Here is a 61,580-nt window from a genome sequence, read left to right on the forward strand (position 1 = left end):
AGAAATAATCCCAAATCAGATGTTCTGGCTATAAAATGCCTTTTACATAGGATTTATTGTTTTGGGTTGTTTTTTTTACCGTGGTATCGAATTGGTATAGAGAATCGTGTAAATTCACTGGTATTGGTATTGACGACTAGATTTCTGGTACCGTGACATCACTACTGTCAGGATATAGTGACCGTTTAATAAAAATAATGTAATCATATTTGCTCCATCTCTACCCTTCTGCAGCTTTAAATGTTACTACAGTACCACTCTGTATGATGAATACAATGAATACAATGCCAAAGACTTCAACATCAGTTTGGGTAAATTGTTTTCAGCCCATATGAGTGATATTCCAATTAAACATTAGTGCTGTCTTTTGAATTCAGAATCCAGAATAGAAATAATCCCAAATCAGATGTTCTGGCACTAAAATGCCTTGTAATGGAATCTAACTTCCGCAGTGATACATCCAGTTTTGACTCAGTGTGACGGGGCGTCACCCTGAACGTTACTTGACTGTGTGGCCACTATCGGCTGCAACATTGTATATACATTGGAACACAAATACAGTACAGGCGACACAAAGTAAATCCCCTACTATTGCCACTATGTAACGTTACATTAGCATGCCTTTTGGTTTCTTTTTCAAACGTGGAAGGATGGGGGGAATCCACCGCGGTGTAATGTTATTCCTCTTTATCTATAACCAAGTTACAACACCCCAACTCAAGGGACAATTCACATATTAGTGATAGCTTTAGCTAACATATTTTAACTGTGGACCCCCAAAAAAACAGATTTTTAAAGCGGTACCATTAGACAAAAACAGTCCCTGTCGACATATTTGGGACACAGGAATGTGCAGTGCATACTTACAACCAAGCAGAGGTCTAATTAGCGACAACAGCGACCGTTTTCGTCTAGAAGAAGAAGAAGAAGAAGAAGAGGAAAAAAATCTTCCAACTCTGTGTTGCCTCTCAGAGGGAAACAAAATGTTCTTGGTCAGCTTCCCACCAGTCTTCAGAGATATCTGCACCTTATTCTGTCCGATAAAAGTGTTTAATTTTCAGTAGCTAAAAATGCACCAAGGCATTCATTGGTTCTGGGTAAAAAAAATGAGCCCCGCGTTGAACAATGTGCTTCCACAGAGAGAGAGAGAGAGAGAGAGAGAGAGAGAGGAGGATGAGGAGTGTCGAGCCCACGCCCAGCTCTCTATCAAACATAGAACCGCCCCGGTTACCATGCATGTTATTGCTGCATTCACTGACTGTGGGAAACATGGACACTCCGTTGGTGAAGACCTGACTCCTTAGAGTCTATGCAACTTAAAGTGGCAGTAGTAGGTAGTAGTATATTTTTGGCATCTCTGGTGCAAAAAAACCATAATAACCTTTCAGCATATTGTAATTCTGACTGGTCTGTGAGAGTATCAGAGTCAAACACTAACTGCAAGTGGAGGTTTCAAATTGTACTTGAGTCAAAGTACTCGACTTTAGTTGAGATTTTTATATATCACACATTGGAGAAGATTTAAAAAAAATGTAAGCTACTCTAATGGATTAAATGAGTTCTGCAATGAGGTCGTACATTGTGAAGAATCCACAGAAAATGATCTGACGCTGTAGCCCCCCTCAGCTCCACAGAGCACTTTGGCCTCTTTCAGCTGATTGTTTTGGTTCAAATGCCTGCAACTTTACTGTTTTGGTTCACTTTCACTGCTCTCATGAGCTTAAAGTGGCAGTAGGCAGATTGTTTTTGGCATCTCTGGGGCAAAAAAAGCCATAATAACCTTTCAGCATATTGTAATTCAAGTGTTCTGAGAGAAAATCTACACTTCCTCATGGCTCTGTTTTCAGGCTTTAGAAAATCTGGCCCATGATGGAAGACTTTGACCAATCACAGGTCATTTCAGAGAGAGAGAGCGTTCCTTTTGCACTACTGTCAGGATATAGTGACCGTTTTATAAAAAATAACTTTTTTTAATCATGTTTATTAAATTTCTACTCACTGCAGCTTTAATCCAAATTTAAGTGTCACCAAAACGTGAATTCCTGCAAATATTTGAATGCAGTGATGAAGGCCTGTTTTATTATTTGACTATAGAACCAGCAGTAGCCGTGATTTTAAAATACAGGGGTTTAGTCCACATTCCCCCGGTGCAACCCCACCCACCTGAGAAAACTAACCATCAACCAAACTTTTTTCTTTTTTTCTGAACATTTAAAAAACAAGCACAAATGTAAATTGGAATTGTATTTATATTTCCCCTGAATGTTATCTCGTTATGGCCTTGTTGTTGTATGATAAAGCTCTTGCTGTTTCCTGAGTGTGTATTGCACTAATTTGGAAGTTGGGTTCCAACCCATATCAAAATGGATATCAGACTGTATGCCCTTAGAGAAAATACATATGTGTGAAAAACAGATACAATGTATTTTTAAGGATCTGACAGCCTTATATTGAATACATGGACACATTACCACTATCAAATATGGACTCACTGTAACCTTTAAACTGGCTCCAATGTAGGTCAATACTAATGTCCAGGTACAGCGGTTGAGGTATCTTAGAGACGTATGTCATGACATAAGAATTGTGGGTTTTTATTTATTCATTATTTTTAAATGTAGTAGTACTAATAGTAGTAGTAGTAGGCCAGTAGTAGTATTATTTTGTATTTATTTAATTATCAATATTATTGTTATTAATCATAATTTTATGATTTTATTTTTTACCTCCTTGTTATTTGTTTCCTGTGTATTGCATTATATAGTATTATTAAGTTTTTAGTGGGAATAAGTAGTACTGTTCTTGTATATTTTAAAACTTTAAAATAAAGTATAAAAAGGCCCTCTCTTCACTGAAAAGCATGCACTTCTGGTGGAGAATATTAAATTCCTTGTAATCTGTTTGATTTAATTTATTTATGTCTAAAAACAGTCACATTTTAAGATATTTAGTCTATAAAAGAAAACAGCATTAAAAGCCCAACATTTGTAATATGTGTGAAATTTAAAAAAACAAGATTCCTAGATAAATGGCCTTAGTTTCCTTCATGATAGCTAAGGCTTGAGGAACAGTTACATAGATATTGCCATTACTTAGTATACTTTATAAACAATTAACCAGATTTTGCGGTATGTTTAAATTTTCACTCGTTTGAACTTAAGAAACCAGTTATTATTTTCTCCCCCCCTCCCACCCCATCATTATAGTAGGCTTCATTGAAATAAAACATGAATTATGCCTACATGGATCCTCTTTATTCTGACGCTGCATCAAAAAGCAGCTCTGTTTTACATTAATTTAGATAAACAGCCATTAAGAAACAAATATATTTTATTTTTATTTATTTTTATTTATTTATTTGCACATATATAAAACTGCACAAAATCCAGTCAATGAAAAAAACAAACAAGAAATGTGTCAGGAGAGGTCATGAAACTACAGGCTTATACAAAGGACCTCCCCTCCAACCCCAGGAGAAAACAATAAAATAAAATAAAATAATAACAAAAAAGGAAGAAAGATCTAAACTAACATAATTTAAAAAATACAACAAAAGTTAAACAAAATGTGCAGACAAACCAAACAGTGGAAAACAATCCAATGAAAACAATGAAATAAATACAAAAGAAACAGTACAGGAAAAAAAAGAAAATGTATCTAAACATATCAAAAGATAATTAGACATCATGAATTAAATTGAATTATTAAATTATTGTAACAGGAATGTGAAAGCTCACATTTCCAAAGGCTACAACGAGCATTTGAAGGCAACACCAGACCAGTGTAGGTGGTTAATGTTGTTGGTAGTAGAAACAGAGGTTTACAAATGAATCTTTGATAATAGTGGCATTAAAGGATAACTATTAGCTAAGCATTAACCTAAAGAGTTCCACTGTTACACGTGCACTACATATCCCAGGGTGCCACGGGGTCTCTCAGTGCCGTATCCAGGAAGTCGAATGTGGTTGTCAAGCAAACTTTTGCTTGTAAGCAAAGTGTCCTCAGTCTGCAAGATGTACAGATGCTTTTAGTCTGCAGTCTCCTGCTACAGGTAAATATACTCTATAATAACACTATATAATATTCCGTTTGTAGTAGATGTCGTTGGAATTAGCTTAGAGTGGAATATTATATACATATATGTCAACATTTAACCAGTTCAAGCTAGTTGGTGAGCTAATTAGTTATATATATCTTGTCCTAATTGTTTGTTATCACTATTATGTAGTCATATTATTTCTTTATATTAATCTTGTCTCTATAGGTGGAGGCTTCAGATAAGCTCAGTGTTTTTTTTGCCTCTTCCTGCACTGTATATTATTAATTTATTTAGTTTTTGTTATGTTGTATAGTCTTGAATTGTGCAAAACAAATAAACACTTCCATATTGTTAATTTCAGGTATAGGTGAGAGATGAGTTGCTGTCATGGGTCTGTGCGCCAGGAGGTCCGGCCTGGCACGGCACGGGTCCTAGTGACTGAGCTGAGTGGATCAGGACAAATAAACCCAACTCCTGCACCCAAACCGTGTGAGGACTCTGAAACAGCAGTGGAGCTTTACCTCTCTCCAGAGAAGCTGGTAAATTCACAGTGTGTGTGCCTAAAGATAAGAGTCAGTGTTCATCCCACTGATACACCAAGTTCTCCATTGTCTTTATCTGACACATGTGGTTAGTCTAGATAGATAGATAGATAGATAGATAGATAGATAGATAGGTAGTGACTTTATTGATCCCGAGGGAAATTCAAGTTTCCAGCATCACAGTTCCATAGTGCAAAACATGTTAGTAAAAAGGCAGTAAAAAAGTTAGTAGTGCAAAGTACAAAAAAATATACCAGATATAAAAATACAAGGAGATGAAGAAAACTGTTAAAACTGAATATAGTGCAGGGTAACAGCTGTGATACACGACTATTTAAAAAAGTGAATATAGTGCAGAAGAGACTGTTAAAAATGAGTATTGTGCATTACTATCTGTCCTGCAGACCGTCCTCCTTTGTCCCCCCCCCTCCCTAGAGAGGTGTTGTACAGTTTGATGGCTCGGGGCACAAAGGATTTCCTGAGTCTGTCTGTGGAGCACTTGGGGTCTATGTGCATAATGGGCTTAAGTAAACCTCTATTATCTGAGATATCTGTTATTTTCATTTTCGTGTACGTCACAGCAGTAATATAGAGGCATTTATGTAACTGGATTCCAAGATGTTTGTGGAGAGACTGGTGTTGAGGGATAACATTACACATGTCAACATGAAGATTGAATTGAAAGAGGACAGATTATGCTTATTTGCGGGTGTATACTTGTATGTTTTGGTTTCTACTAGAACATGTTTACCTGCTTTAATGTTAAAAAAACGCTTTACTTTTCTGATACCGGCTCTGTTTGAGCTCCTGACATGTAGCTGATGTTTTTATCCAGATTAAAGAGGAACTATTATTATTATTTTCAGGTGGATACTTGCATTTTGGGTTTCTACTAGAAAATGTTTACCTGCTTTAATGTTAAAAAAATACTTACTGCTGCAGAACCTCTTTTCACGCTCTGTCTGAAACGTTCTGTTTGAGCTGCTGTCCCCCCCCATCTTCCCCAAAAGCTAAGTTTGCTCTGATTGGTCAGCTGGCCCACTCTGTTGCGATTGGTCAATCGAACCGAACTCTTCGGACTCTGCTCCAGCTCCACTCTAACTAGCTTTGTTTGAGTGTGTGCCAAACTAGCCGCTAGGCAGGTCTTACGTAAAAGTGTTACCTTGTGACATCACCATGTTACTGAAGAAAAGGCGGGACTTCAAGCAAGGCATTTCAGGCAGTTCACAAGCAGTGTTTCTTTGGGCTTTGTACTGTACCTTTGCAGACCTTTTACATGCACAGAAACCTATAACACACTATAGGAAAGGGAAACAGAACAAAAGCATAATTGGTCCTCTTTAACATCTACTGTATGTATCCTCCCTGTTTTATTATGTGTGTATTGTGATGAAATAAGTATGTCATTGCCCTCTCCTATGCCTGATGAAGTGCTCTATGAGCAGTAACAACAGAAACGGCAGCACAAGCTGTGCAGATTGCTGTTTCAAGGAGAGGTGGGCAGACAGAATTATTTCATATCACATGCTTCACATGATCAAAGTCATAGGTATATGTCTAAGGTCAATATTGAATGATGAAACTATGTTGAGTAAAGACAAAATCCAGTTCAATGTATGCTGTTAATTTCCGTCCCTCACAGGAATCGCTGTGTGGAACTCGGGATCTCTGTCAAGTGACCTCTCTGGAAATCTGCGTAGACACACAAGAAAACACACTGGGTAACTTTGGTAAGATACACAGTACATCAAGGCATTTACAAACGTAAATCAACTATTTCAAACCATATTGCACTGGTACAAAGTTTGATGTGTGCTCTGTAGGGGTTACTGTTTGAATTTGTTTTATTGTTTATATCTAGTGTTCCTTATGCAAACATGGCCACACACTCAGTAACTCCTATTGCATTTAAATTCAGATTTCAATAAAACTGAAATACTGATATAAGGATTTTTACACTTTGTACAATGTTGATTCATAACAGATGCTTATTATGACCACATAGGCAATCACAAACCATAGAGACATTGTCATGACGCACACAACATATCCATACTAGATTTCCTCTCAGGTGTGCTAACCACAGTGCAGGATGACTGAGCTGATAATGGTGGAAGAACATCTTCATCATGCTCACCTTTGTCCTCAGAAAATTCTAGATTGCACAACGAGTGCAGGCATGACAGAGCAGCGTCTGTGCATGTGTGAGTCAACACGCCTGGCCTGCCACTGTTGGTGCTCTTCCTGTAAGCTAATTGAGGTCAAACGCCTGATGAGGTGAATGTGGAGTTGAACCAGGATGCTAGTTTGAAACCCAGTAAATAATCACCCCGCTGTTACATGAAAGTGAGAGATCTTTGTTTATCTGATCATCTTACAGGTGCCAACTTGCCCAAGCTGGTGCAGCTCAAAATGAACAACAGCACGATCATGTCAGTAAGGTAAAGTTACATAACACCATCTTCTTGTTTTCTTCCTGCTTTGTATTATTGAAAAGCAACCTGTTCTCAGGAGAACACGCACGATCACACTCATATTATGTTGACATTACCTCATGGAATACTATAGATTCTCAAGAAGCTGCTAATACCGAAACCAAGAATGAAATATGGCGTTAAACAAAACTGAATTTGTGCTACTGATGTACGCTTCTTGTCGCTGTATGACCCAGTTCATGTTAAGTTTATGTTTAGAAACAAAGCAAGCCGGTCCAGGTCTTTCCATAAAGAGAAATCGAGCGTAGCGTTAGTTCAGGCAGGCCATGAAGTCAAGCGCTGCTCATGTGACAGCTGTCGGCTGATGGCGGCCGATCTTAGGCCGGCCAATCAGCTGACGCATCATCTGACAGATCAGCTGATTCCCTTCTAGGCATTCATTGGCAAATTTCATACAGGGCGCCTTATTTAAGCTCCTTCAACCTGGCCACCTGTGCTGCTTCTTCTACAAAGCCGCTCGCAACCCACCTCCACCCCACCACCTCCTTTAATAATGTGTGTGACTAAACCAATATCATTCTGTGTTATTGATGCTGGCTCTGTTCTGCACCCGGGGGGGTCTTTGCTGCTGCTCTCCCTGCCTTTGGCTTTCCATGTGTGCACATGGAAGGGCAAGGAGGAGTGCTCTCCTTGTCTCATGCTACCACGTAGGCTCGTGGATCCACGTATGCGCGTGGATGGGCAGGGAGATCCCAGAGCAGAGCCATACCGCCAAATATAAATGTATATATTACTGCATGTAAATAAAGTTCTTTGACTAAAGTGGTCCTGACTGAACTGTAATTTGACCTTGAGCAGTGATGGACACATGGGGATTACTGTCATGCTTCACGCTGGTCACATGTGTGCCAGAAGACACTCTTTAGCGAGAGGCCTTGGAGGTCATCAAAAGATAGTGCTTTGAAGCAGAATAGCAGGTCAGAAGTCACGGCCATGTGTACCTGCAGTGCAGGTGTAGGGCTCTACTCTGCTTCTGCCAAGGTTTTCCAACAGGAACTTGTAATACATTGTTTCTGTATGGAAGATGCATGTTGCTGCTTGTAAACCAGACACCAACAGATGTGTTGTTCAGTACAGTCTTGGAGCGAGATACACATGGAGAACAGGTTCACCCACCTGTCTCACAATAGGACTCAGAGGGGTTTGTGGCATATCAGCTTTCTGATTTGTCCACTCGGACAGTCCAGAAAAAAAAAGAATACAGGAAATATGCGCAGTTTCTCCTGGATTGTCCTACCAGCTTGATTGCAGCCACAGCTGTGTCATCACAATTGGATAGAAGAAAAGCAATAAACCACCAGGATGAGACACACACACATTATAAATTGCCCTCATAACAGGACAGGTGGAGAATTGTTACCCGAGAGACCGCTGAGGGATAAGAGAGTACAAACAGAAAGATAGGGAGCTGTCTGCTCCACCCCGAGAGGAGCAGAGCAGAGCCAGCCGGACGTGCACTGCCTCTGATAGCATTTCCTGCTCTGGGCTGTGGGAGCTGTAGTGGAGAGGGTGTTATTACGGGGTTGTAGATACACCGACTGAGACTCTGCTGGAAGGGTCAGAGCAGGGGTGTGCTGTTGAGACAAGCGAGAGGCACAGGAGAGGCCTGCATATTGGGGGAGAGAGAAGAGCTTCCAGCTTCAGTAGCCAAGGGACTATAGGGATAGCCTTTCCCATGATTCACTATGTTGTGTAACTCCCTTCCCTGCCTCTAAATCAAGTTTTGTCTCCTTAGAGACCTGGGGACCACCCTCTCCCACCTGCAGGTGCTGTGGATGTCTCGCTGTTCTCTACATGACCTAGATGGCATTTCTACTTTATCCTCCCTCAAGGTTTGTAGGTTACTAATGGCTCTGTGTTGGGGTAAAAATTAGAAGTGCCATGCTTTCCTAACTTCCTAGTTCCTAAATTTAGAATGAATTGTTCTTTTTCTTTATAATCACAAATGTGATGCTGCATAAAGTATGATGTACTTCTTTTTCCCTGATGAGGCTAATTAGTTATAGATGATATCAATGAATATACAATGAATGAATGTTGGGGAAATTGAATGACCGCTTTCTTAATGTAACGCAGTCAGAGATTAATATGAGTTGAACGTAGCGTAACTCAAAAGTGATGTTGTAGTATGTATATGATAAATACGATGTACTGGATTTCAGACCCCAGGAAAGACTAGCTGGTGCCATCAGCTAATGGGGATCCTTTTAAATAAATAAATAAACAATCAAATAAATAAATAAATAAATAATCTGGCGACCTGTCCAGGGTGTACCCCGCCTTCGCCAATCTCTACTACGCTGTATGTATGTACATTCTCTCTCTGTTTCAGGAGTTGTACATGGCCTATAACAATGTGTCAGACCTGAGTCAGATTGGCATGCTGGAGAATCTGCAGCTGTTAGATCTGGAAGGGAATGACGTTGATGATCTAGTCCAGATTCAGTATCTTGGGTTGTGTGGCAAACTCCAGACGCTCACCCTGGAGGGAAACCCGGTCTGTGTGCGCCCGAACCCCACCGCCATTCAGGTAGGGTAATGTTCTGCTAATGTTGTTTATGCCACAAAACAAAATATTGTTACATTTGTCGCCACCTGCAAAAAGAGTTGGCCCATGAATAAAGTAACATAGATTAGGTCAAACCTCAAATTTCCTTCATCAGACATATCTGTCCTGTCCTTGTCAGGCTCCTTGTTTGTTCTTTGTGATTCAGCAGACATTTGACAAATAAGCATTGTTCCAAAAGGGAGTGTAGTGGAATTGGAGACATCAGGGAGAGACAAAATTAGCTACAAAAGTCATGTAGCCGCCTGTACCGTATTTCTGATCAGCAATTGTGTCACCATCCAAGCATGATGATGCATTGATGATAATGCAAGGAGAATGTCTGATGGAGGTGTGTGTATTAACATGTTTTCTGTGCATATATGTGTAGACATGTAGCTGATGTTCTTATCCAGATTAAAGAGGACCTAGTGTGCTTATTTTCAGATGCAAACTTGTATTTTGGATTTCTACTAGAACATGTTTACATGCTTTAATGTTCAAAAAACACTTTATTTTTCTCATGAAGGAAAGGGAAAAAGCACAGAAAAAGCACAGAAGCACAATAGGTCCCCTTTGACATATAACAGCAGAATACACTTAAAATCCTGGATTAGTGCCACCTGAAGTAGCCAATACCACGTGGCGCAAGGGTCAGAGAGTCACAGCAATCTGGCAAACGGTTGTAGCTGAATAAAAGCTTGAGCAAGGAGCCGGGCGGAGTTCCTCAAAAGAAAGTGTTTTATTCAGTTGATGTTGCAAAAGCCAACTTGCAAATGCAACTTGTGGTTGCGATGTAGGTATCATTCAGTTAGTTGTCTCTCCTGTGCTAGCAGGCTGTCAGCCCTCATGGCTTTGTCAGATAATGACCGAAATGTAATTAGCATGCGCTGAGATATGAAAGTATCTGTGTGATCTCACCGCTCTGTGTCTGGGTAGGATTACTAGATAGGATGCTGGGAGAGCAGGAGGCATCCAAATAATCAAACATAAGTCATCATGACACAGACAAAATGTTTTAATTCCACAATACAGAGCTATTCCATCTCTTTGAAAACTGGCCAATACATTTTTTTATTTGGTGCGTAAAGCATCTCACCACGGACCTATTCAGTGATATAGCTGGATATACAAGGTAGAAGCTGCATTTCCACCTTCTGCTGATGCGAGACACACAGTGTGCTGTGAGTTTTTTGGGCCACTGTGAATGTGTTTATTTACACCCACCAGCAGAGCATTAATTAGGAAACTAGGGCAATGAGGGGAGATGCTGAGCTGAATATGCATTAGGCCTGCGCTTTGTAGGGACTGAGGGGTTCTCGGGTTTGCTCTCTTGCCAAGCTATCACTCCTCTTGCTCTCTCTCTTCCCATCAAACACACACACACATCCGCTCACTTCCTCTCACCCAGCCCTCATTCTCCTCCTCTTTTCTCTTTCGTTTCCTCTCTGCCAGCCCTTCACTCTCTTTTTCATTCACTGCATCTGTGTGGTTTGGTGAAGGGTAGGGGTGCCGAGCTCTAATTCGGTCGCTCAGCAGCTCAGTAATTTACTGGACTCTCTCTCTCTCTCTCTCTCTCTCTCTCTCTCTCTCTCTCTCTCTCGCTCTCTCTCTTTCTCCTCTCTCTCTCTCTCTCTCTCAAAGAAGTTAAGTTCCACAGATGTCATAATGGTAAAAAAATGTGCAAAAAGATAGAATGAACGTTAGCTAATATGCTTTACATTAATGTGATGCTAGTGATAGGGCTGCAACTAACGATTAGTTTCATTATCGAAAACAGCATTTTCTGACATCTTTGTAGAATCCATTATGAAAATAGTTGGTAATTATTTTTCTGTCAATCGACTAATTGATTAGTCGACTAATCACTGCAGCTCTAGCTAGTAACTATTGACGATTTAGAACCGTCCTATGTTTGGACTGCTAGAGTATCACTGATTTGGTTGACTGTATAAATCAATACTTTTTTAATGATGCCTCCTGATGATCTCCTTTACAACAGTATAATGTAGCTATAATGGAATATAATTTAGATCACATGTGTAACAGTTACATTTGTCGGAGCCAACTGGAGAACCAAACATCAATAAGTGGATCAGTATATTATGTCAAGCACAGATCTGAGTAGTCTGTTCATTAAATTAGTCTTCTATATAATTGTCACTGGAACATAAACTGAAACCACAGCAGGAATATGTGCATCACTTTTTTATAAAAGGCAGTCATCAAAAACACTGTTACATAATGCACTCATGGCTTTTAGTACACTAAAGGCTACATGTCATAAAATAATGGATCAGCTCATTTAGTGTGCTGATGAAAGTCATTCAAGTGAAACAAAACAGTACGTGCAGCGTCTCACCTCTTAAACAGAATGAAAAGACAAAATATGAGTTAATGTCAACACCAGTTTCAAAACCGATGTCATTTACTGTGTGAACTGTAAGATGTTTTATATTACGTTTGACAGTTCACAGGCTACACCCATGAGACACCTGAATCTGTCATAAGTTAAGCATTTTTCCCACGATGCATCAATCGCTGCACGTTTTTCCTCACAAAGTGCATGTCATTCAATATATCAGTCATGATATCTGAAACAGACAATTTCACATGCTTGTGTTGAGTATACAGTGTTACATACACTATTGTGCATACATTTGAGCCACAGTTTCTAACTAATATCCCCTTTAATTGCCTCTTCAAACACCTGTCTGTCCTCTACATTCACTCTGTGCTTCCTCCCTTCTACCCAGACGGTGGACTATAGTTATCGGGCTGCAGTGAGGGAGTTGGTCCCTCAGCTGTGTTACCTAGACGATTTAAGGGTGGAGGAGGACGGGCTGAGCTGCAACAGCAACATGGGAGAGGACTGGGCCATTCTCCGAAACTCCATCAGAGACTGCAACTCCTCTCAGGCAGCTACTGAAGACGGTGTGTGTGTGTGTTGTGTTGAGTGATTCGATGCGGACCAGTTAATTACAGCTGTGTATTTAATGGGCCACTCACTTTTGTCTTTGTAGAGGAAACAGCAGACAGTGCATGTCCTTATAGCAGACCCGGCTCGGCCTGGCGCCCTGCTTCCAGCCGCTCCTGCGTCCGGCCCCTCTCGTCAGCAGGCTCCAGACCCCACACCGGCTCCAGACCCATGTCAACGACCAGGCCTGGGGTTCTCTCCCCTCCTGGATCCAGACCTGGTTCTGCAGACTCAGATCTGGCAACAGTGGAAGCAGAAACCAGCATCCTGACACATGGTTAGGCACTGACAGTGAGATCTTCTACATCAGACCGCATTCTCTCAACATTTCCATCTGTGTATTTTATTTCATTTTAGTGCAAGTTCCTTTTTTCTTCTCATTAGCATATGCAGATAAACGTTGCAATCTTTACTCAACAGTGCCACCAAGAGGACTTTTTTTGTGTCAGAAAACAGTTTGATTATCTGAAATCTTTCTCGTATCCGTTGCTCTTTGAAGGAGCTGGCAAGATCCTGTTCTGCGGAAACCCAGTCCAGGCCATTCGAGCAAGAAGAGAAAAGTTGAGGGTAGGTGGCGTGTGTTGGCTACAACTTTCCCTCACTTCAGTGAAAAAAACATCTTGTCCTTAGAAAAATAGATCCGTGTTAATCAGATCTCAAATGAATCCACGCCAATCTATCATTTCTTGCATGCTGTTTCCCACACAGTGGAGCATTTAGTGTCGACTGAGAGGAACAGCAAGCGTTATGGGCTTTGGCAGGCCATTATGGCTGTCTGACACCACCGGCTCATCTCTTTAATGTCATGTCAGTATAAACAGAAGGAGCTAATTATTAGCAGGAGGACAGAAACCTGAAAGGACAGGCGCGGTGGTGGGAGGACACGGGGGATGGAGATGTGTGAAGGGTGTAACAGTGTCAGAGGGACTTGACAGATGGGGCTCTCACTGCCAACATCATGTTATCTGTCATACTGGCATATACACACCGCTGCTGTCACTCTCTGCCGTCCTCTTACCTTCCCCTCCTGGTCTGTCTAGCCCCTCTTGCTCTCCCTCTCTGTCTGACCATTGCTCTATCTACGTCTATCCATAATTAATGTACTCAGCTCTTAGGCCTCTACTCTGTTATGTTTCCTAGCTTCCTCTCTATTACGCCTCATGCTCATTCTCCCTCTTTATCTGCCTCATAGACAGCACCCACCAAGTCTACTTTCACCCCCCGTGACCTCCCCATCCATGTACCAGAACACACGTACGACCTTGAGGAGCCTGATGTCAGAGAGCGCGCTGATGTGTTTGCTGAGCTTAGAGCTTGGAGGGAGCAGCAGAGCGGGTACTAACTACTTACACACCTCACTCCTCTTTTCTTCAGCTGTAAACTAAATGATATAAACACATTTGTTTTGGGTTTGTTTTTTTACATGTGACTGATGTAGACATTAGGGGAATGGAACTAAACATCATTCTACGTGTTTTTCCAGGCGTCTCCAGGCCATAGAGACAGAAAGATTACCACAGGTCCTGGCTATTCGTCATAGTGATGAAGAAGAGGGGGAAGATGATGATGATGAAGAAGAAGGCTTTGGTGGTGCAAGGAATGACAGTAGTGATGAAGAACATGGAGCAGAGGCGCATGGTGACAGCCGAGATACTGCGTCACCAGATTCGTCTTTCCAGTCTCTTTCCCCAGGTGAATACTCACTGAATGAAGATACTTGCTGTTGCTTATAAAGAGACTGAGAAATAAAAAATGATAATGATCATCTATCCATAATAATATCTACGTTGAAAGAAAACAAATTATATATATATATATACTGCATATTATATGTACAATGGCAGCTACTAAAGCTTTTGTTTGTTTTGTTTTCAGACCTGCATCCCAGACAAGTCTTGTCCCCTGAGGTGGCTCGACTGTCCCTGTCCCCAGACACCACGCTGTCCCCTTCCCCCCCTCTCGGTGCCACGATAACAACTGGTAATTGCAAGCCACCGGGGACCCGCGCACGCAGGCTTCGACTCAGCCAGACCAACTCAGAACATTTACCTGATTTCAGCAGAGCAGGGCGCTCCCCTTGGACAGGTACACCCGCAGGAGACACGGACCGGACACTCCAGAGGGTCCAGCATTTGACCAGGACAGATGTGCCTCTGCTGCCCCGGCATGCACACATACCCCACCCACCTCCAACAAATGCCCTTGGTAAAGGGCTCATGGATTCATGGTATGGCATTATTTAAGGTTGCTTTTATATGTATGTATTTATACAGTATAAAAACAATATATTTTAAAATGCTATGCATGGAAATATACTGGTGATGTAAAGTGGAACACTACCTAAATTAAGAATTCCAAAAATGTTATTTCCATGGCCTAGGAAAGTTCAATCAATATTTGTGAACATGAGCTCCTCTCTCTCAAAGCCAGAAACCAGAGAAGTAAGTCTCAAACTGGTGTTGTCATAAGGTATAAAGCCTAGAGCTGCCCCATAGACAATGAATGAGAGACTGATTTTGTCTATGGAGCAGCTACACACTTTATACCCTATGACATCACAAGTTTGAGTTTCAGCACTCTAGTTTTTGGATTTGGTAGAGAGTTGTTCATGTTTATTAATATTTTGTGGACTGTTTTAGACAATAGGAATAACATGTATTAATTTTGAAAATGGGTGTAGTTCCCCTTTAAATACAATCAGTGGATGTTTGAAAAGCATGACCATGTGTTTTTCCAAATGCATGATGTGATCATTTTAGAGTTAAAGTCAGTGGTAATAAAGAACGCTTCTCTCTCTTTCAGTGCGGAGATGGATTTATGGGCACAGTCTGGCAATAAGCATTTTCAAACTCCCCAGATGTCCAAACTCCTGGACAGACCAGCCATTACTCGTCCTCACACAGCCAGGGCGGCTCTACAGAGACATCACCAGCACCACATAGACTAGCCCTGCAGAGGGAGCTCACACCCGGACTGACACCAGAGTGGGTGGATGTTTGGCTGCCTGGCCAGTGATCAGTATGATTAGTGTGACTGTTCAATACCTTTAAGAACAGAGTGGTAATGGTAGTGGAGGAGCATTAAGGGGCATTCCCATTAATTGCTCACTCACACCATGCTTTAAGGTGTGTTGGAATTACCTGTATTTCGCCATACGATGTTCTCTCTCTCTCTCTCTCTCTCTTTCTCCTTTTCTTTTTAAATGAAGATCTATCAGATATTGAAAGCATTCCCAGAAATGCTGCGACGTGAGTAACAGTGTTATTGGAGGACTTGCTATATTGAGATAATCCCTCTAATGCTACTGAGTGGCTGGTTTTGTGATGGCTGTTTTAGCCGGAGGAAAAATAAAGGGGATGTGACTAATACCTCATATTCGCATTTCTCAGGTTGGAACATGAAATTATTATAGCTCAAATATTACCTTGTATTTTACCCAATTAAAAAAATGTCAATACATTTTAGATTGTCTTTTGTAAAGGATAATTTCAGCCAAGGTCTCCTACAGTGAACTGTGTTGATATTCATAGTGTAATAGTCACATTTTACCACTTGAGGGCACTATTTGAAAACATGAAATCAAAAACTCATTCATTGCTTCAACCACCTCGGTCAAACAATCCTTCAAATCCACCACCTTGAAACATGAGATTAATTCACTTTGTTGCCACATCTAAGGTGGCATTTACATCAAAGGTAGTGTGATTTACAATACCCACATATAAACATTAAGCATGCGAGCTTTGGCCCTGCACACTGCAAATACAGGAGAAAAAAGGTTCATGATGTATTGACTGATACACAGCATGAGTAATGGAGTGGAACAAATCAAGTCCATTTAGAGTTTATATGTTCTAACTGTGACATATCCTGTTGTTTTCCTAGAGCTATGGCAAATTACCCATCCATTGCACCGTGAAGGACACTCTCAGACTGATTTTGTCCCTGAGACACACTTGTGACTTCCAGCATTTGGGTGGATGAGGACCAGAGAGGCAGCCACATGTAATACCTTGTTAAGTAGTGTTGAGAGCGGTTTGTTTTGAAGATGACGCCAATTTTAACACAGACGTTTCCAAACTTGCCCGGCCATTTGCATGAATACCTGACATGAGCGCACGCACACACCAAGACACACTCATTAAGAAGCACTTCCCATATTTCTGTCACCTTTGCTTCAGCTGTCCACAGAAACAGAATGTCAATAAATGTCAAAGTAACAAGGCACGGTCGGTCATTAATCCTACAGAGCACTACTAATACTCCTCATCACAGACGGATTAGAAGATTTACACATGTCTGCCATAGGAATGTATGATGTGTGTATTATGCACTCAACCATAAGACAGCTCTTATGCAACATGTTGGCACATTTCTTATTTTCTAGGAACTCTTTCCATCACCTAACTCTACCACCTTCGATCATCCTCTCACAGGGCTGCTTCATTCGTAGCATTGCCCGGCTCCCTCGCTCTCTGTCAGGTGTTTTCATCCACCCTCTCATCTCACATGGTGCTATTATGTCTCAAGACACAGATGGGGGATAGTGGGATGAAAGGAGAGGCCTTTCATGGTGGAAAAGTGGGATAGTGTCCACCTACTCTCTGAATAGTCTTGTAATTTCTCTAAAAGGGATCGTGCTCACAGCTGGTTGGGACTGAGAGACAAAATCTGGCCTGTGAGAAGCTTTCTAACACAGTTATTACCAGATGATGCAAAGAACCAGAAGGGCCTTTTCCTCTATGGCTTTGGGATGGTACTGTGAGAAAAGCTGAAAATCAATTTGGGCTGACCCGAATGCTTTGAAGCTTCGAAGCTTCGACCATTGCCATGGTTATCGACCTCCAAATCAGTATTCGAATGCTTCGTTTTTTATATATAAAAATCCCTAAATAGCCGATGAAATAAGGGACAGCCCTAAAATCAATAATGTATGTCTGATATGTAGTGAAACGACAGTTTCAGTATAGTAATGATTTTTCGGCACTGATTTATTTTCGTTAGAGCATTTTGAGTTACCACTATTGTCAAAGAGGAAATGGTTTCTTCTGAAAAGCATGCCTCTCTTCTATCTCTCTTTTCTCTAATTAAACAGATGTGGATGTGGTCTTTTTAACCAAAAATCAAATTAAAAAGACAATTATAGTGCAGCAGTGCCACCGCGTCACAAATTTGCTTTGTGAAACCTTTTCCCCAGAGATGATTATAAATTAAAACAAAAAACAGAAGTAGGATAATGTTATTACGTTCCTCTCTGTCACAAACACGGGTAAACAAACTGCATATATTTCTGTCAGACTGAAGCGGAGAAAACTGTGTCAACACATGCTGTGAATACCAGTAAAACAAATACCAGATGTGCCTGATGTGATTCAGTTGAGTTTGTGATCATGTCAAGTAGTTGCGTTCCCCAAATGACTCTCAAAATCCATCAGAGACAAGAGGTTCATATATTAATCTATCCAGATGTAATGCTGCTGTTCCTTCATGTTGTTACTGTAGCTAACAAGATGGGTGTGGAAAAAACACACATCAACATACTGGTGTGGCTGAAAGGGAATGATAATTCGATTTTATTATCATAGGAAGCTCCCACTTTGTTTTGACATGATACGAGTCCCTGGTCCTAGCAGGTGTTGTAAATGGAAACACCTACAGTATGAGTTCAGACAGGCCCAGGAGAGGCTGTTTGTACAGTATATGCAAGACCACAGGATACCGCCGGAAGGAACATTCCACTCGACGCAAGACAGTTAGGCTCCATAACTCATTTTCTGTTGACACCTTTACAACTGCATGCGGGTCCATACTGGTATACAAAAGGCATACAGTTAATCATAATTACTTCTTCATATTTACAGCTTTTCTCAATTGAAACTAATGTTTGTGACACAGAGGGTGATAAAGCTGTATGCTAAGACAATGCATACAGCTTCATTGTCTTTGCATATAATATACATTACCAGCCTGGGTTCCACTATCAATGTTGGTTTTCTTTCAACATGGTTCGAGCCCCTCAGCACCTCCAAGTACATATCAGAGAACCATTTTTAACTAAAAAACAACATAAAATTGAATGAACTTTTGTGCTTTTATCATATTTTATATAAAATAATCAAAGACAATAGATATTAAAAAAAAATAAAAACAATATCACACTGTATGGAGAGGTTATATCAGTAATAATTCCTCTGACTCATCGCTTTGTAATGCTGAATTGATATACTAATATTGCATTTCCCGCTCAATCTGTTTCAAGGTCATGAGTTCAGTAACTATGAGCAGCGAGAGGCATCGGGGATTACCTGTTATTCAAGAGGAAGAGAAGAAATGCTGTGGGACCAGGACAGAAACCTGTTTTCTGTTTGCCTACTATTATTGCATCACATAAATTTTATATCACAGTATCTTGGCATGCTTTAAAGAAAAAGATGAAGATGTGTTTAATAATCTATTTCAGAAGAACAAAAAAAAGCCACAAACAGCTGTTCTACTTATTGATTCCTTTTTTGTTGTTTTCTCCTCAACAAGTCTTTAGCAGTGATTTTAATTTGTGGGACGAATACAACATTTATTTTAGTTTTATATTCATGGGGTGACATGTTGGCATGTTGTCACTCCATAAACATGACTCAGTGGTTGAGGGAATGTTTGGCACAGAAAGATTTAAGTGAATCATTTGAGGCAGCATTCATTTTCATTTTTCCTAAATTCATCTGGGTAGGGATATATGATTTAAACTTTGAATGCTCTAGATCATTTTGTGAATCATTTAGCTTTTCAGCACTTTATTACCTCCACCAAGGCCAAAGGCCTAGGACGGAGGTTTTCTTTTCACTGGCATTGGTTTGTTGGTTTGTTTGTTGGTTGGTTTGATGGTTTGTCCGTTTGGAGGATTACTCCAAAAGTCCGGGATGGATTTGAATGAAACCTGCATTGGCAGAGGTCTGCGCTCTCCAAGTGCACTTCTAGTTATAGACATGTTTTGGCCAACATGACCCAACAACAAAAAAAAAGTATAATTGAAGTATTCCAGTACAAATCCAAGTAAGCCCCTTGGCCAATCTTGTTGAGGTCTATGATAGTTAACACATGGATGGGAAACAACATAGACTTTATTTATGAGAGTTTTATGTGACGAAAAGATGATTGCAGAAGCAATTACAACCTTCCGCTTCTAACACTTCCTCCTCATCATAGCTGAAAACACATGCGGTGACATGTTGCATATTTTAAAGAGAACGCTCCCTGCATCAGTGTTGTCAGACTCTATCTCCTCATGGCCTCTGTGAATGACGTCAACTGCACCAATCTCAGGTAATATCAGATTGTGTCGATTGTGTACTCTTTTGTAATTAGTCACATGTTCAATAGATATCCAACAATGTAGCCTTGTGTAATCTATCTGCTGCCATCTCAGCTAGGCTGAGTAATATACCTGTAACATAAAAACTGTACTGTTCTCATAATTTGGAATCAGATACTGCTGCCAACGTGCTGTGTGTCTGGGACTTTCTCAAGCCATGTGTTGACACAACCAGCTTTTTATTATAATAGGTAAGGACCTAGTTCCCAAGTCACTTCCCCTCTATGTTATTTGTATGCTGTTGCCATGACTGTTCCTCAGGAACTGACAGTAATCATGTTAGTTTTTTATATGGTATTTTGTTTAAGCTGTAATAGAAAATTACTATGTATGTAGCGATGTCTCTTTGTGCAGCAGTGGGAAGTTATTGTCTACTCTGTCTGCATGTCTCATGTAGTGGGAAAGTACTGTGTGTTGATGTTTTACTGGGACACTGTAAAAACAACAAATGGATTTCTATATAATCACATTGTAATATTCTCCTGCAGGCACTCTTCTGCAGACTCTGTGTGACTCTGTATAACCAGTTCTTATTAGAATAAAATACAACAAAGACATTTTATCTGTTTGACATCTTTATTTCAACGTTCATTAGGACTCATCTAGGGAAATTGACATAATGTCAATTACAAAGCACACAGGGGCGCATATGAATTTCAAGAAAAATAATAATAATGATAATAATAAAATCTATATATAACATTTTCCCATAGATATATTGGGTTTTTTTTCATTTTCAATTCATTCATTTTTTTTTTACAATATTGTCAATTAATGCCTTTAATTTGAAACTGAAGACCGGAAACAGTTTTATTTCTATTTCCGGGATGGCTTGACACCAGCCAACTTTTGACGACAAGAGACTCACTAGAGGATGAAGAACTCGGTTGTCCGTCGTGTCAACATCGACTACTAAATCACTTGTAAGTTGTTTTCACCTTGTGTTTCATTTCCTGACATAACAAAGTGTTACTGTTATTGTTTTTAGTTGCTAAAGGATGCAACAAGTTCTGTAACAAGTGTTGCAGAGCGCGCGCTGCACCTGCTGACTGCTGGATAACCAAACTGAGATAAAACCTTAACACACTTTCTGACCCTGTTGTGAAGTTTAAACAAGTTACGCTTAAATTAGTCGACGACCTTACTGTTAGTAACTTTAATTGGCTTCGTTTCTATGTTAAGTGATATATATATATGCCAATATTGTCAAATAGTGGTCGACTATCTCAATTTAGTGACTTTAACACCAAAATATATGTTCACAATGTAACTAGTTAACGTTGTCGTCAATAACGGTGACTTTAGTAGGTGTGGTTCATTTTAAAAAACTCTAACATCAAGCTAAAGTTACTGGTAAGTTAAAGGAAAATGTCAATACTTAATCACAGCAATATGTCAACAACAACAACAACAACAACATCACATAGGCTACTAAATTATCATCATCATCTACTTGTCTAATTGTGCAACAATATTTGCATTTGTCACACAATTAACAATTAAAGAGTTTTTCAAAAACTTTTTTTATTGACATTTTTCGACATGCTATACTATGACTTTTTTTATGAAATTTTAAGACATGCTATACTATGACTTTTTTATGAAATTTTAAGACATGCTATACTATGACTTTTTATGAAATTTTAAGACATGCTATACTATGACTTTATGAAATTTTAAGACATGCTATACTACGACTTTTTTATGAAATTTTAAGACATGCTATACTATGACTTTTTATGAAATTTTAAGACATGCTATACTATGACTTTTTTATGAAATTTTAAGACATGCTATACTATGACTTTTTATGAAATTTTAAGACATGCTATACTATGACTTTTTTATGAAATTTTAAGACATGCTATACTATGACTTTTTTATGAAATTTTAAGACATGCTATACTATGACTTTTTATGAAATTTTAAGACATGCTATACTATGACTTTTTTTTATGAAATTTTAAGACATGCTATACTATGACTTTTTTATTGACATTTTTCGACATGCTATACTATGACTTTTTTATTGACATTTTTCGACATACTATACTATGACTTTTTTTTTTGCACTTTTTTCAACATACTATACTTTATATTTATAATTTTATATATAATTTGTACTGCACACTCAAGTTGCTGGCAGTTGAAGGAAGTATTATTTTCAATTATTTCAAGAGTAGTAGCCTAGTGCATATTTGCTTAGTTTTTGAGAAAACCTTAATTGTACTAGATGAGTAGATTGGTTCATAGTTGGAGGAACTTGACATGTTACTGACTTATGATAATATGGCAGTCTCTCACCATATCTCTTGTCCTTAATGTTCCTCTTCTCATTGTATTTACTGTAAGGCTGCAACTAACCATTATTTGTTAATCTGCCAATTATTATTATTATAATTTTTTTTTAACAGAAATTAATTAATTGATCCTCAAGAAATGAGAAGCTTGAATCAGAGAGTGCATGGCATTTTTGCTTGATAAATGATTGAAATGATTCATTCATTATTAGAGATTATTTTTTTTTCTGTTGACGGACACATTGAGTTATTCAGCTGTACTCATATATATATATATATTTATTTTTTGTTTTTTACATATAGTATGAGCAAAACCTGACTGACTTGAAGATTTAGTGCTTTACCCCAAAACACCCCAGGCAGCAGCCTTTGGGGTGGAGTAGTGTTTATTTACCATTCATGTTCTGAATGCACATATACACATGTACAAAGAGTATAGAGATGTTCATTATCATTAGAACATTCATCCATTTGTTTACTATTTCTATCTACCATATATATATATATATATATATATATATATATATATATGCTGGTTGTGGTTTACTTGTCTGTCTAGCTTCTGTTCAGTTTTTGTTCCGACACACATATGAATTTGTCTCTTCCTTTTCTTGTTGGTCCCTGTGGATCTATTGTCTGTATTTTGTTTGTACGTCCTTCACTTCTCCTTTGTTGTTTGTACCTCTTCACTTTTACTTCCTTGTTTTATTTTTACATCATGTTGTTTTCTTCCCTTTTCTTTATCTTTCCCACGCCAACGATTGACCACAAGTGAATAGCTCAACTTTTTGAATGGTTGTTGTTTCATGACATCTTCATGTCGTGACTATAAGCATTTCATACATATTTTATTCATGTCTTTGGAAACCATAATCCTTTTCCATTAGTATGTGCAGTCTTCCCTGTCTGATTAATTTGTGGAGTAATTCTTGATCAGATAATGTTTGCGTGAGTAAATGTTTAAGAATGAGGCTGAGATCAAATGCTGTTCTGCAGTGTTTTTGTTTTGGCCATCAGCAAAATCTCCTTTATTAGTCCATTCAAATTGATCATTAATGCAAAAAACTCTTAGTGGTATTGATCCTAGTGATAGCTAGGAAATATTATATTTAAACAGCCAAATATTTCTGATTCTGGGAATTGATTTAGGCTTAGTACTGCAGTCAATATGTATTAGGTATTTTCCTGTGTTTTCCCACCATACATATGCAGCTCACTGTGGTCATAATGCTGCAATACAATGAAAAGTCTGACAAAAAGTATTTAGTTGCTTGACCTCTTTGTCCCCTCCACACTATTAAATCCCTCCATGGTGACTCATCTGTCCAGCTGTTCAGCACTAGAGAACATAAAGGCTTGTCTACCAGCTGAGAAACACACACACGCACGCACGCACACTCACATGCACACACACACACACACTCACTCTTTATCTCACAGACACTAAATCATTGCACCACCACCACCCTCTTCTCACCCCTTATGCTAATGTAATGACTTTTAGGAACATCAGGATCGTTTAGATTCACTATAGATCAAACTAGCATGGGTAGGATACTTAGATTGTGGCTTTAATATAGCCGCCTGATCTGCCCTTTGAATTCATGAATTCACTCACATCTCAAGCAATGGCTGTCAGCGATGAATTTATTCATAAACATCTGATACATACAGTATACAGTGGTAGGGGAAAACTATATCTAGACTACCAGCTCTCTTGTAATATCAAGTATTGAATAGGGCTGTAAGAAAATATCGATACACATGAGTATCATGATACTGTATCGATTCTCCAAAAACGCGGACACGGCCGCTATTGTGTCTTTCGGAGGTTGTAGCGGCCTCAGTTTTAAAGCTTGGAGTTTTAAGTTTTCAAAGTGAAGGTACTGGCATCATATGAAACTAGAAAACCTAAGGAATCCATTGGTACCAATGTCATACTGGCTTGTTGTGAAGGAGGCTAAATAATGCTCCAAACTTACGCTAAATTTTGGCGAGGAAAAACTGGCATGGCCATTTTCAAAGGGGTCCCTTGACCTCTGACCTCAAGATATGTGACTGAAAATGGGTTCTATGGGTACCCCAGGGTCTCCCCTTTACAGACATGCCCACTTTAAGATAATCACATGCAGCTTGGGGCAAAAAAAAACATGCCATTTTTTGCATGCAGTACAAATGTGTTATTTTCAGCTATTCTAAAAGGGTGTTTGAATATTTCTGCATTTCTGAAAGAAATGCAATATATCTCCATGCCTACAAGATCGCAATATATTGAATCGTTACCCCTGTATCATGATAGGTATCGTATCGCCAAATTCTTGCCAATATGTAACCCTAGTATTAAATTGCATCATGTTACTTAGCATCATGTAAATGTAAATCTAGCCCCACATGCTCTGTTTTGACTCTTTTCAGTATAATACGATAAATAGTCTCACACAGAATTGATAGGCGAGTGCAGTTTAGTCATTAAAGCGGAGCAGTTTGCACACTGTACGTTATTGTTCCCCAAACTTGTGAAGCTGACTGCTTTCAGTGTCATTTCATGATTAGGTCTAATCTCCAAGTTGCATGCTCCATCTGCAAAAATATCCCAAGAATCTGCGGTAAACCCACAGCCAGAATGTGCCCATTATCTATTGACAAGCTGATACAGGATTGTTAATCCTCAGGTAGTCCTCTCAATTACAGTTTTAAAAAAAAAATCAATGTTGGAAGCTTAGACTTGTCATTGCGGTCCATGCGTCGGATAATGTCGGCTATGTCACCTTCTCTCTTGCCCCGGCTCATCAGCTATCCTGTCACATTCACACCGTGGAGAGGTAATTGGGCCTCTTTTCACTTGGTAAATGCTTTTCTGAGAATGAGATCTGCGTGCCACAGCTGAAGGAGGGCAATTTACTGGCGCTGTATTACAAGGCAGATGATTGTGTTCAAGTGTGCAGTAAATTGCGGAGAAAGTGATAGGTGTGTGATTTCAGTCTGAGTAATAAACCTGTTGTCTAACATTGGTAGAGACTGGATTGTCTCACTGTTCTGTTGGGAATGTACGCTGGAGAGCCTCACTGTAATTTCGTTTACTAGCCTGGGCTGATGCCAGAGTGCAAAAACACGATACACTGCACATTCATAGGGATTTTGAGACTTGGGGAAAAATAAGTAAAGTTATCGACTTATACAGATAGCTAAAATAAAATGTTTCAGTCTTTGTCTCCTTGTTCAGGATGCTTTGAGATGACACTAACCTGCAAACTAGTGGTTCTGAAACTGAGGAGGACCAGCCTGAAGGTTGGGGTTGGTTAGGATGATGTAAATAACTTCCACTAAATGCATATTCAGGTCTCCCTTCACCCGTCTGCTAATATTGAATCAAATTAGTCAACCTGAAAAGGGATTTCTGCATCATGGCATTTTGCAGATGGTGTGGCTCTGCTGGCTTCATTAAGCCCTGACCTCTGCTGTGCAAAGGGGTTGTTTGAAGGCAGGCGTTTGAGATGAGGGTCATCACCTCTGAATCTGAAGCATGGTGCTGTTTTGGAAAGATCTGGATTGTTCCCTTTGGCTTGTAATCAAAGTGCTGCTCTAAATGAAAGAGTTAAAGTATCTGTGGGTCATGATTGCGCCATGTGCAGTGATACGGACAGCATGTGTGTGATATTGGACTATATGAATAAAATTGGCTTGACTGGATAGCACACCGTTATCACTCTCAACCTCCTAGACAATAGTATTATTTTGCATACATGCCTCTCCATGTAGATCTAGATGTGCTCTGTACTTCCCATTAGCCATTTTCATCATGCTCCACTGTGGTCGGCACAGTTGGTTAAAAGGTTTTCTCTCTCTTCCGATTTATGTTCCACTTCAACCATTTTTGTAATTTACTGTGCAAACATGATTTAAATAAAGCAAGTGTTCTTGAATATGCCCTCACTGACCTCACATGACCTACTAGTTTGCATTGGTCTTTGTACTTGCACCTTTAAAATATAACCAAAAGTATCCACAAAGTGAATGACAGCATATAGTCTGCTGTATAGTTGAGATAGTTGAGTGTGGCAGCAGGATTCTGATAATAATGGATACTGGATACTATATTAAGAAATAGAACAGTTCATTTATTTCTTTGCTTAACTGTTTTACTATATTTTTTCCTGAATGTTGAATTAATGATCCTAGTATTTGTAATGAATACCCTCTGCTCTTGACCGGTTGACATGAGCATCCTCATTGTAGGCCTAATTACTCACTGGATGACAAAAAATACCAAAGAAAAAGTGTCAGACCACATGAGCTAGTATTTCCAGAGCCAATTCCTCATCAGTCATCAAAGAATTGTCAAAACACTTGAAGAAAATGCCAAATTCTTGGGTTTTTTAAAATATGCAAATGGCGTAAATGCAGATTTCTGTTGTGTTTCCCATTAGTGCACTTTATATGTGCAGCATTAAACCCATAGAAATAAAATGGTCCCAACATTCAGTTGGGATTGTATCAATATGAATTTTAAAGGACTGTTGATATATTTTGCAATAATAAATTATATTATATTATTAGGGCTGTCAAAGTTAACGTGATAATAACACGTTAACGCAAATTCGTTTTAACGGCACCAATTTCTTTAAGGTATTACAGAAGCTTGCGATTTTTAAGATGCATCGGAAAAAACTGACATGGCCATTTTCAAAGGGGTCCCTTGACCTCTGACCTCAAGATATGTGAATGAAAATGGGTTCTATTTGTACCCACGAGTCTCCCCTTTACAGACATGCCCACTTTATGATAATCACATGCAGTTTTGGGGCAAGTCATAGTCAAGTCAGCACACTGACACACTGACAGCTGTTGTTGCCTGTTGGGCTGCAGTTGGCCATGTTATGATTTGAGCATATTTTTTATGCTAAATGCAGTACCTGTGAGGGTTTCTGGACAATATTTGTTATTGTTTTGTATTGTTAACTGATTTCCAATAATAAGTGTATATACTCCCATGTTGATAAGCATATTAAATACTTGACAAATCTCCCTTTCAGGTACATTTTGAAAAATGTGCAATTAATTTGCGATTAATCAAGATTCGCTATTGACAGTCATGATTAATCAAGATTAAATATTTTAATCGATTGACAGTCCTATAGATTATATTATATTAGATTAGAGGAATTACATTACATCTTAACTGTGTTTCTGTGGTCAGCCCAACTTAAAAAATTGTCCCCACTATCAAAAAACATAAGCTATCTAAAGGAATAATTCCTAACCCCTACTGAAAATGAACTAAAATTTAAAAAAATTGAACAACAACCTACATAAAATAGGAACAAATGAAACATCACAGTTCATCGGTTTGTTATAATATGAACCCTAGCAAGTAACAGCATCATCAGCTGATAACCAATATACACTGACAAAACATAAGCGTGAACTTGTGATTCCTTATTGATTTCACCTAATAAATCCACTTCAGTGATAAAAAAGATATTGTGACAAAGGCGAACTTTTGTGTGCTCTTGTGGTTATCGAGTTATGGGTCAATGTTATATGGTTTTATGGGTCGAATACAGTGTAGGAAGGAACTTTGAATGCTCTGTATGCTTATAAATATCCTAATGTGGAAGTAGATAGGTATAATGTGTGAGTTTGTCAGCTGGAGATCGAGCTGTACCATTAGTGTCACACTGTGCTGCTCAGCATTGTTCCTCTTAGCAAGCAGAAATAGGCTACAGCCAACCTGTTGGGTAGAAAGCTGCTGTGAGGAAGATGGAAATAGTTTGTTCCTTCTTGCAGACAGTTGCGGGATGGAGTCAGGCGCGGTGACCTGTTCCCTGCCCCTGTAACCCAACTCAAATTCACTTCACTTCTTTTTCTCTGTTTTTCTTTCAGTCCTCGCCTCTTTATATATCCCCTCCCTCTTTATCACCCTCTGCCCCCCAACACCATACGTCTTTTATTTTCTTCCCCTCTCCCTCTGTGTACAGGGAGTGGTGTTTTGGCAGTCATGTGACTTTTTGTCTGAACACAATTGCCGGTGTTTGCCATTGGCCGATTTTCTTTGAAAGAGCGTTGGTTTCCCGGGTGACGGGGAATGGCGGCACCACTTCACTTTTCTCTGCAGCTGCCCCCACCTCCTCCCCCTCTGCATCGCTCTGAGCCGGTCTCTCTCTGTCACTCTGTGTCTTCCACAGGCGGTGGTGGATCAGGTAGCCCGTGGGCACACACACAGACAGTGACAGGGTTGTGTTGCTCTTCCTCCTCTTCTCCTTTTTCACCGGGCAGGCAGTCACAGAGGCCATTAGACTGCAGGAGGTGAGTGAAACAAATGGCCGTGTTTATTGAGATTGAGAAATGTTTTATTTGTTTCTTGTCTTGTGGAACACATGGCTGAACTTGTTTTCAATACTGCAAAAGTCATTAAAAGTAAAGGTAGTATTATCCATTGATTAAACAATGAATGGTCTTTTTTTATGTGACAGATGCTCTTATTATGAGGCCTTCAAATGAAACTCGTGAGCTCGTGTTTACAACATGGGAAGTCGTGCACACAATATGTTTGGTGTTCAAGTGGATAAGTCGTGAGAACACCGCTGCTAACAACGGCAATATTAACGTTACTGTCGGCGTCTAGAAGCCACAGAGTCTAACAATTTAGCAATTCAGCGGGTAATATAATGCAGTAAATGCAAAAGCATAATGACAGAGGAAAAAGATGAGGCAGTTTGGAATATCAACATTTTCCTCACACATTTACAATTACGAAGAGTTACAATATATGACTAAAATTACAATATATTCACTTATTATGTACCAACAAATAACTTCCATGGCATCTGCCATTTCTGACAACGTCAACAAACAAGTCGTGAACTCTGAGCTTTCAGAAACTTTCCACTTACGAGGTTGTGAATACTCATACGGACTCTTCTCGTGAACACAGTAAACACGACCCCATTTGAAGGCCCCGTCAGTCTTATTAGTCACCATGGTAACATCATTTGACCTGTTTAGAGAAATGCATGCTTAGCACTGTGACCATATGTTATAAGTGATATTAACTGATGATGAATCATTCAGAAAATAGTGTTCAGCACCAGTATGATCGTGTACTGTGATTACTACTAACTCTGAGACGAATGTTATACATTTGTTATGGTATGGCACTTCAACAACCACGGTTGGCTGGGCATGGCTTTTTAAATGTCCAACAGGTTAGACTATGACCTAATCCATGTGTAGATAACTCAGTCAAGATGGGCCAAAGTTATTCCTCTGCTGTAATGAGAGCTGCACAGTAGGCTTAGTTCCTTTTTTATGTTCCATGAAAGATTCAACAGCTGTGTGCGCTCTCCGCTCCGCTCCGCTCGTCGGGGCACAGACACAGTGTGGGTTGTGTTTGGGAATCGGGCCACTTTGTGAGGATTTTCCGGCCACGGTTACCGTCCTGAAGTGGTGCCCTCTCTGCACCCCCCTTGTTGGGCTCCACCAACCAGGTGGTCGCGTCTATATTGGGTTACCGTGGCAACACTGAAAAACAGGCTCCCCGCCCCTCCCTCAGGTGCACTTTATCTGATGACCTGAAGGATCCTTTGCACTCACACTCCCATACGCAAACACACACTAGCATCTGTTATAGCTGACACTTGCCCCCTCATATAGACATGGGACACATGAAAGAAGAGATTGCCAGTGGCAGAAGTGACTGATTTTAGTGAGAATAATGTCGTCATACATGCTGGGCTGGTTTAGGTTTGCTGATATTTGCTGCTCATATAACCACAGAATGTGAAAAGCTGCATGGACTTGAGTAGTCCCGCCCTATGCATACTTTTCTTCACCAAGTTATCCTCCCCTCAGGCTATGCTCCTGTCTCTTTGTAAGCAATCAAGCCGTTTATGTCTGGCTGTTGACCTTAGACCACCTCAAGAAGGTGAGGAGTCTGGAGTCTCATTGAAGACCGTGTTATGTGTAAGGTCATGCATCAGGGGTTGTTAAAATGAACTTATTTTTGAGGCCATAAATTCGACCAATTTCTATTTGAAGTCTCTTGTCACCTGCAGGCATATATATTTGATTTAAGGCTGCACGGTCAGATGGTGTAGAAATGAAACCATTTTCATGAATATGGTGTTTTAGACATACCAATTGCTTGTCTGCATTGAATGTTTGAAGACTCACAAAGCGAGCAGGAAGCAGGGCTAGAGTGTGTGTCATTGATCCACAGCCTGGTATCGCACAGCTGATGCAACCAGGAGGAAACTGGCGCTGAGGCCTTGTTGTTGCTTCTGACGGGCTGCCATGATGTCACCGCTGCTGACCCGACAGTCCTGACATTCCTGCTGAAAGGGTTTTACGCAGACGTGGAAGGGAGTGTGTGTGTGTGGGAGATGTGTGGGAGAGATGCACAGACTTGCACACATATGGCCTTTGTCTAAGCGCTGATTAGTAATCTGGCATATCCACCGACACACACATAACGTCATTAATTCAGTCTCATGCCCACTCCAGCACACACTCAGACCCTCTACCACCCCGGTAAAGATGGCGACGGCAATCTCACCGGTCTCGTTAAAATTCAACAGGTCTTCAAGTGTCCATACTTGAAGTTCTGGTGAATCTGTTTTGCATATTATCCTCTGCTTCGAACTAAAATGTCTGTTGTTAGAGTGGTATGATTAGACAACTCCATTATGTACTGGTGTCACCATGTCTTTATGTGTGTGCGTAGGCGTGCATGCATTTCTCTCTGTGTGTGTGTGAGTGCTTTATAGGTCATAATTGTAGCTACAAAAGACTTTCTTTCATACTATAACACAGCTACAGCTTTCCTTTGATCCAGCAAAGCCACTGAAGGAAATAGATGACAGGCCCCGGTGCAGTGAAAGCTTTTAAATGCTGTTTTTCCTGCAGGTGTTTGGGTAGCCCTTTCCCCCACACACTTGAGTGGAATAGGCCAATATTGTAAACAGTGTTTCTAAATGAACAGAAAAGTGAGGGTGACATATTTGTCTGTACGGAGGACAAATGGAAAAGCATTTAGACTCGACAAACAGATGTAAGAAAACATTTGTCGGACAAACAAACCACAGGCGGAGGCATGTAGACAGACAGACTGGACGTCAGCGAGTGCGTCCGGGGGCCTCTCCCTCGCTCTGTGTGGGGCTTACAAAGCTTTTGTTCACCTCCGACCCCTGACCTGCTTCCACCTGATAGCTCCCCTGTCACTAACTTGCATTTCCCGTGCATCCAGTGGCTTTTGTTTTTTACTGAGATCATCATTAAATCAGTAGTTCCAACGCCCCACGCAGGCTCATATCTCATCTTGCCCGCTCTTTGGTTCCTTGCTCACTCAGTGCACATAGCGTGCCTTGACAAGGATTGTAGCCTTGTGGGTTGGGTCCCCCTTCTGTCTGGAGAAATCCTTAGCTTAGTCAGGACCTGAGGCTTGTACGGAGGGGGTCACTGCTAGTAGCGTCTTGTTGACTTTGACTCTCCTTTGTTCCCCGACTCACTTGCACTTCTTAAGGCCCTGACACACCAACCGTCGGTGAGCGTCCATCGGCCTAGTTTTTTCGGAGTGTCCCGCACCGTCGGTTTGCCGGTAGTTGGCCTTCGGCTGTAGTCTTTGCGGTGTGTTTGATTGCAATTTTTTTGGCAAAGGCAACGGGAGGTGACGCAGCGGGTGGCCTTCGTCTCTGTTAGTTCTTTGATGTCAGCTTGGTGTGTCCCCAGCCTTACATGGGAAAGACACGGAGACAAATGAAAAGGCCCACAGTCAACATCCCATCCAACCAAAAGTTGAGAGCACTACGACAGTCACAGCTTTCTCCCAGTACCAGTACAGGCTGGCTGTAGCCTATTTCCATTTACTGATAGGAGCAGCACAGCGCAGCACAGTGTGACACTAATGGTACAGCTTTATCTCAAGAGACAGAGAATGACTATACATCTAGAAGTAGGATGAAAACAAACCGGCTTCGCTAGAAGGGATGAAGGAAGGATATGAGACATTCTGAGGCACTAGTTAGCTACTTGAAACATGAACACTTGAAAGCATTGAATGACAATGTCGCAGCTTATGATTTAGATCCAAATGTATTTCCTCTCTAAAAAATGCTTTTCATATAGCCCCTCAAAAATACAACACGAGGCTATGTGAGAGGTAGACGTGCTTTTTGAATGGAGGTAACTTAGTCCTGAGCCGGTCTGGACTGGTTCTGAATAAAAAGGGAGAAAAAATGTCGTGCCGGAGTGCGGCCAACGTCCTGACAACTTGGAAGCTGCTAAAAGCCAACCGAGATTCTCTTATTTGCTTTGTTAGTGCGATCTGAAGAGTGTTCAGAGAGGAAAAAATAAGGCTGAGGCATTTATTTTCTGTCTTCTTTTCTATCCTGTGTATGGAGGAATGCAAGTTTGTTTACCAGCGGTGTATGTTGATCCATCCTCTCTTCCTGTCTTTTTTTACTTTGTACTCCTCCTGTCATCTCTTTTTCCTCGGGATCACCTTGGCAATTTATTTTCAATACAGCTGTTGTTGTTTGTAAGGAGATGATATAGTGACATGCATTTGCTTCCAAAACATGAATCATCTTCTGAGCCAGGTTTTTCTGGGAAGAAAACAAAAGTCTTTTGTCTGCTCTTGTGCTATATTTACGTCTCAACAGTGCAATTACCTTCGCTGGTGAAAGCCATCTCGCTTGTCATAATGATACACAACGCATAGCTACACTACTGGCGCAACAGCAATGGCCTGACCATAATGAGACAGCAATGCTATACTTAGGCATGTTTGGCAAAAACGGAGCATTGCTACCTTGCGTTGCTCGCCATGAGTATGAAAACCGATGTCAACAAAAGTTCAGGATTTCGTAACATGTTTGGGCCTCTGAAAATAGAGCTAACGTAGTTCGCTCTCATTCCATTCACCATCCAGGCTTTAGTCCTGACCGACCCTATGTCCACCTGTTGAAGGCTGTTTTTAGTGAAAGGCTGAATAAATAGAGCGAAAGAGGGGTGGGGGATTTCAACAGGGCAAGACGGGAAGGGGTGAGCCGTGGCAGAAACTTAACGCTATTCATTCTTGGTGAATAATGGCCAACAAAGACACTATCAGCATGTATTCCCCTCACTCTGCTACCCTCCACAGAACCTATTGAACCACTGCCAGACCCAACCAGTCTATTTCTCAGCCTGAGAGCCATCTTCCTGTCTCGTCTGAGCTGAGTTATGGCTGGCTCGCCTCTCTCTGGACACATTTTATACCTACTATCACTTGTCGAAGTATTAGCTTGGTGATTGAAAGCAGTCAAATAGCTATTCAGAGTACGAAGTTGAGTGCATATTCAGCCTTTGTGCAACAGGGGATAAGTAGTAAAGAAGTACAAAATTGGGGAGGATTTCTTCTTAGAGCGTAGGTTTTAAAAGCTTTTTAGACCGCGCCTTTGTTTTCTTTAGCTTTCTTTTGCTGAATGCAGAGGGAGGGTTGGAGGAGGAGGAGGAGGAGGAAAGGGGGGTTGCAAGAATGTTTGAGTCACGCAGAAAAAGAGGGATGATATGTGGGGTTTGACAGGGGAGGGTGAGATGAGGGAGGCATAGCAGTGGGAGGTGCCCCGAGGAATGCCGGGAAGGTGTCAGAGAAGTCTGGGAGGCTTTGGACTGATAATCCTCCACATCACATTACAATGCCCTCACCCACCACTGTTTTCAGCCCTGTTGTCTTTCCATCTTTAGACTCTCAAATCCGATAAAGAGGACTCACCACCTCTTAACCACTGCTTAGTCATACAAAAAATGCCCTTAAAGGAACAATGTGTAAAATTTCTGGGGGTATTCAGTTGGTTGCAATCTGCAACCACACCACTAGATGTCGCCAAATCCTACACACTGTCCCTTTTTAAATGAAGTTGGTGTGGGTCTGACAATGGACAAGCGCACAAACACTGAAGAATAATAGTCTGTCAGGAGGATCCATAAAGTGTACTTACTCCTCTGCTGCTTTTAAAATGTCACTCCTCCTTGGCACCTCAGGCTTTTCTCACTGTGGCCTTTAGTACCTAAGCAGTGAGCAGCTCTCCCCTCACCAGTGTGGTTCAAGTGATTTGTCAGACAACACAGCTCGTGTATGTGCCAAAAGCTTTGCTTTATAGGCAGAACAGCGAAAGAGTTCACATGGATGTGAACTGAGTCTCTGCGGGCCTCTGTGACTCAGCCTGGCTAAAAGCTACAGCATCTTTTGTTTGCACGATTTAATTCATCAAATTAATGCAATTAATCCAAGACGTCTATTTTTGGAACATCTGCTTTATACAATGTGCACGCTGGTTATTAGGCGCTGTGACTGCATGTCCTCATTAGTCCGATCGGAATACAATCTGACGTCAGATAAAGGCAAAGTAAACACAAGGAGGAATTAGGTATTGTGATTGTTGTCGGTCTGCTGCTGCTCGGTAGGAAGTAAAATGTTCTGGTGAATATTGAAACTGGCGTCATGTTTTCTTATAACTTTTGTCTGGTTTTTAAACTTTTTGAATTCCCTTCCTGGACCTCCTTGCCACTGAATTCAAACACATTTTGTGACGAGCATTTTTTTTAGGATTTATTATCTATTGTTACACGGCTTTGTTGAATACTCGATTCTGATTGGTCAATCACTGCATTCTATGGTCTGTTATTTCTTTATCACAGACCGCAGCTGTGTATAACAGACTGTTGCTATGGGCGCAGTTCTGATCTTGAACTCTGGCGGACCATTTTTGTGTAAATTTTTTGATTTCTTAAATATGTAGCCGTGTAATAGGCGGGATAATGTACAGCTAGCGGGTCATTGTTGTGAAAGAAACCCCTTCAGGGCGATGCAGGACCGACGATGAAAAGAGTTTCACAACAATGACCGGCTTGCTGTACATTATCCCTTACATTTAGGTTAAAATAACAACCCGACTGAAATATCGGCCGATATTGGCTTATCATAGAAACAGTACTGTATATCGGTAATGGCGTATATACATGTACATTGGAGTGACAAAGATATTTTTTAGGTAATTTAGAAACAGTGATGTCATAGTCTACCAGGTTAACAAGTGCTTTAATATCTTCGTTAAACATACCTGTACTTTCTAAAGGCTTTACCATAGTTTTTATTTTACCCATGAGCATGTTCATTGTACACAGACAGTCTGGCGGTTGCACGACAATCTTACAGTAACAGCTGATAACAGCAGGTGTTTACTTCACTGTGCTGTATGCTTATTCATATGTATTTACTATTCATTATCATATGCACATAGTCTGCAGGCCAAGATGTTTTAATATGTTTGTTTTTATCTAGGTTAAACCATCATTAGCGACAGTACAGCCTGGTACTGGTCTGCTTGGTATCAGGTCCATTTTCAGTGGTCTTTCTTTAGTTTCAGGTGTAGGGGGGATGGTAAGGGAGAAAAGAGGCTAATAAGGGTACAAATGTAAGATTTAGGGAGATGTGATGATAGAGAGGAGAGGTGTCAGTAGAAAAAAAGGGGTCGGCCCATGCTGAGGGTCTCCCACACATGCTGCCTGACCCATTGGTCACGCATTTCTTAGCTCTGTGTTGGTGTTTGGGAGGGGGCTGTGGGGAGAGAAGGACAGTGGCATTGTTTCATAAATGAATGTTGAGTCGTATTAACTGATCAGACTTTTGTTTTGTGCATGTGTTGCTCTCTGGACCGGGGTGGTCAGATTTGGGTTGCTCCATTCTCTCCATTTTCCAACAGGGCGTTGTCCAACTCAAACACAGAGAGACACACACAGGCAGCAGACTAATTGCACCTGGTGTGCCGGACTATGACCTCATTCCAGGAAAAGGAAGAGAATCACCTGACAGACTCATTTGTGTAATCAGCTGTTCATGTGACTGGAGGCCACAGGGTGGATGTCTAGTGCCTCAGGTTATAGATCGTACAAACGGCAGAGACTTGCATGTAAATGCACATGCATGTAAAAGAGTTTTGAGTTTATTCTGCTCTTATCTCTGAGCTTCCTTACTAGCAGCCCTTTGTGTCATTGAGGAATGTGGAGTACAAAGAGAATAACTGAGAAAATTGATACAGAGAGAGAGAACGACAAAGCCGAAAACACGCTTTCAACTACCTGAAAAGGGGGAGGTACCTGATCTGTCAGCACGGCAAGGCAGGGAGGGGGAGAAAGAGAATGAGAGAGAGAAAGAGAGAGAGGAGTGACTGGAAGGGTGTGTTTCTGTGTGGGTGAGAGACAGAGAGAAGGAGGAGGGGTGTAGACAGAAAGAGAGAGAGCCCGAGCAGCCTCTCAGATCTCGGCTGTGGCGAGGACACCCAGGAGAAGTGCATTCCTGAGGCAGCAAGCGAGGGGAGAAGGCAGCAAAGATAGAGCGGAGGAGTCGCGACATCCTTTTTAAATCTCTCCGCGGACTCTGACCTCTGGACTCTGGACTCGCACGCTCGTCACACACACACACTCGCTGCCTCGCACGCCAGCCGCACAACCGGCTCTGCTGCTCTGTCACAAGTAAAGGATTTCCCTACCCCGAGTGAGGAAAAGAAACGGAGAGAATTTAAAAAACACAGACAAGACACAGAAGAGAAGGAGAAGATCCTCTCCCTCGGTGAGTGTGTAAGGGCTTTTTTTTGTGGCGATTGTTTGAATGTGTCCTTGCCTGTTTGAATGTCAGCGTTGGGAAGTTTCTCTGAACTCAGCCGATCTGTCTGTGGCTTTGCTGTCTGTTACAGCCTGCATGTAAAGAGAGCTATTGTTATTATTATGAATCAGTGCAAGCTTGTATGTGTACCTTTTTTTTGGCAGAGAAACAAGGAGAATCTTGTCTGTGGGGAGCTGAGCTGTGTCATTACATGTACCTGTTGACACTAGACCCGCCACCCAACTATTCCTGTATGAACAAAAGGACCCAAACCTGTTTGGGTGAAACTCCACTCTTTGGGCTTTCGTGTTTTTTCACTTTTTCTGTGTGTTTTTTTCTTTTTGTGTTTAGAGTATTCCCAGTGTGACTCAGAGAGCCAGCCTCTATTCATGTTTTTTTTTTTTTTTTGTTGGAACTGTGAGACAAGTGCAGGCCATCTCTTGCTCATGTCCTCCAGTAACACAGGCTGCTCCTTTTACCGCTGTTAAGATTAAAGATTCATTTATGGAGCTGGGCCTGAGCAGAGTTCAGCTCACTCGCTGCATGTTCTCCTACCTCATTTAACTGTTAACGTGCTACACATCTCAAATGCCAACACTAATGCACCGAGCCACTCTAAGCCTATTTAAACATTGACTCATCGTTATGCATGGCTAGCATCTTATTTAACATTTGCCAGCATGGTATGTGTCAGATAGTGGAACTCGGAGCTCATTAGCAGGCTGAATTTGTTATCCAATCGGGGACCATCGATTGGAAACCCCTCACCCCCCTCCGGGAGGTGATTATTTTCGTTCCTGACTGACTGTGGGAGTTGCACAGTTATACCTCATGTGTTATCTCTGTGTGTTTCACACGGTGAACTTGGTTCCAGAGTGATAATGTCATTATAATAAATGGTTGTAGGGGAAAGAACCAACTTTGACTCAAGCATATATTATGGCTTTAAATTGACTCACATTAATATTAGTTCTAGTCATCCCACTCTTTTTTTTTTCTTTTTCATTTATAGGTACCTGCTAGAACTGGGCGATATATCGATATTATATCAATATCGTGATATGAGACTAGATATTGTCTTTGATTTTGAATATTTTAATATGGCATAAAACTGTTGTCTTTTCCTGGTTTTAAAGGCTGCCTTACAGTAAAGTGATGTCATTTTCCTCTATTATTTGCCTTTACCCACTTAGTCATTATATCCACATTACTGATGATCTCATTGTCACCATCTATTTTGATAATCGGTTAAAGCTGCAGTGGTTAGAAATTGGAGCAAATATGATTCAAAAAAGTTATTTTTATAAAACGGTCACTATATCCTGAAAGTAGTGCATGAGACAGGTAATCTGAAAGAAAAATCATGTGCCTCTGTGTCCTCCGGTGCTCCTAATGACATCTGCAAGATTTCACAGACCGGAGGAAAACAACCAATCAGAGCCGAGCTGGAGCCTGCCGTCTCTGAGGAGCTGTCAATCACTCGCAAACTCTGATCAAACGGTCAAACTAGGCAGCGCTGATGAAATTAATCAATACTCTGTTACCATAATGCCTATTTCTCACCTCAAATGTTTTCAGAAACATCTTGTAGTGTACTGTTTATCTGTAAAATGAGAAAGTTTGTGACCCAGAAGCCATGTTTAGATCAGTTGAGAAAATACCAAGCATTGCCCACCAGCCGGAGCACAGCCAATAGGAACGCTCTCTCTCTCTGAAATGACCTGTGATTGGAAAAAGTTTCCTGTCACGGGCTAGATTTTCTAAAGCCTGAAAACAGAGCCATGAGGAGGTGCAGAAGTCTAGTTTTCTCTCAGATCACTTGAATTACAGTATGCTGAAAGGTTATTATAGATTTTTTGCCCAATGATGCCAAAACGTCCTGCCTAGTGAAGCTTTATCGTTTTGAGTATTTTTTTAAGGATAGAAAGTCCTAATTGTCTGGTTCCAGCTTCTTAAATGTGAGTATTTTCTGGTTTCTTTACTCTACAACAGTAAACTGAATGTCTTTTGAGTTGTGGACAAAACAAGACATTTGAGGACGTCATCTCGGGCTTTGGGAAACACTGATAGACATTTTTCACAATTTTCTGACATTTTATAGACCAAACTAATCAGTTAATTAATTAAGAAAACAATCTACAGATTAATCGACAAAAATAATCGTTATTCAATATCAAGGTATTAGGTAAAAAATATCATGACATTTGTTTTTCTCCATATCGCCCAGCCTTAGTACCTGCACTTGGTAACCCTTGTTCAAATCTATAAATCCCAGTTAATCTTTGCTCATTTAACCGTGTCAGTTGCTGATGCTGACTCTGCATACCACACGCTCCCTGAGAAACCCGCTGTCTTAAGTATAGAACAACATGTATTACCTGGAACCAGTAACATGTTGAAAGATGAATATGTTTGCTTCAGTTACTTGATGGACAGAGCAGAGAAGTGGTGATATAATGTCCTGCTACGCTAAATGCCCCCTCTCTTTGAAGCACTAAAGATATTATTCCTAAAGCAACTATCAGATGGCAGCAGTCTCGACGCATTATACAACTTTCAGCTTTCTTCTTCCCAGCCTTGTTTAGTTAGCACTTCTTTTCTCTCTCTTTCCCCTTTGTGTCTCCCTCACTGCCTAGATATTTCTTATTTTCTATCACATGAATGAGCCTGTTCAGCATGGAGAGAGCAGAGTGTCCTCTTGAGAGTCGTCGTGCCTTGTTCTCCGCAACGTTATTTTTACTGCTCTTTCACTGCTCGAATACACAGATGGACTCTCCTCTTTTTCTAGAATAGTCTGTCTGTCTGTCTGTCTGTCTGTCTGTCTGTCACTCAGCTCGCATGGCAAGGAAAGCAAGTCCACCCATGCGCACCAAGATATCTCTGGGGATTCTTGATGGGAATTTTCAAAGTCATTCTTCATGCTGCGAAGAGACTTAATTTCTCGCTGTCCTTATCAGGAGTGTTTCCCAACTCCTGCAGATGCACTCAGGGCCGGAGGTAATTGGAAACGCTATGACAGCATGTCGGCGAAATAATATGTTTGCATGTTTGGGGCTGTGATTATTTTTTGGGAAGGTGGTTTGAACCACTTTCTCCCTCCTTCCCTCCCTCTCTCTTTCTTTCTTTCTTTCTTTCTCACGTGTTGCTCTGTCTACCCCTCTTGCCCCCACTTGTTCTTTCCGTGCGTCCTTCCTCCTGCCTGTGCAATGTGACGGAAAGGTAGTGCTGTGCTCTGCTCATGTCGGATCCATTAGGGATGAAAGCACACTGCAGTGATAAAAGATTGATCCCAGTCCTCCTTGCATCACATTCGCATCCCTCACACCCGGCTCCCTCATCTTCCCTCACACCCCTCTATTTCCAATCCAAAGTCAACCCAGTTTTCAATTCATCAAATCATCTGTACTCCTCTAAATAAATCATCCTCGCCAAGTTTACTATGGCAGACTTTTCCCCCACGGGATTTCATAAAGGGGAACATTGTGTTTTTCTTGTGCGGGATGCTGTACTCAGCCTGTTGTACAATGTTACAAGTTTTCAGTGATGCGAAGAAAATATCCTCCTCCTTGTGCGATGTTTCTGGACAGGACGTTTTTTAGGAAATGTTCTGAACTGTTCCTCCTTCACTCCCCAAGTGTTTTTTTTGTGTTGTACTAGAAGTGGTATTATGTACTTGGCAAGCAGAACCAGTAAGAGACTGGCATCCAGCCCAGCATATACTTCACCTGTTGTATCGGACGTGATAAAGACAAACACAACAGACCTGTAGTTTGTCAGCTGGAAGGCTATAATTACCGAGAGGAAGAAGGGGATTTGGAGAAGGAATTTCACTGCGGTTCTGCTTTTAGATCTTAAGACATGAACCTTTTCAAGGGCACTTTAAAAAAAAAATCTGTGTTGTAAAACTGCGGAAATTTCTGGACTGATCAGAAACAAGTGTGTCTGATCCCAGCTGGAGGTTTGATAAAACACATCCCTAAGGGAATGGGTTGTTGCCAACTGCAAGCTATTCAACTTGTTTTTGTCTTCAGTCAACCTTTTTAGGGAATGTTTTTGAAATAGTTTTAGGTCATTGAGTGGTATACACACCCTTAGCCTGAATCCCTCTTCATTCATCCAGCATGTTCAGGTCCCAGGTCAGATTAAACCACCTGCTCTAAGAATGTCCTTAGTCCACCTAAGGATATGTTCCCGAGTGAGTCCAGCAAGCTGTAAAGTTCACCTGAGTGAATGCTGTCATGTCTTGTCGGTCTGAACTTTCCGTAGCCTTCGTGGGTGTTTGCTCTGTCACGTCATCAAACCCGTAGCTTCACATTTCATCTTCTTTTGTCACAGTTGGAACCACTGGCAGGTTATAGTTGCTGGGGTTATGGACGTCTGTGTCTGTTTGTCTTTCTCCGTCCATGGCTCTCAATTCTACCGTGTGTAGTGATTGTAGCGCGGGTAAACATCTCTGCCAGCCCCCTGGGACGGTCATGTGACTATTGTGCGCATCTGTGGATGTGTATGTGAGAGTGAGCAGCAGGTTGCTCCCTTTGCTCAACCAGCCATGCTGTGTTGACTCTCTGCACACAGAGCTCTCTGGCCAGTAAATAACATGGTGCCTCAGCCAAGGGCCCCAGACAGGGGCCAGGAGGGGGGGGTCAAGACGCCAGCAAGAAAGAGAAAATGTCTGCCTCGGGGCTCGGAGATGCTAAATCAACAGACGGGAGAGGAGAGGAGAGGAGAGAGACAGGTGGATTTGACAGACTCATCCCTCACGCTGAGAGGCTTGACGTTAGACCTGTCATTGAATGTAGATGTGTTTGATCAAGCACATTAGAAGCAAGACAAGCAAATGGGTAGATGGCAGCTACTGGTGCACAAACGTAGGGCTGGGCAAAAATCTGAACTGCAATAATTTCACATATTTATTAGACACAAATACATGGGCAATAAATAAAAGACAGTTCCAAAATCTAAAAATCTTCCTTGGGGTCTCTCTGACATTGAAAGGTCATATAAATGTGCTAAATATTAAAGCATTAGTGATTATCATGTTATCTGCTTTGTTTTGAGTGTAGATGTAGAACCACGGCATGATGAGTTGGAAGCATACGACAGCATTAAGATGGGTGTTGTAGTTTTTTAGGAGACAGGGCACCCAGGACAGCTCTAGCCAAATAACCGAAGATGACCAAACTTGACCCTTTGCCAAGTCCCGCCCCTTAAACGCAGACTGGCCAATCACAGCGTAGCACCGGCCAGCTCCGACCAGGGTCCGACAACTCTCCGGCTCTGCTCCATAGACTTTCATGCAATCGTTTCAGATTTTCTTAATTTTCCAGCTGTTTTTTGGGGATTTTAAGCTAGTCATGGTTAAATGTTATACCTCGGGCACATGTGATAATCATTACCTGGAGAAGTTGGAAGGAGATATACGTTTCTAAAATGTTATGTTTCTATGTAAAAACCTGTGGAGCATTAACTCCTTAGCGCTTCTATGCCATGCTAGCTACTGAAGGTATACTGAATGTATACACATGCTGCTTTTGCTTTTTAATGATTGTAACAGTGATTAGAGACCTACCCGGCTTTACAGGAAGATTGTTGTTCCTTAATTCTATTGTCTTTTGTCTTTATCGCCTGGTGATGGTGGTCCACTTTTACAATGTGCTCTGTCAGCTTCAGCTTCTCTCTTTATCTTTTTAACCTGTTTTTGTTGCTGAATCTGTTTCACATCCTGATATATCCTTCAAACACATAGTATAGACTTCGGTCTGCTACTCTCTGAAACTGCTTTTTTGTTTTTCCCAAAAATTAGCTAGATATTTCAACAGGGTGTACAGTTAGTAACAGTGTGGTCTCTTTGGTAGCTCTGACTGCTTGACGGAGTAGCAGCGTGGGGGCAGAGCTTAGCGAAGGGTCAATTAGGTGAGCCTGACACGTACAAGCCGTTCTTTAGTATGTACGAGGATACTCGTAGCTCCAGCTTTCACAGGTGAATCTGTCATATGAGTGTTTTCGTTGGACTACCATGCTTCCCACAACCCAGTGACAAATAGACCAAAGCAGACACTTTTTTCATCCATAGAGATGAGCAGATAAGAAATACACTCAGCGTCAGGTTACCCGCATCTCTGCCGTTCGAAGGTGCAATGTTTGACTCAGACCTGGGCCCTGCTCCAAGACGCAGGTTTACTGAGTTGCCTGGGTGCCTTGGCAGAGTAAAAGTTGGATTTTTCTCAAATGAACTGAACATGAACTGCTCCAGGTTTTGCATTGCAAAAGTTATCCAGATAACGCGGTGAACTTGCTTCATGAACAGGTCCTTTATGAAAGGCCTCAGTTATCATCTCTTCAAAACCGACTATACTGTTGTAACTGTGGTCAATTTCCTTCTGACATATTTCAGACTTGGTGTTTGCGTCTGTCTTCCTGCTGTTGAATATTCCCTCTTTAACAAACACTGTGCTGTCTTGCCTACCGTTCATCACCCCCCCCTCCCTCCTCTCTCTTTGTCATTCCCGAGGGGTAGCCGACTTATCTGTCTAAACTCAACAACAGCAGCCTTGTATTAAGCTGTGTGTACATGCATGTGTATCCATGCCAAAGATCACCCCGGAGATCTTGAGTCAGCGGGGTGAAAGGCAGCTTTCTGGAAGTGAAGAGGCACATCAGGCAGATATACTGTCTTGGTCTCGAAGGTGTTCCTATCTAGGTTACTGAGAATCAGCAATAAATCTGCACCGTGCCCTCCTACCTTTTCCTTACTCATCTTGACTGTCCACACATCCTCGCCCCCCCCCCACTTCTCTGACAGGCGTGATCGTTGCTCCTCCTCAGAGTAATGACAGGGAGAGAGAGTCGTGTGTGACACCTCCCCATCAGACTATAAATCAGGCTTATTGAGAGGCCCACCCTAAGCCTTGTGATCCACATGCAACACAAACAGATTCCACCCTTTGCTCTCTGTGTATTTTAAATGGGTACAATTAGGGCTGAGTATCACCCCTTAAAACCTTTTTGTTATCGACCATATTTCTGGTCATATTTGTAATCGTGTTTACTCATTTTGGGATCAGATACTTTGTGATTTAAATCCAGAGTTAGCTAGTTTTATTGTTTTATTTAGGATAAGTTCTTGTGATAACATTTGAGACGTTTGGCTTCTCTTGTCAAATGTCAAAAAACATCAGGGATGCACCAATGCCAAAATCGGATATCGGGCTGATATTGGCTCAAATAGGTGGATCGGATATGAGTGACAATAGGGTCATTAAACACCCCCACAAGATTCAGTTTCTTGGCACTATAATTATTCTATATTGGTGAACCTCTGCACCTTCATGCTTTCATAAAATACTCTGGAACATCTCAATGATGCCCGTGGGGAAAAGCTGCACTCTGCCTGACCACCTTTGGTAATAGTCCCTTTGTTCCTCCTTATATATGTTCACTTATATATTTTTTTCTTCCTTGTGTCTGAGAGTTGCATTAACTAACCTCTTATCTCTGCTCTGTTCTCTATTCTAATAATATGTTTCATTTATAAGACGTTGTTTATTCAGAATATGAGTCTAAAACCTTACCTGCACTGTACAGGTGAGCAATGTGACTGTGTGTTCACAGTACAAAAGCTTCATTATTAACTGAAGGCAACACATTGTTCATAGTTTGATGACACATTGTACATTCCTCAGCGCTCGCCTGTTATCTCAGTATACAGGAACAGCATATTTGTGGAATGAATCTCCTTTATGGTAAGGAAAAGACAACATCTTATCAGTCTGTAGCAGGATTGTACACGCTGCTATAGGTTACCTGAAGGTCTAACACACACACACACACACACACATATACTGACTCTCTATAGCTGTGTTTACCTGTATCCCTCTCTCCAAGGGCCAGGTATGTTGAAACTCCCTAGGTAAATATTGGAAGGGTTTGAGAAGAGATGTTTTGCATAGCATACTGACCTTAGCAATGGAGTAAGATGTTAATCTGTACAGCCTGTGGTTTTCTCTCAAAACTTTTCCTGGCAGTTGTTCAAAGAACGTCACAGTCGGGGAACTTCAGTTTCAGTTTCAAAGTTGAATCCAATCAAAACCAGCGGTGAATGGCTTGCATTAGCCATAGTAGTAGTTTGTGGTGCCCGTGTAATGTCCGTGACCTCAGATTGATGTCTTGGGAGGAATTCTTCACTTTCATCTGTGAAAACATCCATTCAGCTGTGTTTTCTTTCTGTCGGACTCATATATTTTTGTTGTAAAATTACCGTTCCAGCCCTGCACAAGAATGTGCACCTGCTCTAGTCCTGGATTGATAACTCACCTCACCTAAGTCTGAACTTAAGTCTTGTATATCACTGTAGCACATGATGTGACAGACTGTGCAGATGATGTTGGTTTGTGGCTTTGAGCTCTCTTGTATGCCGTTGTCTTTGCAGCAGCGTATAGATATTTGTTTCCTCAGGCATGCTAATGGCAATATTCCCTTCAGCTCAGATAAGGACTGGCAAGTGCATATTGCATCATGGATTGCATGGAATTAAAGTATGATGAAACACCAGTCTCAGTCACTGACAAAATAGCCTTCCTTCCATAACTCTACAGTTGAATGAGTTTCAACTATATGACTTAAATCAGCGGTTCCCCACCTATTTTGCTTGAAGCCCCCCACTACTAGTATCTAAGAAAAACTGAGCTCCCCCCCATATTTTCTGACGTCATCACCTTAAAAAAAAATAAAACAAATCCTTGAACAAAATCCACAATTTCAGTAAAGTGATTCAGTGTATTAAATGAGTTTATCTTTTTTTTTTTTTTTATTAAATCAACTTTCTTTAATGAATATAACTCGTCAGTTTCGTCAACATAAATAAAGTGATGATGTTTCACCAAGTGAATGCAGATACATAATATCATAATACGATATGAATGGTCAAATAAATGTAATTTATGGTGCTGTTAGCTTGCTGCCAGACCATCCCGTTAATACAGGTGCTTGATGTCTTTGCATGGGGGAAACTAAACAGTTTGGTTTTTTCACCTCAGTGAAAATGTTGTTTTGTTTAAAGGCTAAACACCAACAAATATGGATTGAAGCATATTTCGTTAGATAAAAAAAATATAATACATATTTATTTTTGGACTTTACAATGCTCTTGAGGTATTGGAAATGTTTGGATCACACGAGTTGGAAACAATCCTACGCAGCCACTACTGGAATCTAATTCTACAAGCTACAACCTACTATAATAGGCCTACTAATAATATTAGTCTACCTAATCTTTATATGCATCTGTGCAGACATTCTAGGTTCAAACAGAATGTGGCCTTCTAAATAGAAAAATATATATCTTTTTCAAATCTAATTGTGACAACCTCAGAGGAGACAAATTCTGGCGCACCCCCTGTGATCTTTGGCTGGACCCCAGGTTGGGAACCACTGACTTAAATGACATCCAGTTGCTTAGATTGTACCGTTGACGTTTTCTTGTGCATAATTCAAGGTCTTATATTGGATTGTGCTTCAAGAAGACAGTTTTAAAAAAAAAAAAGAAAACAAAAAAAAACTGGAGTGAATAATTGATATGAGCAGACATGGAAGCGACCTTTAAATTACTAATGAGTTTAGCTTCAAACCTGTGACACTGGAGGCCGTGGCATTCCTGACTCCTCAATGACACACGCAAGCACGCAGGAAGTGAAAGCAGAGCAGCCACACATGCACCTGCAAAACGCTCATCTATAAGTGGCATGTGTTGGTAATTTTAAGGCTACTAATTTCCACTTGCGTAAATTGCATCCTTTTAAATTAGTGGGTACACTTCTTTTACAGTTATATGTTACTTTAGTCCCAAATGAAGCATCATCTTTAAGTTTGAGTCAGCCTGTCTGCCGTCTATCTGTGTAACGTGTTATTTTGGCTATGTGATAAGTAAATGTATGCATGCGTGTGTGTGTGTGCTGTGTACATGTGCGTTTGGCTGGGAACAGAGCGATGTCCTCCTTCCCTGGCAAGCATTGCTGAGTCAGGTCGGAGGTATATAATTACACATGGGTGCCCATCAGCAGTCTGAGAGCCTTCTTCCCTGGCTCACCACAACAATACAAACTCCTGTACTCGCAGGGCTCAGCCTACAGGCGGCCAAACCACTCATCCTGAGCCGAGCTGCCCCGGCCTTCCACAGGCTATGTGCAATCCTGCATTATCATTCTCACCATTAGCCGCTGGCTCTGTGGGCGGATCCATGAGTCAGCGCAAACAAATTCCTGGCCTCTAATGCACTCGCCTCCGCTCGGTTACCGGGGTTGAAACGAAAACAAGTGAATGACTACATCCAAGCCAGGTATGAGTAAGTCTTTCACTCGGTGAGATGAATAATGCAGAAGTGTTTTATTGTGGCCAGGGCTGTGTAAACTATTGTGGCCACATGCTCGTGGGGAGTGCACCTTATTGCCTTTCCATGAAATTCAAAAGTGTGCCAGGGACTCTTTTAGGGCTGGGTGATATGGAGAGAATCAGATATCACAATATTTTATATTTCCAAAGTTAGAATAAAACCTACTTTTTAAACATTTTCAAGGAATTGAAATTAAATAAAGATTCTTTCTCTCACACCTTCTCCATATCCTTCTCTCTTGTGGTTCGGGCCGGGTTACCATCTGTCCGTGTGTGAGTGCTGCTGGTGATTCATGATGACTGGGATTTCACACTAAGTGCTGTTTTACACAGTGTGACCGTAGTGGTAGTGACAGCCACAGGTGATGGCCATGTCGTGGCCCGCTTCAGATCTACTGACCTCAACCTTTAAACCCTCATCAATCATCAGTTACATGCACAGCAATTACACAGCTTGTGACTGTACATGAGATGTAGTAGCAATAGTTGAGAAATCCCATTTGTCCAGCTGATCTGGGATTTGAGTTTGCAACCTTTTCTATTAGCAGGTTTGCTTTTGTAAAAACTATACCGCTGTCTATGTTTGCCCTTGATTTAGAGGCAAAGGTGTCCCCTGCATTAATGAACCACTGATCCACTCTCATTGAGATTTCACACTTGGACGAGCCAATCATTATAATGGAGAAGGCTGAAGGCTGCAGCGACAGATCCCTGTATGCAAGTATGACGACTAAAGCTTATTAGTGCTGTTTCTGATTCCTCTGCGCTGAGTCATTAGCATGTCAATAGAGGAGAGACACAGGCGGACGGCGGACATTTTCAAAGAGTTGGTCGGTCACGAGCGTTTGGATTTTGTTTCCGAGAAATATTTGCCAAATTAATGCGCTGTGAAAAAAATGCATTATTCATTAGGTGTGCTGAAGCTTCGGTGAAGCTGCGTTAGCGGGGAACCAGGCAACCGTTCAGTCTAATTAACAAGCAGTGTGTCTGGAGAGGCTGCTGCAGCCCGGCCCTCTGCTGTGAGGAAGAAGAAGAAGCAACGCAGTCGCTGTCATAGTAAAACACGCAGTTGTACACACATGTATACACTGATGCCTGCACACAAACGAAATGTTATCTTGGCAGCGTAAACAACAACACACACAACCCAGTTTTCTCCTCAAAAGTAGAGCAAGTTCCACAAAGTGAACAGACTGCTGTTTGATGTTTTGTTAAACAGACAAACTAAACCATCCAGCTGTGACTTTATATTATTTTTCCAGAATTGTACTGCCTTTTTCACACTATAAAAGCAAATCATCTCCTGTGTGAGAGGTGTGTCTACATTGGAAAGTTATTAAGTTTTAATATCACCCAATAGGAACCCTCAGATCTTGGATCTAGTTTCCTCATGTGGCCAGTGGACCACTCCCTGCTCTCTGACCGCAGGCACAGGAGCCCTGCTGGTTACGACTTCTACATGGGAGTTATGGTGTTGTGGGAGCTTCTGATGGCAGAAAGCATCACTCTCCTCATGACAGATCTTTTTCCAAATATGTCATAAAGAAAGTGATGCTTTCGGAGATACAGTCATGAGCAGATAAAGAAGGCTAGGCCAGGCCTGTCTGCGTTGTTATATACTGTAAAGCATCTCTCCAAATATCTTCTGTATTTGCCCGAGGACTAAGTCGGTCCTAGCTTGTGCAGATGTTTTGTACAGGGCATTAGCACAACTGAAGCAACTTTTTACTTTTAGAAAAACTCCTGATCTTTTGTAATGAGATGTTAAAGAGTCAAGCAATAATTTGTGAAATGGGATATAAAAAAGTGACAATTCTACAAAGCCTCGTTCATTAAAGTGTTATGTAGTGAAGCTTTCCAAAGCCCTGGGGCTGCGACTGCAAAAGCTTTGCTCATCGTTAATAATGATGATGATGGTTTTTATCACCCAGTTGGCTGCTTGCAGCACCACCTGGATGCTTCTATCCAAATGTGAGCAGTCACAGAAAGGCAATGATTGAAACCTGAGCCAGATAAGATGTTTGAAGTGATAAAAGTCGGTTGAAACTACTGCAAGGTACAGTATGATTCCAGTTAGTGTGTGTGTGTATTTCGTAGTATCACACTTTTGTAGCAAGTATATAAGCAGGCATTTCTCTTGCTGCTGTGTAATGAAGCAGTGACGGAGAATACCCAGTTCTAATTGCTGAAGCAAAAGGATAATTTTCTGCCATTATGAATAATCATTGTGCTGCGCTCAACTACGGGCGTGTTGTGGACTTTTCTGTTTGTTTTCGGTCTCATCGGTCCTTAAGCACACATACACTGTCTGCGCTGACTGAAGCGCTGGATGACGAAGAAGACGGAGGAGGAGGAGGAGGAATAAAGAATGCAAAACGGGGAGGCGAGGGAGGACAAAAGAAAGTATCTGTTCTCCCTTTTATATGAGTTTTATCTGTGGTAACATGTGGACGCAGCAGAATGGCACTAAAAGTTGGCGTGGCACGACACACGACCCGGCGATGCCAGGGGCCACAAAAGAGGCAATGCACTGTCTGCTGAGTATGGAACCAGGACAACAATAGCATCTCTGCAGCGCAGATGAGACCGGGCTGCTCGGTGCCAGCGTGTTACTGGCTCTTTGAGTGTTTGCGTGTCTCTGCCAACCTGGACCAGAGTGGCACAGAGGACGCAGCTTCTCCACAGCACTGTTCATTGTCCTCTAACAGCAATGTCTAATCTATTACGTACACTTTAACCAGCCTGGGCCAGGGTCTTATTCTCTCTGGTGATACTGATAGGGATAACACTTGTTACATTTCTGTGTGTTTGTCCGTGGTTCAGATCTGAAGCAGTGCGTGATACTGCACACTCTGCCCTTTACTCCCGCCATTGTTCCCTGGACTCCTGTTGCTGCAGAGATAGCACGGTGATCACTGGAGCAACATCCCATAAAGATAGGCCTTAAATGGCATGTCTGCTCCGCTGCTTGCAAACACACTGACACATACAGGCTTGTACATGAACGCAAGCATACCCAACCTTTGACCATTGCTCTAGCTGGCATGACAGACTTCTGTACTTCCCGCGCACACACACTTTACACACCCAGTGAGCATACTCTTCATGTAGCCTAAGGGCTCAGGTGTTGGAGAAGCTACAGTACGTTAATAACCTTGCTTGGAATTTTTCCTGATAAGCTTTACTAGTTTGCGCAGGCTCGTGACTAACCGACATGAATCATTCAAACTTCTTCAGTGGAAATCAAGGGTTAAGGGTGTGTCTTTCCAGCTGCGTGAGTACTTGCGTAAGTGTGTTTTTTGTTTGTGTATTAGTGTCTTATTTTTAGATTCTCATGTGTAAGGAGTGGAGATTGGGTGTCCCCAACGCTGTAGTTTTGGCATACGGACACTTCTCTGTGCCCAGCTTGTCCAAAAAAGGCCCATCAATTCACAGCCCGACACCGTTGCTCTCACAGGATGGCACACAGGCGAGCCGAATCACGTCCAGGGCTGTGACGCTAACCACTTCTGCCTTGAATCGAATCCAACGGGGGGAGCCGGGAGGCTGTTATTGAAGAGAGACAGACAGAGGCACAGACAGGGTGATGAGAGACGCAAAGCGGGTTAGCTGGATGGGTGAGCTATGATGAGAGGGGAGAGGAGGGAATGGCACATGGCTCCAATCACTGCTCTTTTCTCTACCACTCTTTATCTGTCTATCTGTCAGACTCTCCCCCCCTTACATTTATTCTCTCCCTTTCTCATTTGCTCACTGTCTGTCTTCTTCACTGTCTCTCTTTCTCTCCCTTTCATCATACAGTATGGCTAGTCTATTTTATTTATTCAATTTAAACTCCTCAAATGGCTTTTTTTTGTGTGTGGATGTGCTTGTGTCTGAGCCCAGAGTGTGAGATTTTTGATTGCTTCAGTTTCAGCTCAGAGTTTCAGCTGAAACTGTGTCCAGTGTTGTTTGGGGTGGGTGGGGCTAGGGTGAAAGTAGAGGTGGGAGTTGGGTTTTGTTTCTCTGTTTTTGAGAGTGACCCGTTAATGGGTGGGGCGTGGAAGTGTGAGTGATGTCATACGAATATAATTATGCCTCTCGGATAAATTTAGCGGCTCAGACTTGAATGGGTGTGTGCATAGTGACTCTGAAAGCATGCAAAGCAGTCTGCAGCACGTGTTTGTCGACAGCATTTGCATGTTGACTCTGAAATCAAGCATTCTACAGAAGGCTTAGAGTCAGTGTCCTTTTTGTTTGTTGATTTGACTCATGTAAGTATTTTGAACATTATTTTACACCCACATCATTGTTGTTCAGAGCCTACGTTGATGGTACGCTTCACGATTCTGAGACTACATTTCACAAACGGTGTAAAGGTGCCTCTCTGCTCCATCTGTGTTTCAATGAGAACTGACACAGGACTCCGGAGCTGCGCTGTGAAAAGGAGCTGGGTCAGGCAGGCGGATGTCTGGTTTCTCAGTGTTGTTGTGCCTGTGTGACAAAGAGAATAGACAGCAACCTGAGACTTACAGGCCTGTTTGTGTCCTGTTAGTGCAGATTATCACATTTCAGCAGCCAGGAGGGACGAGAACCAAGCATCATGGGAGAGTGACATTCTTAGCTGGGAGATGTTTGTGTTCTTATATAACGAGATCGGTACGGTACATAGAAATCTTGGACAAATATAGAAACCTTAGGGTTAGGTAGTGTCTGCAAGTTTGTTTTCATGTAAAGGACATCAAATCCAGTTAGGTAGGACCTGATTTCCCTGTACATGCAGGCATGTAGGTTTGTCCTGAATACCATTTTTTGGGCTTCGAAGCTTCAGTGAGAAATATTTGAAGGTATTTCTGTCCGTTTGTCTCCATCTCCCCCGTTTCAGTGGCCGGGACAGTGTCGCTGCCACACTACTGTACACATACGCAGCTCTACACACAACAGACAGTGAGAATAACTAATAATAATGAATGTTGAATATGAATAATGAATAATGTTGTGGGATTATTCCTTATTTCACAGTCTATTTTTGGCAACAGTCGAAGCTTCGAAGTATTCGGGTCAGCCCTGCAGGCATGTATGACAAAAATGTCAAGAGTTCAGAATCCGTTTAATCTTTTGTAAACAGTTTTCTCACAGTTTATATGAAGATGCTTTAGCATAGAGGAACGTTTTTGTCTTTGGCTGTGAGGTAGCATTCCTCTGTTTCTTCTTGTTCACCTTTGTGTTTTTAAAAAAAGCCTCCCAGCTGAAGTAAATGATTGTCTATTGACTCGGTGACTCAACCAGTTAGCTTCAATTATGTATTGCAACACAGCACACTCTGTGCCCTCTGAAGGAAACATAATGACGTCTCCACTGTGTTGAAATTTCTGCTGTTTGATTTCGGTAAGCACTCCCCTTTTCATATCAACTTTCTCTCCAGATGAAATCACCACCACTCGCATAGCTCAAAAGAATTTTTTAACCACACGTGATCATCCACGTCTATCTCCCGCATGTTTCCTGTGATCTCGATCACAGTTCAATCTCTGAGCCGTGCCGTCGTTCCCTCCCCGTATGTGGTGTCATGTTGAGCTGTTCTATGTGATGTTGTTGCCACATCAGATGGGCTGTTGCTCCCCAGCAGAGTTTGTGTTTGGTGTCTAAACAGCGGAGAAGTAATGGCGGTGCGGGGCAGCCAGGTCAGCGGCAGAGGGAGGGGGCGGGGTGAGCTGGGACTTTGTGTTTAAGAAAAGCAGGAATTCTTCCGGCTGGCAGATGAAGTCAGTGCATTCCTCCAAAGCAGCTCCCTATAGGCAGCCAGTGGAGCAGAGCCAGGCTCTGAATGAGGGGCAAGATAATGGCGGGGCTCAGTATTAAACACCTCCCATTGAGAACCGGAGAGACAGACAGAAAGGGAACACCATCTGTCTGACTCTGGGTGAAGAGTTGTCTTTTACGCACCTAGGCTACAAAGTTTCATTTACTGTGCCAACTTCTATAGATAATCCTACCAGCGCCCGAGGCGTTTCACTTTTTATGAGCACTGCAGTATTTTATTACCTTGTTTTGAAGCTTAGCTGTAAAAGTACAGGCAGACGGAGGATTGAGCACAACAATATTCATTTAGGTTAAAAACCTGCCGCCCTGCTGATTTGCTCTATGAAGTCTGATGAGACCCAGTTCTGGTCCTGCTGAGGGGTCACACTTGTTCTCTCTCTCCTGCCATGTTTCTATGTATTTCTACCCGCACAAACACCCTCTCCCAAACATAGACACACTTGAGTTGCTCCACTTTCCCTGTCCGTTCCCCTCGGCGGTAAGCTATCATAACGGCTTTGAAGGAGGGCAGCAGAGCGTTTAATTGGGTTACAGATTGGCATTTATGCTTCCAGGTCCACAAGATACTGCTGGGGCCTCTTAACTAACCACTAGGAACTTAACAAAAATGCTACACTGCTCTACCCCTTCGGCTGCCGGTCTTGAAATTTACAATTCAATCATACTCTCACTCGACACAGTACATTCATGACGTCAGCACTGTTTGGTGTAGAAACTGGTATTTCAACAAAATGACTAATGAGTGAGAGTGCTGCTGTGTATATATATATATATGACAGCCTGCGGTGTGTTTAGGTTAGCAACAAGTTATGTCACATGTTGGGGTAAGATTACATCATGGTGTGGTGTCTTTTTTTTGTCACCTCCGAGAGCCTACCATTGCTTCTATAACAGTCACAAAAGTCTGTTCTTACAGCTGGAAAATGAGATTCCTGGATTAATAATCAATCATGTCAACACAGCTCTAACATTGTCTCTCTGTCCTTGTCTTTCAGAGTCAGTGCCATGCGGTGTTGAGTTGAGTTAAGCCAAGCTGAAGTGATCCGTTTTGAAGACCATATTACCCGTCACCCCGTCCCGTCCGGTCCCAGATGGAGCTCAAAGTGTGGGTGGACGGAGTGGTGCGGGTCGTGTGCGGCCTGTCTGAGGAGACGTCCTGCCAGGATGTGGTCATCGCTCTGGCCCAGGCCATTGGTGAGCACTTCAAACTCTTTTTCTGCTGTGAAATCATCATGTTATGATACCAGCTGCCAAGCTGTTGTTACTTGGCGCCTTGTTTGTCTGCTCGATCAGTTTATCTTACGGCCTCAAGTGATTTAGATAACAGCCCTGCAGCGAGAATTCAATGCGGGCAAAACAAGACGTGTACATGCTAAGGTTGCAGCAATCCGGTTCTCTCACCTTTTCATTCACCGCTGACCCAAATCGAGTACTCTGTTGGATTGTCAGGGGGTCGGTTTGGATTTCCGGCTCCCCGTCCCTGTATCCTCCGGCTTTATTCGAGCCTTACGCTGCAGCGGCGTTGAACAACATAATTCCAGATTTAGCACTCTCCTCCTTCCATGAGTGAGCTGCCTGCCAAGTCATCAGGGAGGGCTTGTCCTAATTTCAAGGTCCTTGTGGAAACTTCAGCTTATTTGAACATTTTTTTACATGTTGTACGAGTCTTACGCAGCAGCCTTTTATTCTGATCCTCTGAGGCAGAGATTTAAAGGTATCGGCAGCATCATCATAATGCGCCTGAGTGTCATTTGTTCACTCAGCGCTACGTGCGTAGAAGCGATGGGAGGAGTCAAACCAACTGCTTTAATTACACTGAAGGAGAAGAAAGGTCTCCACTGATGTAATATTAGTTTTTATAAAAAACTGAGTATCATTCAGCTTTTTTTTTATTTGATATGGTGGTGATTTAGGCAAGGTTGTCTTCAGTTTGTATGTGTATTTCTTTTTACTCACTCTCTGTCTCTCTCTCTCTCCGTCTCCAGGTCAGACAGGCCGTTATGTTCTGATCCAGCGTCTTAGGGATACAGAGAGGCAGCTGTTGGCTACAGAGAAGCCCCTGGAGTCTCTGGCAAAGTTAGGCCAACATGGCAGTGAAGTTCAGTTCTTCCTGCGCCGTACTGGCCCCAGCAGCAGTGATGGACCCGGCTCAAAACAGGACAGACCAACTCCAACCCCGCTGCCCAAGCTTCCTGAGCCAGAGCATTCCAAACGCAGCCAGCCTAAGAAAGCACTCACCTTTAACCTGGGGCCATCAACCTCTCCTAAAACCAAACAGTTTAAGAGGTCTCCTCGGGACTCTCCGGAGCAAAGAGCCTCCCCCTCCCCTTCTCCCAGCCCCTTGTCCCCTCATGTGCCATCCCCATCTCCGTCACCATCTATAGGCCCATCCAAAGAGGAGGTCTTTAGGAAGGTTCTTCAGCAACAGGAGAGACTGAGGGCTATGGAGGCCCAACTAGAATCGCTAGAGAGGGAGTCGCATACCTGGGAGCGTCCATACCCGTCTCCGTGTCCTTCGCCGGTTTCCGACGCTCACTTGCAAGAAGAGATAGACGCTCTGGAGCTGGCGTTGCGGAGGAACCAGGGCGAGCTCGCCCACGAGCAGCACTGGGAGGAGGAGCTTCAAGTGGAGTCGGAGAGGGAGCGAGGGATGAGGAGGGAGCTGGGGGAGCTCCACGCCAAGCTCGACGATTGCGGACGGCGGCTCCACGAGTTCTCCGTTCGTTCCGCTCAGCTGGAGCAGGAGATCCAGCGGGAGAGCCAGGCGGAAGGGAAAGCCCCCGGACCCGAAGAATCCCTCGACGTCGTGAGGGTGGAGCTCCAGAGCCGGGAGAAGCACGGGACGGAGCTTGAGGAGCGACTAACTGAGACTGACAAGGCTCTGGGGAAGGCAGAGTCTCTGATGCAGGTAAGGAGAGAGGTGACGGTGCTGGAGAAAGGGCTATAAAATCCACATCACATCCCATGTGTTGTCATTTGAGGGTTGCAGCACAGACCCTCATCTAGCCACACTGTAAAAACTGTATCCCTCTCCTACCTGCATACTGCAGCACACAAACAGTGCAGAGACACTTGAACACATGAGTTACTGTGCAATTTTTTTATATACAAATAATTATACAGAAATTACAATGACATGAATGCTGTATACTTACATCCTACCTTGTATGAAAATGTTTTATTGCCTGACGAACAATTGACACTCTAGCCAAACTGGTTTGGCAGGTATTATCTTGTATGCATGTTCTGAACACACACGTGGTTGCTAATGGTGTTTATATTACATTGCCAGTATCAACATATTCTTGTACCCTGTGAATGGAAAAAGAGATTAAAGAGGATTGATTTGTAGAACAAAAGCCCCTTTTATTGGATCTACTCTGCCTCAACTTATGGTAGTTTGTGGTGTCGTTGTTTGTTTACTTCTGGTGGTTGTCATAGACGCGGCTGTGTCAATAAAAGCCTAACCCAGTTTGAAGCGAAACTCGAGTTCCCTCATAATCCACATGCAACCCAAGACTCGGGTATCCACTTCATGGAGCTCATTCAGAATATATATCCAGCCAGGGGAGGGAAGAATTAAAGTCTGCTTTTATTGTGGTATTTTCGATGGCGTTTTGAATGTTTTGCCACGAGGAAATGGAGCACATTGAAGACATTTGTAGTCTGGTGTTTCCATGCCTTCATAAACAAAGACCAGCCAGACTGAAAGACCTTCTTGTCCCACTCTCAATCCACTGGGCTACAAGAAATAACTGGCTGCAAAACTGATTAAAACATAACGATAAGCTCATTTGCTTCTCAGTCAGTCATCCTTGTGGGGATGTGTCTGACTCCACAGATTAAGTGCCCGGTTGATGGAACAAAGAGGGACTGTGTCATGATCAATTTGCCAATTATATTGACAGCATCTTGCTGCAGAACAGAGGTGTTATTAGGCTTTTTGTTTTTTCATACATACTGGTATAATATGTACCATCATGTCATAACAGGACTGCAAGAGTCTATAATCCAAAAGTAACCACAAAGGCGTTTTGCCACCCAGACAGTCATCGCCTGGAAGAAATAAGATGCCTTTATTTCCCGTAAATGACATGTTAATACCGGTAACATGATACAGTATGAAATAGCTCAGTCCATAGTAATGGGAAGGTGTGCATGTCTAGCCGTGTCAGTCGTCAGTCAGCTGATGGGTCGAGGCTGCCAGCCGAGTGTTTAAGTGTTGGTGGTGATGAGCGCAGCGTTCCTGTCATTAGGCTAATGGAGGCAGACCTGCAGGTGTGAACTGCCTCAGCAGGCTGCCTCAGTCCAACATCAATTATACACACACACACACAGGCGCTGGGGTTGGGGACTATAGCATAATACTGCTGCTGCTGCTGCTGCTTCCTGTACCGTGTGCAGACACATTGATTAAGCACAAATGGATAGTCGATTAAGACTGATTGACTGGCCTGTTTGTGTACATCACGGTTTAATCTGCGGGCGCAAAGGTGACGCCGCTGTCTCCACGGAGCATCTCTCAAGTCCACGTTTTCCATAATTGGAGCTTGATGAATAACTCGGCCCCCCTGGCATCTGGTCGATTAAGACAACTTTGAAATGCAGCAGGCAAATGAGCATTTTTTATGTATCCATCTATAAGTAGGTGCCTCAGGCTGCTGGGATCTGGATGGAGCCAGAAAAAAAAGTGCTTGTGGTAGTAGCTGTGGGACTTTGATGATTCGTTGTAGCTGGATGGTCTGATGATGGGTGATAGGTGATGGTCTCTTTCAGTGATTTGAGACTAGACTCTGCTGCCCCCCTATGGTGAAAAGTTGCTTGGCATTTACAGTAGAAGTAATGTGACCTAAAATACAGGAGTCCTGCCATATAAATATATTAATACTGTTGGTGTATTATCATTAAAGTTATGCAGAACAGAATTATATCTACTGATTAACAGACACGTTTAGCTCATCCCATGTTCATATGCTGCACCCATTTACAGGCGAACAAGGTGTTCAGTGTTCAGTGAGTCAGCACTGACAGATGTGAGCTCTCAATCGTCCTTTTGTTTTCCTCACTGATCCATGTTTATTTTCCCATCGCAGGCCAAACAGGAGGAGCTGGAGGAGCTGAACAAGGAGCTGAGGCAGTGTAACCTGCAGCAGTTTATTCAACAGGCAGGTGTGCTGCCGGCGCACACCCACTCACGCACAGAGCTCCAGGAGCAGCTGGAGCAGTTAGAGCTGGCACATCTTCTGCAGGAAGGATACAGTAACGGAGGTATGGAAACAAAAAAAAATACATATTCAAACTCAACATTAAAGTTTAGATGACTTGCCCTCTGAACACGGTGCCGTCTCTCCCATCAGGCCACGGTGTAACTCAATTGGAATCGCCGCCTCGCCCCACCGCCAAACAGTTCCTGGGACATCCACGCAACCTGCAAAACCCTCTAGTGTCCAGTCTCAACCCTGAGGGTGTGTATGTGTGAGACCCTGCTGCTTCCCAAGTCCATCCCGCTCTGCTCCTCTCCCTCCCGCCCGTCCCCTGGTCCCAGAGCCCTTTGCCCCCCCCCCCCCCCCTACTTTCTACCCCAGCTTGATTGGGTTTAAGGCTACAGCTGCCGTTCTTGGTGTTGGGTAGTGGAAGCAGCTGTACGGTTGAGGTCCCTGCTACTTCTCTGCTGTGCTCTACCTTTAAAGACTGAACGACTTCTCTTCTGCGCCTAACTCTTGACTCTCTAATTTTTTTACAGCTGATTTAACACATTCCTCCCTCCATTTTTTCTTCCCCGCTTTAACTCTGTGGGTCTATCTATCCTTTTCATGTTGTCTCTACTTTCACTGTTTGCTTCTGGACTAACAGTAGCTGCTTTCGTTATACTTTAATACATCTGGGAACTTGCTCCTTACTCCCCCCCTCCCCTCTGTAATACAGAGCGGCCTTCCCACCCTCAAGTCAACAATCGTCTACCGACAGCTGCTTTTCACCGTATCTCCATGTTAACACATCGGTCGCACTGGGAATGACTGTAGCAGACATTCTGATTGTAGCGCTGTTTTTATACTGTGACATGGAAAGATATGAGACCAATGCCATTTCACTTTGCCTTTTATGTATGGATACTATTTATATGAGAGTGGGTTTCGGGGGGTGTATCTATACAATGCCTTGTACTTTGGTGACGCTTGACTTCCAAAGAGCAAGAGCCTTTCACGGAAGGGCTCTGCAAAAATGTATTGCACTGTCCCATTCTCTTCCTGTGTGAAGCCTTGGCCCTGGTTCTCTTACACAGAAATGTATCCGTCTGCTCTGCTTGAAGACAATTTATTTTAGGAGCTTCGAGCTTTTGCCAGTCTATTTTTGTCAAGCTCCGTGCTAAAAGAAGGGATACATTTCAAAAGTAGTGCAGCAAGGCCATGGTTTGTTAAGATATCTTTCTTTTTCCTCCGTTTGGGATGGTTTCTTTTTGCTGTCATCACACCTAACATTTGACCTGTCATAACTTGTATTGTGCCTCAGTGTACTGTAGATTTAGGATGAGCTTACTTACCTAAGCACCTATAACAAACATCAAGCGAACACAGGAAGCTGTTGTTTTCAGCGCTTTGGCTGTCTTCATTACTGTAATCCACAAAATGACCATCCAAACCACCTAAACCACTTTATCATAGCACTTAGCATCTTATTATGTGTCTCTGTTATGCTGACAGGTCAAAGTGACGTGTGTTTGAGTGTGCACTCTCTCTTTACAGTGTGGTGTTTTCTTTGTGGGATTATACAACCGCTCCTTGCTTGGGGAAACTACCGATATCTCAATGCTTGTTATAGAAACATGCTTGAAACAGATTCGGTCCCCAAAATGCTACTCTGACTGCAAGACTTCAGTCACAGTCCACAAGGAATTAACCCAATAACTGGTGTTGTGTGTGGGCATGTGTGAATATGTGGATTGACCCAGGTCTCTCCTGCTGTGTCTTAGCTGCAACATGTTTTCCAAACAAAGGGATCACCATCCCCACTTATTTTTGTGTGTCTTGCAGTCCTCACATCCCGAGAGTCGTCATGGAGATAAAACATGGACCGCAGGGCCAAAGGAAAGTTGTTCACTGTTCTGTCACCGTCACCAATTATTTAACCCCTCTCTTTGTAACCCATTATTTAATCGAAACCATGATATACATACTGTATATACATAAGACAAATATATTTACAGAGTTTTGCTACTGTAAACACTGCAACGTATCTGTATGAAATGTAAAAAATAATTTAGAAACCTTTTACCTAGAGCAATTATTACTATGACTGTGTATTTAAATATAATAAAAAATGTGCATTGTGTTTTAGATAATCTTCTGTCGAGTCGTTGTTTTTCTTAATGCCCCACATTTTATTATAATCATCCTTGTAACTACAGGAGTGGAGGTGCAGCGCATCTGGAAATACCCTGCAGTAAATAATTAACACAGCAGTGTGCACTTTTTTAGAAATTACAGCGCCATGAAGCTCCTATGTGAACTGCATTATGAATACGTTATAGGTGCTGAAATATGCATGCCCTCCTCGTGACTTGTGGATCCTATGGTGCACAATAATTTCTGGGCGTTTCAAAGCCGGTACTCACAGGTGACGGTTTTGAAAGTTCACTAAGTGCATCGTTGGATGCGGGAGGGAAATGTGGCAAACATCCTGGTATCGCAACCTCTGCTGATATGGATGATGTAACACACAGTATATCTACAAGACATGTGACCACAAAGGCATGAGGGCACTACAGACCTGAGATCATTTGCGAGAGCTTACTATCAATCTATTTAGTTGTAAATGTATGCTATTAGTAAGGAATTGTGTCCTAACACCAGAGGACATCTGAGCAAATAGGGGACTTTCTCCCTCTGAGTTGATGTGTGTTCTCTCTATCTCTCTTTAAATTACTGACAACAAACCATTATTTTGTTATAATTTGTTATTTCAAATCAAACTCTGCATCCAACAATAAATACACAGTTGAACAGTCGTGCTTCTGCACAACACTTTTGTCCTCCACCCCTTTCCTGTTTGTTTACCCGGGAGAGTAAACACGCCGGCCGTCACCACCCTGAGTGACGTGAGTGTCTCTTGTGCTCTGGCTAACCCCGTGACCGAAACCCTGTGGATTTCTATAAATACTCTCATCTGGTCACTCTTGCCAGGTGAAATCCCAACTCTTTATATTTCAATATATACACAAATTGTTATAAGAAAAGTCATCAAAAATATAATTATTTTTTTAATCAATCATTTCCATTTTGTGCCGTTGTTGTTCACTCTTGACAAGTACCTGACCTGAGATGCCCATATTATGATTAATTATGTAGAATTGGATTTTAGTGAGAAGATTTAGAGCTGTCTGGCTTGGCAGGGGTTAGATAAGCTCCAAATCCTTGTTTAGTTTACACTGTCTCGACAAGCCCACAGCATGGTGACACAACACTGACGCCTACCTGTGGACATGAAGGA

At 42.0% G+C, this 61,580-nt stretch overlaps 3 protein-coding genes across 9 annotated transcripts in view; 2 read left to right on the plus strand and 1 right to left on the minus strand.

Annotated features, from left to right (window-relative positions):
- Positions 1-1,169, minus strand: part of LOC141765931 (GTPase HRas) — a 22,774-nt gene extending 21,605 nt beyond the window's left edge. The window contains exon 1 of one of the 2 annotated variants that reach the window (XM_074632254.1): positions 868-1,169. The gene's annotated coding sequence lies outside the window, so the exon portion shown is untranslated. The remainder of the gene's footprint in view (positions 1-867) is intronic. The other variant, XM_074632255.1, reaches the window with a different exon arrangement.
- Positions 1,170-3,836: 2,667 nt separating this feature from the next.
- On the plus strand, positions 3,837-16,063 carry lrrc56 (leucine rich repeat containing 56). 2 transcript variants are annotated; one of them, XM_074632256.1, is made up of 13 exons: positions 3,837-4,051; positions 4,401-4,578; positions 6,224-6,311; positions 6,962-7,022; positions 8,812-8,908; positions 9,409-9,606; positions 12,378-12,555; positions 12,645-12,875; positions 13,098-13,165; positions 13,791-13,933; positions 14,082-14,290; positions 14,474-14,825; positions 15,401-16,063. In XM_074632256.1, the coding sequence occupies exons 2-13, from the start codon at positions 4,414-4,416 to the stop codon at positions 15,543-15,545; spliced, it is 1,935 nt and encodes a 644-aa protein (XP_074488357.1). In that variant the 5' UTR covers positions 3,837-4,051; positions 4,401-4,413; the 3' UTR covers positions 15,546-16,063. The 2 variants fall into 2 exon arrangements, with proteins under 2 accessions (XP_074488357.1, XP_074488359.1); XM_074632258.1 differs by lacking the exon at positions 3,837-4,051 and adding an exon at positions 6,013-6,077 and having other exon boundaries at positions 4,443-4,578.
- Positions 16,064-20,745: 4,682 nt separating this feature from the next.
- On the plus strand, positions 20,746-60,432 carry rassf7a (Ras association domain family member 7a). Of its 5 annotated transcripts, XM_074632276.1 has the most exons (7): positions 20,746-20,887; positions 28,450-28,570; positions 54,089-54,287; positions 55,079-56,001; positions 58,187-58,361; positions 58,451-58,558; positions 60,125-60,432. In XM_074632276.1, exons 3-7 carry the CDS (start codon positions 54,185-54,187, stop codon positions 60,154-60,156), a joined length of 1,341 nt encoding a protein of 446 aa, XP_074488377.1. In that variant the 5' UTR covers positions 20,746-20,887; positions 28,450-28,570; positions 54,089-54,184; the 3' UTR covers positions 60,157-60,432. The 5 variants fall into 5 exon arrangements, with proteins under 5 accessions (XP_074488377.1, XP_074488378.1, XP_074488379.1 ...); XM_074632277.1 differs by lacking the exon at positions 28,450-28,570 and having other exon boundaries at positions 20,749-20,887; XM_074632278.1 differs by lacking the exons at positions 20,746-20,887; positions 28,450-28,570 and adding an exon at positions 36,460-36,878.
- The last annotated feature ends 1,148 nt before the right edge of the window (positions 60,433-61,580 follow it).

The sequence above is a fragment of the Sebastes fasciatus genome, chromosome 4 (assembly GCF_043250625.1).
Source record: "Sebastes fasciatus isolate fSebFas1 chromosome 4, fSebFas1.pri, whole genome shotgun sequence".
Taxonomy (NCBI): domain Eukaryota; kingdom Metazoa; phylum Chordata; class Actinopteri; order Perciformes; family Sebastidae; genus Sebastes; species Sebastes fasciatus.

Coding starts and splice junctions, on each gene's coding strand:
- lrrc56 (XM_074632256.1), top strand. CDS start 4,414: ATGAGTTGCTGTCATGGGTCTGTGCGCCAGGAGGTCCGGCCTGGCACG. Junction 7,023..8,811: donor AGCACGATCATGTCAGTAAG/GTAAAGTTACAT, acceptor TTGTCTCCTTAG/AGACCTGGGGACCACCCTCT. Junction 14,826..15,400: donor AAAGGGCTCATGGATTCATG/GTATGGCATTAT, acceptor TCTCTCTTTCAG/TGCGGAGATGGATTTATGGG.
- rassf7a (XM_074632276.1), top strand. CDS start 54,185: ATGGAGCTCAAAGTGTGGGTGGACGGAGTGGTGCGGGTCGTGTGCGGC. Junction 54,288..55,078: donor CGCTCTGGCCCAGGCCATTG/GTGAGCACTTCA, acceptor CTCCGTCTCCAG/GTCAGACAGGCCGTTATGTT. Junction 58,559..60,124: donor GTCCAGTCTCAACCCTGAGG/GTGTGTATGTGT, acceptor TGTGTCTTGCAG/TCCTCACATCCCGAGAGTCG.